This window comes from Euleptes europaea, chromosome 2 (genome assembly GCF_029931775.1).
Source record: "Euleptes europaea isolate rEulEur1 chromosome 2, rEulEur1.hap1, whole genome shotgun sequence".
Lineage (NCBI taxonomy): Eukaryota > Metazoa > Chordata > Lepidosauria > Squamata > Sphaerodactylidae > Euleptes > Euleptes europaea.
In genome coordinates, this window is record NC_079313.1 from 96,839,777 (window position 1) to 96,911,865 (window position 72,089).

The window sequence follows — 72,089 nt, forward strand, 5'->3', positions numbered from 1 at the left end:
GCACTTCTGACTCCCTCATCCCAGGGCAGACACCCACTTTGTCCCACACAGTGTTTCCCTATGGCAGGCTGTAGCAGGAGAGGTAAGGTCAGGAAGGTTCTCCCATGAGTGCTGCTACACTTGTATAACACAAGATCCCAGGCAAAGTGAATAAGGTCATGTTCTCAAAGACAAGTGTCTGCTGTGTTAGTCCCTCCTAAATGTTTACTCCAAACCAACTACTGGGCTTTGCAAATATTTGCATAAGTAGCTGTGACAACATGTACATATTGGATGCCTTTTATTAAACCGGCACATTTACATACCACTTCCTCCAGATACTGTTCAAGGGGATTTCCAGTTTATGTATTTATTGTTGGCAGAGTAATTAACACAGCAAAAGTGCACAATGTGGTTAAAGTGTAGACAAATCTTTGTTCAGGAACTAACATACTTGATAGTGAAGAGGAGAGACAGATATAGTGTCCACACTACATCACTAACGGAGAGAGAGACTAAGGCCTTTTATGCAGGGACGTTTCCTCGTGATCACCCCCGCCGACTGCTTCAGGGCTTCCTTTTGATTGTGCATGCCTTTTCCGTCTGTCAGAAGTTGCCTCGCTCTCCCCGCTCATTTTGCCCGTGTCTTCCAGATGCTGTTTTAGTCAGAATCTGGAAAATGTGGGCAAAACATGTGGGGAGAGCAAGGCGACCTCTGATGGGTGGCTAAGGCATGCATGACGAACCTGTCTGCATTGGGCAGAAACACCACAAGCCCCACCATCACTGTCCATCATCACCCTTCACCATGGAACCTGCTTCTGCCTCCTCCTGTAGTACCCACCAAATTTCCCCTGCCACAACCGCATGAGAGGGGAGTGGTGGCACTGTCAATGGGCAAGATCCCAAGTAAGTGATGGGGGGGGAGAGAGAGAAGGTAATAGGTGTAGGGGAAGGAGAAAGAGAGACTATGACAGTAGGGAGGAAGAAAGAGACAGACAGGTGGGGTGGAAGAGAGGAAGCAAAGGGGAGAATGGGATGGCCACTACCTCAAGTTACTTGTGGATCCTCACTTGTTACTCTATATTTCTGCAAATTTAAAATATGAAATTTCTTCTCCAACAGGTAGGGAAAAAATAAAGCAAACATTGCCTACTACTGAGAGATAATGGGGGGGGGGGCTAAGGCAGATCAGCAAATTTAAGCAATAGAGTGCCCCCACAAGGGTCGCATAGCATAATATTGGATTCATTTTTTTTCCTCTCATGCCCATCCTAATCATGCAAGCGAGCTAACAATTTCACTCTCAGTATTATCGGATTTCTTTATTTGTTCCTCAAATAACATATTCTGGAGTGTATATTGCTTGACCTATATGAAAATAATTAGTTCAAATGGGAAACCCTGATGATCAGATTTGTTTTCTGATAAAACCATAGTGCAAACCTCAGATGTTTCTTTAACATTCAGGTGAACCTTTGGCTAATTCATCATTGCCTGAAATTTTAGGGGTTTGCCATATAGCCTGTTGAATTACATTCTTAAGTCTGTTGTCATAGAGTTTGATTAAAATGCCTCTAGGTCTTTTATCTTTGCCTACATATAATTGTAATCTAAAAGTACTCTAAATTCTTGCTTGTTCTTCCTCCGTATCTAATAATGAACTCATCCATTTCTTCAGGAAGGTTGTTGGCTGTCTTCGGTTCCTTCAGTGACAGATATCAACCTTGTCAATATGCTTTAATGAACTAAAATGCATGTGATAAATTCTGCATTCCTCTTGTAACACAGTGGGCTTAATGAAACTGAACTGCCAGTGTCTGAATACACGAGCCAATTTTTTTGTAGTGAAGTGTGTTCATTTATCCTGTGGAACTCACTGTGGCAAAATATGGTTTTATTTAACAAGATCCATAGAAGGAAAGGACCTTTCTGTGGATGATAATGCTTTCTCAGACTATGTGTGCTTCATAAAGAAGTAAAACAAACATTCAGATGAGAATTACTGTGTAAGGCATTCCCCTTCTTTGAAGAATCAGGTGTGCTACTGAAAGGTGACTCACCACACATTTTACTATTGTTGTAAGGCAAAAATATCATTACCTCTTGACAGGATGACATGAGTAGAGAGAGGGATAACCAGAGGGTATTCTTGTCCACTGTATGGGCTCTTCCTAAATACACTGAAGGTTTCATCTACTCTGATAGTATTTTGTTTGGATATACATGGGGGATCTCAGATGTCAATCTCTCCCTTTTGTTCTGTTTTTTTTTTTTTTTGTCTTCATATTGAATGAAGTCTATATCTAGTCTGAAGAGACCTATGGAATTTTTCATAAAATTCCATTATGGCCTCTTGCCCACTGCCCCCTATGAGAAAATAATGCATAATCCAAAAAGGAAGAAAAATGCATCCCGTTAACTGATTACACTGAGAATGTCTCCAAAGGTTCCTGATGGCTAAGGGCCAAACTACATGTTCAGGTTTTTAAAGAATTATGACTGGCTTCCCTGCAGCCCCACAGCAACTGCAGGGAATTGCTTTTGAGACATAAAGGAGAGCCTGTTTGGGCTTGAACATTGCCATGGGTGGAGGAAGGGCTCCTGCCTTCCCCCCCCAAACCATTTTCCTGTGCTGAAGCAGCACAACAGGGGAGTATTTCTCTGTGCTGCTCCGTGTGCACAGAATACTCCACACGGAGCAGCAAAAATGAAGAAAGAAGAACCTCCCATCATTGTTTCTGCATAGGTTTGCCAACCTCCAGGTACTATAATAACAGAGTTGAAGGAAAATAACAAGCACTGATGGCTACTGGAAACATCAATAAGACTTTTTATAATTCAGTCATAAAAATCAAACCTTATACAGTGAAACAGAAGCAAACAAAGTCCCGTGGTGAAAATAATTTTCGCCAGGTGAGGTCTCCCGGTTGCCAAGTTCCAGGTGAAGGCTGGAGATCCGTTCACTGGGGCGGCACTAGCGGCATGCCAAGCCGCAAATGAAACAGGTACCGCAGGCAAAGGTAGTTGTAGATCGATATTGGCTGTATGTAGCCGAAGAATTTTGAGCCAAAACTTGATTTTAAAGTAAATTGTAACAAAAATTGGGGCTAAATTGCCCTTTACTTTGAGGAGAATTTCCTTAGAATATTTTAAGCCCGAAATAGGATTCCGGTATTTTCCTATTTCGCTGATGCTTTGTCCATCGGGCTTAAGGTGGCTTGAGCTAGTATATTTGACTCTATATAAGAAAAATAATACAAAAATGCGAGACTTGAATATGCTATACAATCTTAAGAATACTAATATTGCTAATATAATTATACAGAGGAGTCTTAACACATACATACCAAATGCCAGTGAATAATATCACATCTGTCATGAGGAAGGCTTGGCATGCCGCTAGTGCCGCCCCAGTGAACGGATCTCCAGCCTTCACCTGGAACTTGGCAACCGGGAGACCTCACCTGGCGAAAATTATTTTCACCACGGGACTTTGTTTGCTTCTGTTTCACTGTATAAGGTTTGATTTTTATGACTGAATTATAAAAAGTCTTATTGATGTTTCCAGTAGCCATCAGTGCTTGTTATTTTCCTTCAACCTCCAGGTACTAGCTGGAGATCTCCTGCTATTACAACAGATTTCCAGCCGACAGAGATCAGTTCACCTGGAGAAAATGACCACTTTGGCAATTGGACTCTATGGTATTGAAGTCCCTCCCCAAACCCCACCCTCCTCAGGCTCCACCCCAAAAACCTCTTACCAGTGGCGAAGAGGGACCTGGAAACCCTATAAATGCAGACACCCCCCTTATGGTGGCATTCTAAACGCTTTTAGACTCCCCTTTATTTTTTAAAAGCCTTCATTCCCACAGCTTCTGTGTGTTCTCTGGACCCAAGTCTTTAAAAACCTGAACATGTAGTTTGGCCCTAAGATACCACCCTTCAGTTATTTTAAAGGGAAGACTACCCAATGAATTAGTAACTTTCTCCTGCCTTGTCTGTAAAGTCAGCTTGGGGTTATCTGTCGTATCTTTTCTCACATCCCTTGGAAATCTGACATGAGAACAAAAATAAGTGGTGTGAGAGAGATTTAAACTATGAAAGCTTTTTTCCTGTGGTATCAACACCTTAAGCCCATGGCTGCCACTGGTCTCTGCTGATAGCTAGTCCACGTGCTGTGTAACCCATGTGCTTCCTTCAAGCACAGTGGGGAAAAATGGCAATAAAATCAATGGAACTGTGGAGGACTGTTTACCTTGTGCATAGGGTCATTCCAGGTCAATGTACAAGCCCCCCAAAGTTGGCCTGGTTTATCTCCTCCCAAGGCATTGAACTTGATATCCTTCAAGAATATTCACTCCTGCTTTCTTCTTCGGGCATCAGCAACAGGGAGAAAAATATTCCTTCTATATTCCTACAGCTCTGTTGCCTGGTGATAATTTATGCATCACATTTTGCTAAATCTATTATACCAAGCAAGTGAATTGCAGATATGAAGCTCATTTCAACTGTGGACGTACTGGTTTTTAACTCATCTTTCAGGCCGGAAAAATCACATTATCTCAATTGGTCACAGACACAGCAGCAAAAGGGAGACGTGTGTGCTCTGGAACTGGAAATATTAGCTGCTTCAGAGAAAGAACCTTGCTTTGCTTATTGCAACTGGCACAATGATGAGACCCATGCCTCATACAGACAGGTAGGCACACTCAAGGATTTGTGGGAGGCATCTGGTTTAATCCTGCCCCACTATTTCCTCTTTCCCATCTCTGGCGGCCCCCATAGCATCTTCTCTTTTCCTGCTTCCTTCTCTCCTTGCCACCCACCAACCAACCTCCCTTTATCTGACTCCCCTCCATCTTCAGCCTTCCCTCTTTCTCTCTTCCTGGCAGAGCCTCCTCTGGAAAATCCTGGTCAAGCTGCATGGTGCCAGCTGATCCAGGCCTAGTTTTGGGGTGGGGGTGGGGACCAGCAATAACTTGCCAGAGGCATGTCACTTCCCCAGTATCCCTTCCCTGCACTATTTCTGCTTTGCCTCTTCTTGGCAACCCTCATATCACTGACTTTCCCTGCTTCCTTCTGTTTTCCCACCTATCCACCAACCCATCTGGTTTTTATCTGTCCCCCCATTGTCAGCAATGGGAGGAACTCAGAGAGCTTCCAGACATTCACCTTTGCAGACAAGCTACAGAGAGCTGCAGTTCTTTTTCTTTCACTCCTTTGTGGGGGAAGTTCCTTTTTGTTCTTTGCTGTGGAAATCGAGACCTGGCTGGGGGGGAAAAGAGCTGGGGACACCTTGTTCAGAGGCTCATGCAATTCATCTCCTCGACCCAATTTGGTTGAAACTTGGAGGTGCTTTGTAGAACAGGCAGCACTCATACTGTCATTGTGGTGTCATTTAGTTGGAAAACAGCCACTCTAGACCTCTTGAAAAAAATCCCCCATAAGTGCAGTTATGATGGCTGGGGGCAACTTGTTTGGGGGCTCGTAGAATACATCCTCTTGGCCAAGTTTGCTTGAAAATTGGCACATGTTTGCAGTACAGGCAGCACTCACTCCAATGCAATTTTGGTGTCAGTTGATTCAAAAACAGCCACTCCAGCGCCCCCCCCCCCAAATTCCCCCACAGGAAATAATGGCAGACTGACAGATGGTGATAAGTAGGGTTGCCAGGTCCTCCCTCTACTCCGGCGGGAGGTTTTCGGGGCAGAGCTGAGGCAGGGATTGTGTGTGTGCGGCTGCGCCAACACGATCACATCACTTCTAGTTTACACCTGGAAGTGCCGCATCACGATGGGCCTTTTTACCACTCAAACTGGGAATTTGAGTGGTAAAAGGTCCATTGCGATGCGGCGCTTCTAGGTGTAAACCAGAAGTGGCATGATTGAGTTGGTGCAGCCGTGCGTACAAGTGATCCCCACTTCCAAGCTGGATAATGGATTGGTGGGCAATTGCCTGGCAACCCTGGTGATAAGAGAGGCTGCAAAGGAAGCCACTTTCACTTAGTGAAAAGAAAGAAAGGGGAGTTCAATTAACTGCTTGTGGACAGGGTTGTTCTGGCCATTAAACAAACTTAAGTGATCACCAAGGGCCCTAGAGTAAGTGCCACTATGAGGAGGGCCAACATTTCCAGCTCCTTCTCCTTCTCTGGTCCAAGTTCCTCAGCTGCCCTCTTGTGCTAAGAGGCCAACATTGCCTGCAGCTGTGTGCCCAATGGGTTTGGCAAAAGCTTGGGAGACAGGGAGAGAAGGAGAGAGGGGGAGCAGCTACCGTGCCTGGCGTCATCCACCCACGAACTGAGACTATGCCTAGGGCTGTCAAAAAAAAAAATTCGGTACAGTTCGGATTCGGCCGAATTTGGCCCTTGTGGGTTCGGTACGTGCTGAAGTCCGAACTCCCCCACTTCGGATCCGTTCAATTCGGCGGGAATTCAAAGTTCGGAAACAAATTCGGCCGAATAAAGCCATTAAAAACACAACCGCGCCTTTCCGCGGCTCTGGGGGGGGGGCATTTTTGGGCTTAGAGGTCCCAAACTTTTGGCAGAGCTTCAAAGGACGTTTATTGAAAGACTCCCCAAGTTTTGTAAAGATTGGGTCGGGGGGCTGAGATATGGGCCCTGAAAGGGGTCCCCCCACCCTTAATGTTGTGCATCTCTCAGCAGAGCTTGCCGCCCACGCACAAAGCTCCCAGCCCCGACAACAGCTGAGACGTTTGCAAAGCAACTGCAAACACAACCTTGTTAAACAACACCTTTGCAACACACAACTGAAACCTCCCCCCTCAAACCAGGGAGCGAGAGACTCGAGGGGGAACACACACCCCAGGCAGAACCGACGAAAGCCCCCTTTGGCTTCCCCCCCACCCACAGAAACTGCTCCCTCCCCACACACACACAGACTCTGCTTTCCCCCACACACACACACATACACAGGAGAAAAATTATAGATTAAAGCCCCCAAAGGGGTCTTACTGTGGCTGTCTTCTGTTCCATCAGGACGGGCTGTAATCCAAGATGATTCCAATTAGGCACGGAACGTTTTGCTCTGGAGAGATGCACACAGGATCGGATCGGCTGCCCCATTCATCCCAATAGGGGAAAGGGGAAAGCCCATATCTTGGGACCCCCTGACCCAATGTTCACAAAACTTGGGGGGTTCCTTAAGAAGCTTAATCTAAAGTTCCAGTGAAAGTTTTGTGTCTGCACCCCCAAAAATGCGCCCCCTGCAGCCATGGAAAGAGAAAAGGGGGGGAGGCGATATTTCTGCCCCCACTGAACCCATCTTTACAAAACTTGGGTAGTATCTTAAGAATAATTCACTGAAGCTATGATAAAAGTTTGGGGGCTATATCCACAAAAAAGCGCCCCCTGCAGCCACATAAATGGAAAAGGGGGGGAGGGAAAAGGGGGAGAGCCCATATCTCGAGACCCCCTGACCCAATGTTTACAAAACTTGGGGGGTATCTTAAGAACACTGGTCTGAAACTCCGCTCAAAGTTTGGGATTTGTACCCCCAAAAATGCGCCCCCTGCAGCCATGGAAAGAAAAAGGGGTAGCCCATATCTCGGGACCCCTGACCCAATGTTTACAAAACTTGGGGGGTACCTTAAGAAGCTTCATCTGAAGTTCCAGTGAAAGTTTTGTGTGTGCACCCCAAAAAATGCACCCCCTGCAGTCACAGAAAGGAGCGAATGTGCACAAGCACCCCACACACACACACGAGGATTTCGCTCTCTCTCTCTCTCTCCCTGGCCGGGCCGCACATCAGCTGATTCCTCCAGTACTCAATCCTGACTGATTGGCCAGAAGAAGACCCAGCTTGCCCACCGATTGGCCGGGGGAGGAGAATGCTGCTTACTGACGGTTATGCTGCTTACTGACGGCCGAATTGGCCGAATTTATTCGCGAACTCCCGAACTCGCTGAATTCGGGGCCCCCGGTTGCCCGCCAGTTTTGAGTTTGGATCCGTCCAAACAGAAAAGCAACGAATCAGGGGAAATTCGGTTGATTTTCAGTTCGGACCGAACCGAATTGACAGCCCTAACTATGCCATGGCAGTGTATGACACACCCCCTTTTATCCTCTTTAGAGCCCACTCTCTCAGCCTGTCTGTGTATGCTGAGGGAAAGCGTTAGCCTGAGTGTATTTGTGAGGAGATTATTTTTCTCCTTCTCCAGTCCCACACCTTGTTTTACCTCAGAGAGAAATTTGACACAAGAGGCTTCTTAACATTAACAAGCAGAACATGGAAGTTTAGTGAACAGTTCACGAGATGGATTTTTGGGGAAAAGGCTGAATTGAAGGGGGAAACTCTAAATCACATATATGTACACAAGATTCCTTCAGAGAGATAGCTTAGTTCAGACATCACTCGAGTTGTCTTTAGCTTAGATGTTTTCACAAGCTACGTTCCTTCAGTTCTTAGTTTTCAAGCTTAGTTCTGTTCCGCAGAACTCTCACAGATTCAGTTCCACAGACTCTGTTCCCAGCCTAGCTAACAGGAATGAAGAGACTTTGAATCTCTTATAGGAGAGATAGGCTTTGCCTCCTATGCAGCATACCACATTGGCAGGGGATCCTGTCTATCTACCACTTTTATTAACCAAGTAGCCCATATGTGTATATACTCTGACTAAAGGGGCATCCCTTTAGAAGCCTATCCACACATGTGCTCGAGGCAAATATTATTGGGACCATCTTGCTTATGTCTACCAGGGTCCAAGATTTGATTCAATGCTCCATAACGTTATGCAGGACACATTGCACCTTTATTTTTCTTATATTTACATTTGACTCAAAGTGATGCATACATTTCATAGGTCTGTACAAGACTTGGAACTGGGAGGAAACTGCCATTTTTTTCTTGACAAAGACGCTGTTGCTATATTTAAGGTCCATTATTTCTCTTCTACTCACACATTACTGCCATTAGTATTATGAGAGGTATATGGAGAAGAGAGGAGAACCCCCAGGGTAGCAATTATTGGAAATGAATTTTGTAATGTAAGTGGCAGCATTGCTCTGGTGTAATCTGATCATAAAATAAATTGCATTGATCATAAACCTGTAAGATGACAGTGTTTTTCTACTGATGGTTTCAAAGCCAAAAATATTATAGCTTTCCAGCTTCACCATTTCCAGCTTTCTGCAATCACTGTAATTTGTAATCCCAGCAGATGGTTATTCCGACGTGGAACAGCTGAATATTCATAACAAGAATCAGTTCATAAGAACATAAGAAAGGCCCTGCTGGATCAGACCAAGGCCCATCAAGTTCAGCAGTCTGCTCACACAGTGGCCAACCAGGTGCCTCTAGGAAGCCACAAACAAGACGACTGCAGCAGCAGCATCCTGCCTGTGCTCCATACAACCTACTATAATAGACATGCTCCTCTGATCCTGGAGAGAATAGGTATGCATCATGAATGGTATCAATTTTGACTAGGAGCCATAAATAGCCCTTTCCTCCATGTACATGTCCATAGGGCTGTCAAAAAAAAATTCGGTACAGTTCGGATTCGGCCGAATTTGACCCTTGTGGGGTCGGTACGGTCCGAAGTCTGAACTCCCCCGCTTCGGATCCCCGGTAATTCGGGGGGATCCGGAGTTCGGGAAAAAATTCGGCCGAAGCGCGCCTTCAGGGATTCCCTGAAGGCGCGCGGGGGCCCTGTAAACTGATCTGAGCCTCCCAGCTGGGAGGCGCAGATCAGTTTAAAGGGCAGCCCGCCCCCCTTCAGCAGGCTCCGCTGGAGAGGCGCGGGCTGTCATTTAAACTCATCTGAGCCTCCCGGGCGGGAGGCTCAGATGACTTTAAATGACAGCCGCGCCTCTCCAGCGGAGCCCGCTGGAGAGGCGCGGCTGCCCTTTAAACTCATCTGCGCCTCCCGGGCGGGAGGCTCAGATGACTTTAAATGACAGCCGCGCCTCTCCAGCGGAGCCCGCTGGAGAGGCGCGGCTGCCCTTTAAACTCATCTGCGCCAGGCTTTCTTTACAACAAGCCACATCAAGCTTAAGGTTTTCCCATCTTGGGATATAAAAGTGTGAGATAAGAGAGGGACAAGCCAGAGACATACTAACCATGCATAAAAGACCTATAAAAGCAAAGAGAAACTAAACGGTCCTGACTAAGGTGATCCCCACACGGGGAGAGGCCTGTGAGGCTTCCCTGTTGCTGGTATGTCTGCTGATAAAGCGCAGCGGCAAGAGGGCCTCTGCATGGCAGGTTTCCCCCAATTTCCTTATGCCAGTTACCCAGCAGTGGCCATATCCTCTCCCTGGTCCAACAGTGCTTTTGCACTTTTTTAAAAAAAAATCAACATTAGAGTATCATTACATCATTATAACATATACCAATTGAGTACCAGGGTCTCTGCATTCTCAGTTTTAATTTTTTTAAAGTAAATCTCTAGCCTCTTCCATTGCAGAGATATGCCTTTCCTCTTATATCTCCATAAGGAATTGGGCTAGATACTTACTTTAAAAGAAGAGTTGGTTTTTATACCCCCATTTTCTCTACCTTTAAGGAGTCTCAAACTGGCTTACAATGGCCTTCCTCTCCTCACAACAGACACCTTGTGAGGTAGGTGGGGCTGAGGCCTGAGGAGAGTTTGGAGATAACTGTGACTAGCCCAAGGTCACCCAGAGCAAGCTTAATGTGTAGAAGTGGGGAAACCAACCCAGTTCACCAGATTAGAGTCTGCCACCCATGTGGAAGAGTGGGGAATCAAACCCAGTTCTCCAGATTAGAGTTCACCACTCTTAACCACTACACCAAGAAAAGAAAGAAAGCTGGGAATTCAGAGAATGTGTTAAACATATTTTATGTTGTTATATTGATATAACAATATTGATCTTAAAATAAATAACCACCTCAGATGTGGTAGGAGGAACTGGCCACTGCAGGGACAGGGTCAGTGAAAATGGCTGCCATGTGGGTGGGAATATCTGATGCTTCCCACCCACACAGCAGCCATCCAAGTTTACTGTGATCCAAAACCTCAGAGTAAAGATGGTCTGAAAAAGACTGGGGGGAAAGCCAGAGAAACCTGGGAGGTGCACAAATACATGACAATGCTGCAGGGAAGCAGGAAAAAAATCACTTCCCGGCAGCATTGAACCCAGGGCAAGTTACCTGTGTGGAAATTACCTAGATGAGCAGTGACTTAGACTTGGTCTTTCCTGACTGACATCTCTTCTCTATGGATTTTCTTCCCTACTGGGTTCATAGTGGGGTTTCCCAGTTAAATTAAAAAACCCCAACATTTTCTGAGCTATTTATCTGTTAATAAGCCTGGGGTGATAGCCCTCGGCAAACAAGGCATCGACTGCAAGGATTTGCGTATTCTGGACTATATGTCCATCATATATCTAATTCTGAACTTGGCCTCAGAATGCAGGTTTTTCAAATCTGCAGGGGGAGCAGGTGCAGAAAGGGGAGATGTTGCAGAAAACCCCCATAACTTAAAAGGGGCATTAAGACTACCTGAAAGGGAGAGAGAGAAGGGAAGGAGAATGTGGCAATTGAAGCATTAGGGAGAGAGAGGCAGAAAGCAGTGGCAGTAGCGGCGGTGAGAGAATCAGAGGAGGAGATTGGGAGGGAGGAGAGAAAGCAGTGACAGGGGACTGGGGAGAAGAAGGAGACAGTGGCAGTGAGGAGGGCTGGGAGGAAGAGAGAGTGGCAGTGGGGAGGGACAAGTGAAAGGGAAAGAGGGGCAAGTGAGGGGACAGTTTTTCCCTTCTACTGTGAGTCCTGGGCAACCCCCCGCCCCTTGTATTATGTTTAAACAAATAGTTTCCCCTTCAGATTAGCATGAGATAAATGAAAATCTGTGACCTCTGTGATTATCAATTGCTGTTTCATTGAGATTTTTCATGCCAGTCCTCCCAAACATTAGCTTACCACAACAGTACATTCTGTCGTGAAGGACTACCCTTTTGTACCATCAGTGCCACAGTATCAGTCGTGCTCCTATTCACTTTGGTGCATTTTCACCTACTATGACAAGGTACTTTACTGTTGAAATTACTGATGTTTGATATGGCTGGCATCAAGTCACCCTTTAAAAAACAATCCAAAAGGGATGTGCCACATTATGTCAAGGAAATGTCATCTCACCAGCTTAACTTATCTCTCCACGCAACACACACACAAACACACACAGAGATCCTTATCTTAGTCTGTTTTATCTATTCTGTCAAAGTGGAAAGGAAATTGAATGTTTCTCTCTCTCTCTCTCTCTCTCTCTCTCTCCCTCTCTCTCTCTCTCTGAGCCACTGCAATACATCATTTGACCTATCTACTTACTTGGGCAAGCAATTAGATCATTGTATTAAACAGTTTTGGGGATCGCTCCAGGTCTTCCAGCCCAAGATACCGTTGTTCCCTCTACTTCCTCTTTTTGACATTCAGTGATCTAGACTAGTTTATTCTTTTCAGTGATCTAGATTAGCTTATTCTTTGTGGGTGGCTGATATTTAGTATGGCTGAGAGCTGGAATAATATAGCTAAGAGTCTGATGTGTTTCTGGTCCCTTTGGTACATCTGCGCCTACTACTATGAAATACTTAACTGCTAAAATTCCTGATGTTTGATATTGTTTGTGTGTTTAAACAAAATCATAAAGGGGATGAGCTCTTGTGATGTGGTGTAGTGGTCAGAGTTCCTGACTTGAATGTGGGAGACGCAGGTTCGCATCCTCATGCTGCCACAGATGCTTGCTAAGTAACCTTGAGCCACTCATATTCTCTCAGCCTAACCTACATCACAGGGTGTTAGTGAGGATAAAGTGGAAAAGAGTGAGGTAAGCCACTTTGGGTCCCCATTAGGGAGAAAGGAGGGGTATCTCTGGTAAATCTCTGTTTCAAATTGCAGCCACAAACTCAGGTAGATAGTCCTAAATAGGCCACTGTTATTTCAGTCCATCTGCTGTATGAGAGTAATAATACTGGACTACCTTATAGAATTGTAATAAAGATTATCGAGATGATGTATGTGAAGCACTTTGGAACCCCTGAAGCGCCTCATGTAAATTATTCTTAGCATTAAAGGGGGTCAGGCCTTATTGGTTCTGAAACCCAGAACCTGGCCAGCAGCAACAGAGCGTTTTTCTGTGTGCCAACAGAACTTCCTGCTTTCAGACTGAGCTGTTGGCCCATTCTTATCTGTCCCATGGCACTCCCCTCTTAAAGCCCTCCAAGCTGGCAGCCATCACCACATCCTGAGGCAGGGAGTTCCACAATTGAACTATGCACTGTGTGAAAAAATACTTCCTTGTATCTGTTTTGAATCTCTCACCCTCCAGCTTTAGCAGATGACCCCATGTTCTAGTATTATGGGAGAGGGAGAAAAACTTCTCCCTGTCCATTCTCTCCAAACCATGCATAATTTTATAGACCTCTATCATGTTTCCCCTTAGCCGCCTTCTTTCCAAGCTGAAAATCCCTAATGTAGTTTGTAGATCAATTGCTAGAATACTTGCAATAAAAAAGAGGTAGTAAACAAATAAGAATTCAATGAATATAAATGGGTTTTTTTAAAACAAAAAAGAACTGCATGGATGAAAAATAAAGATGGATTACATTAATACAAACTAAAGACAATGGGATCATGAACATTAATATTTCTTATCAAGAAGCACAAACGAATCTATAAAGCAGAACAAGGTTGATTTTGAATGCTGAATCCCAGGTCAGCTATGACTCTTATGGCCAGAATAGTTGTTATGCTTGACCTGAAGCTGCCCCCAAAATAGCATCCCCATGATACTTAATTTCTAACATGTATCATATAGGTTCACTTACCTATTGCATTATCTGTCTTGTAATTAGAACCTCCTGGGAGATGCTGTTTTGGTGTTAGCCCCACCTTGAGAACTGTGGATTGGATACAGATTAAACTGGCAATTTCTACCAGTTCCCCCTTCCCACAGCAGGCCCTCTTCATGTAGGGTAGCCAGGTCCTCCCTGGCCAACAACAGGAGCTTTTTGTCACAGTTCTTTCCTCAAACACTTCCTCAGAAGTGCTTGCATCATGTGGGACACTTTAGCAATTTCCTCTTGGAAGATTTAACTAAAAAATCCCTGCCAAAGATGCCTTTGCAATGCTCTGTTGTGATTTTTAGTTGTCCTTTAAACTTCAGTTTTTGACAAAGGGGAATGCAAAATCCAATATCTGGATCATTATGCCACTAAGAAATTCAATTTCCCATTTTATACATTTCACAGTATTGTAAAATGGTAATTTTTTTTTGTTTTATAAAAATAATTGACAGAGACCACAATTTAAAAAACAAGCAGTTTGAAATTACTCATCTTTCTCCAAAGCCTGGAGAAGAGCTCTGGAGAGAGCAGCTTATAAATTGCCCTGATGTACACCCATTATGCCTTATGACAGGGCGGATTGGGAAGCAAAACCAGCTCTGGGAAAACAGCTTCAGAGTGGCCCCTTTACATGCATCTGCTTAAGTTTAAGGGTGGAGGAGAAAGATATCAACGTACTTTCATTTCTGAATTTAGCCCTTGATAGGGTTTCCAGGTCCCTCTTCACCATTGGCGGGAGGCTTTTGGGGTGGAGCCTGAGGAGGAGGGGGTTTGGGGAAGGGAGGGACATCAATGCCATAGAGTCCAATTGCCAAAGCGGCCATTTCCTCCAGGTGAACTGATCTCTATCAGCTGGAGATCAGTTGTAATAGCAGGAAATCTCCAGCTGGTACCTGGAGGTTGACAATCCTAGCCCTAGAACCAGGAATAAAGAACACTCTGTCTTTCCCCCTACCAGAGGCAGTTCTGATGATTTAGGTGCTCTTAGTTCAATGGGAATTTTTTTCCAGGTAAACATGTATCAGGTGCTGGCTGCAATCCTAAGCACTGCACACTCACTTGAGAAACAGCAGTATTGGGATTGCCTTAAGAAAAAAACTGGGCTTGGCTGGCGCTGCCAGAGAAACAGTAGAAGAGTCTGCCAAGGATGGCGGTCCGGGGCAGTCCTTTCCATCCAAGGCAGGGCCATCTCCCCTAGTCCATCACTTTGGCTGGCCTCTGTTTCTCTCTTTGCAGTTTGTTTCTTTGCAGATGCCTCTGTTGGCTGCTGTGACTGGTGGCCCTTTCAGCCTTGCCACCAGCCCTTCAGGGCATAGGCCCATCAGGAATTTTCCTGGTGAGATTAGTAACCAGTCCATCTTTGCTTTATGAGGATGGAAATACATGTACATATCTCCTGAGGACATCTCCTGAGTTCTTTCCTACCCCAGGTTTTAGAAGTCCCAACTGCTATGGGTCCCTAAGGTCTTACTGGATCAGTGCCAAATTAACAGCTGTGTGTGTTAAGTGCCGTCTAGTCACTTCTGACTCACGACGACCCTTTGAATCAATGACCTCCAAAATATCCTATTGTTAACAGCCTTGCTCAGGTCTTGCAAACTGAGGGTCATGGCTTCCTTTATAGAGTCAAGCCATCTCACATTGGGTCTTCCTCTTTTCTTACAACCTTCAACTTTCCCTAGCATTATTGTCTTTTCCAGTGACTCTTGTCTTCTCATAATGTGACCAAAGTACAATAGCCTCAGTTTAGTAATTCTAGCTTATTGGGAGAGTTCAGGCTTGATTTGATCTAGATAAGAGTTACATTAATCTTAATTGTCATTCCACAGCACACTATGGACATTAAAATAAGATGGCTGACATTCTATGGAAGGATGTACAGCTGTATCGATTATTTTCCTGGTCTGCTACTAAGGTTGCAGAATCAATTTAATTCATACAAATCATTGCAACTTCTTAAGAGAAAGGGGCTTGCTTGAGACCATGCCTGAGTTTATGGCTGAGCTTTCTTGACTCTTACAGTGCAAACCTATGAAGAGTGACTCCAGTCTCCAGTCTCAATCCATTGAAATCAATAGGGTTAAACTGGAATTAATTTGCATAGGATAGCATTTCTAGTGTCTTACCCATTACGCTATGCTTTAAAACAGGACAACACGTCATCTGATCATTAGAATACACTATCTTTGTAAATCAGCCAAACTCTTATTTATGTCCACTGGCGATACTTAAGTTTGAGAGCAGCTTTGTGAAGCCCTTTCACACATCTGTGAGTTCCCATCTTTGAAGAGTTGCAGCTGTTAGCACCCACAAGCTGATTTTTTTTCCTGCACTTGTTCATCTAAGAATCAGTCAACAGATCAACACAGAGAGAAAAAATCTAATAATAAAAGTACCGTAGTCATAAGTCACTCTGTGCTCGCCTTTTAAGTTAGAACTGAGATCTGACACTGAAAACACACACAGTGGTGGTAGTGTGTGTACTTGGTTTGTGAGCCTGAAGTTATTCTACTGAGAAGCCATGTTCAGAGCTTTTGTGTGTGTGTGTGTGTGTTATCGCTGTCCTCATTTTCTTATATATATATGTTCGTTATTATGAGACCTTACTGCTAGACTGACAGGTTGGAGAAATGGACACCTCTGTTTAGCTTTTGAGCAGAGATCCAGAGACTTTTAGAACTCTTGACTCAAATAAAACCTTCATCTTGTGTCTTGCTGATGTCATGCCTATGGCACACAATAGTTAGAAATGTTCTCTGACTGCAACCCTTATTTAGATTCTCCTCATTTCTCTTTCTGGTCCTTAGTCAGTTTAAATCATGAATTCTTTTTAAAATGGGCTGAATGACCTTTTGTGAACCTCTGCAAGAATACCCAAGTGTGTCTTTTTTCACTTTCCCTTCATACTTACAATACACACCTACCTTCATGTTCAAGTTAACAGTTTATTGCCTTTCTCATTCAAATGAACCATTGTACCTCTGGTCTGAGCTCTGAGGGGCTCTCATTTTTGACAGCTTAAAGCTGCAGCTCTGACAAGCTTCAGTGAAACCTGGGATGCATCACAAAAAAAGGACAGGACAAGTTGACGGAAAAGTTGCAAGCAGCAGTCTCAGTAAAACTTAGTTTTCCTACAGTTTTTTTCTTTCAGACATACTCTAAAGACTGCTATTTTTTTCCAGAATAGAGGACAGTCATTCATTCTCCCCTTCACAACAGTAATTTACTTTCTGGAGTACAAAGGTCCAGTTTTTCTAATCATCAGTAGGCAAAGTAGATAGCATGAAATCTTTCTAATCCTCCTCCTTCTAATGTAATTGCACTTCTAATCAGTAGGTAATTCTATACCATCTCAAGTATGCACTTTTCTTGCTTTTCATCAACAAGAAAGTCCTTTAAGCATTTAATAACAAGAACCATACAAAAACAAGAAAGAGAGTGAACAATAATTTGCAGGTAGAGGAGGTAGACAAACCGAGTCTTTGCGGGATGTACGATACATGTACCGTTGTCAGTTTCTGGTCAATAATCCATTATTTTTAGTGTCTCCAACTGTTTACTGCTAAGCAACATTCAAAAGACAGGCTCCAATACATCACTAGATGGATTAACTGCCAGACCAGATCTGCGCCTGACACTGCAATCCTGTTTGGTCATGATGCACTGGCTAGAGAACTGTAGGATGCTAATTCCCTTGGGCCAGCAGCTCTCAAAGATATGCCGGGGTTGGGAAGGCAACAATAGCATAAAATTACAGCTTCCCCAGTGTAACAGGAGTGCTACCGCAACAGTGACACTTGTTCATCTCTACCAGCATAGGGGCCATAAATGGGGGGGGCATCAGGTTATATTGGGAGGAAAGAGGAGTTGATTAAGATCCTAAGCAGTCTCAGACCACAACCCCACCTGTGGTGATGGCACACTACTATGGGATCAAAAGAGCAGGAGTAAGTGAAAATACTCCATTGAAAATGAAAAATGTATGATTGCTCCCTGTCTCTTACTCCACGTATATGCCACAACAGAACATAAAGTTCTGACAAACTCTGGGTCCTGAAGTAAGCACTGGTCAATCTCCTTTTGTACCAAGCCATCTTGACTTTTTGCATAAACTGCAAAGTACTTATGGAACATTACTTTTTTTCTTTAAGAGGGCTTCCTTATGAGCTCGCTTACCAGGAAGGAACTCCCACTAAAATCAATGGAACATATTTCTGGGTAGCTAAGTGGCCAAATGTATCTTCCAGTTGTTAGGGAAATGTATTCTGTGAAGTTATTATTTCCAAATTGGTGGCATGCGCATCCCAGATCCGAGTAACTCCTCTTTCTACTTTGATTTTAGTTGATATTGCCTGATGCCAAAATGTGATGGAGCTGTTTTAATCCTGGATTCCTATCTGCTCAAATGTAGGCATGTGATTGCTGAAGAAATGCTTTTGACTTCCTCATTATGCAGATAGGGAATTGAGGAATGTCGGTTTGGAACAACTGCTAAGGTTACCTGAGCTCAGCTTTCCTGTGTGCCGATCAAAGATTGCTTCTATTTTACTTTCCTCCAATGACTGAATAAGACACTTTAGCACAGCTTGAAGAAATGGCACCACCATGGAAGAGAAGGATGGCCAATCGTTTTTCCCATACTTCAGATCACAAGTGATTATTTCTCAGGAGAATCCATGTCTCATTACTATAATGTTTAGCAACAATAGATGCATGAGAATACAAGATCAGGCATTTGAACTTTATTGTCAATCTCCCCCCAGTCCGAAACCTGAAATGGCAGCCTTGGCTTGATGGGTAAGGGTGTACCTTTTTAAAAAGAAATATTTTGTAACTAATGGGTTTAATGCTGCACAGGCTAAATGCCATGAGATTGAAACCTAAGTTTTCATCTTTTGATGTGGCACTTCTATTTGTAAGAGAAGTTCATAATTCCCTCTCCTTCTGCAGACCCATATGCTGTTCAACCAGGGTCCACCAGGAGCTTTATTTCAGATGGCACATCAGGCTTCTGTGATAATAGGGAAGAGGGAAAGTTCTGCTAAGTGAGCATAATTCCATTTGGAGTGTGAAGGATCCAGCCCATATTTATTCTCTTCCATAGAATGATTTTACTAGCCCAAATGGTCCTTGTGTGGAATGGGGTTATCCATATATGTAGGTAAGTCAATGACTGACTACCTGGCTAGGAGTCAGATTAAGCCCAACTAGAGCTATCAGGATAGATGGATAGTAGGACTTGGGAGAATTAAACTTCTAAGTCTCTATTCTGACAGGTTGTAGGTGTGGGGAATAAGGTAGAACATAAAGTGCTATTTGTAGAAGTGAACAACAAAGGATTCTAGCTAAACATTCTGCATGCTGGGACTGGTAAATCTACCAGGGTGAGCAAATGTAAGTTTTTCCTCACTGAGATTTTCCAGATGAGAATGGAGAATGTCCAAAGTTCTGTTTTACAGTGCCATCTTTGGCCATCTTCTGAGCATGGAGCAAGGGTCACTAGGGGTATGGGGGGAGGTAGCTGCAAATTTCTTGCATTGTGCAGTGGTTGGACTAGATGACCCTGGAGGTTCCTTCCATCTCTATGTTTCTGTGATTTCCATGCGATTGCCAACAAAACCCTATATTTGGAAGTGCCCTGGCACAATGAATTTGGAAATGGATTCTGTCTCTAAAGCCTTGGGAGTTGTGATAGACAGCTACATTCCAAGGAGTTGCCCCAGTCATAGAACCCCTTGATTGACAGGGAGTTTGAATAGAATTCTGAGAATGGCAGTTGGAGAGTTCTGACAGTTGAGTGACATTGACTGACAGTTGACTAGGAGAGTTGTTAACAGACAGAGCTTGGAAACAGCTGTGTGAGCTGTAGGCTGTTTGGTGAAAAATTCTCCTCAGAAGTAAAAAGGGACACATTTAGGGTTTTTGGCTCAGGACAGGATCCATAACTAGAGGAAATAGATCTAAGGTTATAGAGTGATTCCTAAGGGTTTAATAGGGAATAGTTCTGTGGAAAGTAGTGATTCCAAGCCAGTTTGGGAGAGAAACTGCGGAAGTGTGTTAATGTTCCTACAACTAAAGAACCACTGTAAAAACGAAAGAAGCTTAAGTTTAAGAAAGTATCAAAGAAGCTTAAGTTTAAGAAACAAACCAGTGCCTGCCAAGAGAAATCACTCGCAGTAGAAAATAAAGGTAAATCACCTTGACACATTTGAAATTACAAAATATCATTTGAACATAACCATCTCAAGTTCCTCAATTCTGTTATTCTGTTGCAAACCACATTCCTGTTATGAAGCTTTGCTAACCTGACTAGTAAATCCCACAAAAAAGACCAATAAAACTATTTTAAAGTTGTATTTCAAATATTTCCAACCACTTCATCAATCAAAATAAGCCCCTTCTCTCATAGAATTGTTTCCCCCTTTTATACCATTGCTTTATTCCTATTGAGGTCTTGAAAGTCTAAATGTTGTGCCTTTCAGCAAAAACTCATCAACAATGATTGCTTTTAATTAAAAATCTCAAGATCAAGTGGCAGCTCTTCAGATTTATTTTGCAGGATTGGGGCTTCATCTGTGCAGAAGCTTTTATGTGATTTTCCAGGAGACATAAGGAACAGTGCTGCCAGGATTACTTGCAGCTTTATTTCCTAATCCAGTGTGTACATTTCTCCTACCATTTTGATTTTTTTACAAAAAAGATACAGCCAATTTAAGATTTCCAACTGAGGTACAATAAATGTTTTTAACACAAATGGATGCCACTCATCTGTGGAGGCAGGCTAATGGTTGCCAACTGCAGGCAAAGCAACTAATGGATGTGAAAAACGAAAAGATGAGAATCATCCAACAACGTGTTCCTGCAAGACCAGTGTTAGTGTTGGTTTCCCCTCAAAGGATTGAGCCAGTTCACTCCTTCTGCCTCCTTTGACATGTGTGTTGTCTTCCATTTCTCTCTTCCTTCTCTGCCAGATAGTCAGAAGGCAGCTACATGCTGCTGGTCACTGTTTGAATACATGTAACTGCCTTAAATGGACTCAGACTATTGGTCTATCAATGTCAGTATTCTCTGACTGGCAGTGGGTGTCAGGCAGAGGTCTTTTCCACATACTATCTGATTATTATTTTTTGAATTTTTTTTTTTTTTGAGATGCTAGGGATTGGAACTGGAACCTTTTGCATACAACACAGATGAACTACTACCTGGACATGCCCCCTCCCACTTACTTTCTGAGCAATCCGTGATGAGTGGTAGGAGCATCTATAGCAGCCATCCAGATGGAAAGGATGGATAAGCAAATAGTGGCTGCTGCAGCTCCTTTACCTGGGCAGATGACCAAGAATCAATGGTGAGCAGATCGGCAGCTGAAATTCATGTGCCTGTCCTCTCTATGTGAAAGGGAAAGTCTTGCTGGATATCATTTTGCGAAGGCTTCCAGAATCTGGAATCAGCCATATTTGCACATATCACTCAACCCACTTTCCAGCCCCTCTGCTATTGTCAAAGTTTACTTATGAAAAAACAGAAAGGCAGCCTCAATTGTGGTTTGTTTGTTTGTTGTTGTTGTTTTGCATTTTTACTGGTTCAGCTTGGACTTGGTTGGTTCTTTTAAGCTGAAGGACAACATTATGAATGCTTAACATGGTCAGTTTTCAGAGGAACTTCAACAGAAAAACAGGGATTGCTTGCTGTTTTCTGCTGGCTGATCATTCCTTTGTTATGTTGATTACTCAATGTCTCATTATTGGTTGCAAATTATGCAATAATTGCCTGTGACAACAGGTAAATGCCAATAGAAAGGGAAATAATTCAATCTTTGGAAATATATGTTTTAAAGAAAACATGTGAGTTTAGGATTTTCTATCTTCTTTTTTTGCTATCTGCAAACTTTGCTATCTAGCTCTTGATTATTTACAAACAACAACAACAACAACAACAAAACAGCTACCAGTGCAAGTAACCAAGATGTCTCCTATTTATTTCCCTCTATGGTAAATAATATCTACTTAGGGTATCATTACACGACCCTCGTGTCTGCCTTATCTTTTGTAACTATGTGACTGTTCCTAGGCCTGGATCTGGCTTCTATTTTTAAAGATAACAACAACAACAACAACAACAACAACATACTTTTATTTGCACCCCACCCTCCCCCAGCCACACATAACCAACCAGCTCCTAACTGAATATTAATTGCAAAGGGGTAGCCATGTCAGTCTGTTATAGCAAAATAAAACAGAAGTCGCGTAGCACTTTAAAGACTACTATTGAAATAAATGTTATATCCTTCTAAGTCCACTGAAGTCAGTGGGTTTAGAAAGGCATAATTCTGCTTAGGATGGCACAGTAACCAACTCATGAGTAACTTTGACTAGTGCTGCAGTTTAGAAAGTTAGATTTATTTTAATTTACCCTATAAAGTATGAGTGAGCCTCAGAGTTTAGAAGATTCTTATTGATTCTACTTTGCAGTATCTCCCCTCCCCCACCTAGTAACAGATACGAAGTGAGCATAAATAGAAGGGAATAACTTTGGTCTTCATTATAGATTGAGCTCATGTGAAATCTCATTGCTACAGATAGAGGTACGGGTGGAACCTTAACCTAGTTTTCTCTTCTTGGAGCCATTGAGGCTTGGACAAAATAACATTGTGAGTCATCAGTGGTTTAAGGTAAGTGACTGCAATTGGTTTAGACAGATATCAGGACAGCAGTTCTTCTCTGAGGTTACAAATGCAGTTTAATCTTTTTCTGAATGCAGCATCTCCAAGGACCAGAATTTCCATTTCAGAGTTACAGCTTTGTGAGCATTTTGTGAGCTTTAAGACACACCACTTAAAGCATCTGTATAGAACAGTAATAGGCTATACAGTCTTCTGTATATTAAATGTGATATTTATTGAACTGCAACCAGCTTAGGATCTGCAATATATATCCTTTATGACTGAAATACTGGTCATACGCAGGGGAAGCTATCACGAGTGATCTTTCAGTCATTTGGGACTGATATTGGGGTCAGTATCATTGTGCATCTGCAGACTCTTGAGTAGGGATAAACAAACAAGCACTGGCTCGATTCATGTTCTGTTCAGCAGTTGTGAATAGGGAACTGGTTTTCTGATGGGCTGCTTGACAGCAGTCCAAGCCTTTTACAGTGCATTCCTGACCTGCGCCGGCGTCCAGGATGAAAGTCCTTCAGGAGGCCAGGAAGGGCCTGCACCGGCATCGGGCAACTTATGCCGGCATTTGTGGCCCCAAAGCCAGTGGGAAGGCCCGGACGGTGGTTGCTGGCTGCCGCAGCACCGCCTGGGATACCAATGGGACATTCCAGCGGCGTTTGATCACCGGCAGAGGCCATGCCGGCGTTACGGGAGGCATTCCCAAGGCGTAACAGCATCCGGGAACGCCCCTTTTTAATTTTTGTAGAGATACGCCACCTTTTAGCAAGGTAAAGGCAAAAAAGTTGGGGACCTGCTGCTATTTCAACTGATCTCCAGCAGATAGAGATCAGTTCACTTGCAGAAATGGCAATGCCATAAAGTCCCTCCCCAAACCCCACCCTCCTCAGGCTCCATCCTAAAAATCTCTAGGTATTTCCCAACCTGGAGCTGGCAACCCTGTGTGTCAGTGCCATCTTCCCTGTGATACAACCATTTACAATACTTGCAGCAGCAGCAGTAACAAGAGTAACACTGGTTGTTTTCCACTACCCTGACCTGATTATCCTTATGTGTTGTAGACATTTATGTGTTGCTGCTCCCACTCGCTTTTCTACATACTATGTGTGGCGTGTGCATGCATACTGGTTTTTTTCAATGGGTGATTGCATAAGGAATGTAAGTATGGTGATATAATAAAGCCTAGGAAGCCCTATGCCTCATGGCAGTGTCTGGCAAAGGTTTGAGAACTTCCAAATATCCTTTCTGAGAAGAGTAGGATGTCAGAATCAAGGCCCAATTTAGGCCTACTTGATTTGTTCCTGAAGCCCAGTCCTTAGAGAGGTGCCTTTATTACTGCTGATGTGTATGTTTTATGAATCATCTTCTGTGTAGTTTTTTTCCTAAACATTTGTTTCATCAGTGAAATATACTCCCCATTAACCTATTATTAGGAACCAGCAGTAAGAGACAAAGATGTATGTCAATAAAATGTTAACAGCAAAAGCAACTCCACAGCTGTATTCCTTGTGGGTTAGACATCACTAATCCATCTCTAATAATGAACTGGTTTTCCAAAGTGCACTCCTGTGTGTTTGGTTTGCAAGTGTAATCATTGGGATTTTTCATGTACTTCCACAAACCACTGGAATGGATAGAGAATGCAGTTAGCCATAAAGCTTTATAAGAGACTCTGTGATGAACTCTTTGTGGAAGATGAACTTGCATCCTCTTGGTTCATTTCTGGCAATAAAACTCCGTAAGAATACTAGCTGTTGTTTTACAGCTTTAGTGTCTATGTATACAATTGTGATGCACAAGTGTGTGCGTATTTACCACACCTAACTATTTTAATAAATTAGATCCCAGGATTGTTATGAATGAGTTGCTTCATCATTTAGAAATGATCTCCCACAAGTTCCCAGTGAACTCAAATATTTATATCTTCTAAAGATATTTACTCTGGTACGAGCTTTTGTGCCTTGAAAAAGTCCCATTTGTACCTGCTGTGATTCTAAATCTGAATTTCCCTTTCTGACTTCACAAATGTATTCATGGACACTATTCATGGATCCCTCTCACTCTATATGAGGGTTTGATAGGGAGATGAAAGATGAAGATATCTGCTGTGATCTCATTTACCAATGGATCTATCTATCCCTTCACAATACATTGATTTGTTGTGTCTTTAAAGCAAACATCTATAATTTTAAAAAAGATACTGCTAAACAAACGAAGCTTCCTTGGCAGACTTCTGAATTGGCTGACTATACACCGTGATGTTTCATTCTTAATGCTCAGTGGAAATCTTTCCAAATCCACAACTACAACTAAGAAATAGTTTGACAAAGATGTATTTTCTAAGTACAATGAATAGGGTTGCCAGGTCCCTCTTCAAAACCGCCGGGAGGTTTTTGGGGCGAAGCCTGAGGAGGGAGGGGTTTGGGGAGGGGATGGACTTCAATGCCATAGAGTCCAATTGCCAAAGCGGCCATTTTCTCCAGGTGAAGTGATCTCTATCGGCTGGAGATCAGTTGTAATAATGGGAGATCTCCAGCTAGTACCTGGTGGTTGGCAACCCTAACAATGAAGCATTAAACACCACTCCATTAACAACCAGTGTTTCCTATTTATTTGACTCATAGAATGCTCAGATGCAAAATGTTACAATGGCTAGCTGGTACAGTATAAAAAAAGAATCACAGAATCCTAAACCAGTAATATCCAAACTGTGTGTTGAAACACATTTCTGAGTGGCACCAAACAAAGCAATTCCAAGCAGGCCTACTCAGAAGTAAGCCTCATGTTATTAAATAGGGCCTACTCCCAGTAAAGTATCCTTAGGATTGCACCTTAATTACTTAAGGTTCTTGTGAGCCTAAGTATCCATCCATAGATAAGACTGCCTGTTACATGAGTCAATGGTCCAGACTTGCCTCCTTTCATATTCAGAAAGCGACTCATACATATTATGGGGGCTCCTTTTAGGGTAGACAATTCTGACTCTTTGTGCTCTAAAAGAAAATGAGTTGGATCCAGGCTAAATATTACATCATCAGAACTTTCCTGCCTTCCCCCACCCACTGCAGCCTTGTGATCTCCATGAAACGCTACTCCTGAAGACTAGGGGACCTTAAAGAACAACATGGTAGTGGTCTGCAACAGGGAGGAAAACTGCTAATTTAATCTGGATCCAACCCATTTTTCTGAATATAAGGGCAAAGTATTCCTGCAGTTCAGAATATGACTTTGTATTCCAGATGTGTGAGAAACACTATAATAGATAAATGTATATAGGAAACTGGAAAGGGCTACGTGGAATACTTAATGCAATGATTGATGTAGGTAAGAACATAAGAAAAGCCATGCTGGATCAGACCAAGGTCCATCAAGTCCAGCAGTCTGTTCACACAGTGGTCAACCAGGTGTCTTTGTCCTCAGGATATCTTTATGCATTGGAATGCTAGATGTTACAAACGCATTGCAGAACATAATGCTATTTTCATTGTTATTCAGTTCCAGTCATTGGTCAGTTTTGGATTTGTGTCTTCAATCCCTTTGATTTATTCCATCAGTCCATGTTATTGTGCCAACAGGTGAATGGATCACAGTTCTTACTAGGGCTGCCAGGTCCCTTAGCTCCACCGGCGGGAGCTTTTTGGGGGTGTGGCTGGGGCGCATGATGCGCACGCATGCATGCCACACCTACAGGTTTACCCAGAAGCTATGCAGATGCTCTAAAAATCTTCGCCTAAACTCTATGGTTTTCATAGAGTTTCGGTGGAGGTTGCTAGAGTGTCCACGTCGCTTCTGAGTAAACCCGGAAGTGACGTGGGCACAGCATGCATTGCCCTCACCTGGTTGGCGGGCAGCCGGGTGGATTGGTGGGATTTTGCCCTCCACCACCTGGCACTTGGCAACCCTAGTTCTTACTAATGTTGTTTTATTTACAAATTGATGAACAGAGCATAATGGAGGGAAAGAGGCAATCCTACAGGGCAGAAAATCTTCTTCCCCACATTATATCCTTGAAAGGAAGGGCCCGGACTCAGTGGTAGAGCATGCAGAGGGTCCTAGGTTCAATCCCCAGCATCTCCAATTAAAAGGATCAGGCCATAGGTGATGTGAAGACCTTAGTCTAAGACCCTGAAAAACTGCTACTAGTCTGAGCAGACAATACTGATCTTGATACATGAAGGGACAGATCTGGCGCATTCACACTGACCTTGATGGGCCCAGTAGTTCGATTCAGTATAAGGTAGCTTCATGTGCATTTGCAGAGAGAGAAGTCCTGCACTTCAAGATGCTTCAACCATATCACAGTTTCTGTGCTTCTCTTTCTCTGCCTGGTCTTAACTCAAATCCATTCATTTGCCCTCGGACCTTGGTCCAGTCCCTAGGCCAAACCATTCTCAGTAATTAAGCGCCAAACCCATAACTGAATTTTAGTGCCACCATTGATTTCTTTTTTTAACTGCTTTGTATTAAGAAATCAATATAGTATTGCAATATAGTAACCTAGTTTGCATAGCAAATGCAGATGTTGTTACAATCCAGACATTTTTTTTCATGGTTAGAAAAGACCATTGCCATAAAATAGGTATCCTGAACCAAATTACAGGGGGTGGGGGGGAGAAAGCTGTCTGAAAACATTTGTGAAAATTACCTATTAGAGAATATTTCCTAGTGATAAATACATGAGGTAGGGTTGCCAGGTCCCTCTTTGCTACCAGTGGGAGGTTTTTTTTTGGGGGGGGGGGCTGAGGGGGGCAGGGTTTGGGGAGAGGAGGGGCTTCAATGCCATAGAGTCCAATTGCCAAAGCGGCCATTTTCTCCAGGTGGGCTGATCTCTATTGGCTGGAGATCAGTTGTAATAGCAGGAAATCTCCAGCTTCTACCTAAAGGTTGGCAACCCAACCCTGACATGAGGGATGCTCAGCAAATGGCCTTCTCCTGGCCCCTCCCCTCTGGGACTCCACCAGGGACTAGTTATCCTGCAGTAGGGAAAGGGGAAAGAGCAATGGTCCCTTTCATTGAGCAGCAACCAAGGCTGTAACTGGGGGAGGGGTGAAAAGGGCCGCCACTGCCCTTGTGGCACGCAGCAAAGTTGGCAGAACATCTTCTCCTACAGGAGGAGCAGACACCTCTGTGCCAGGTAGTTATGCTGCCCTCTTTGCATGCCATGGGGGGGGGGCTTCCCTCCCTGCCCCCCCCCCTAGTTATGGCCCTGGCAGCAACTGGAACAACAGTACTGCTATCTTGTTAGAGCTTAATGGCGGGGTTCTATTGTTTTTATTTCTTTTTTCAAACTGAGAGTGAGATGTAAGCATCTTAAATAATTAACTTTCCTAAAGACTCCAAGGAAGAGTTTGTGAGCTGAAAGTTGCATATCAGCATCCTCTGTAATTTTGGTACAATGTCCCTTGAATAAAGCCAGTAAGCAATTTGGAACAACAGAACTGATTGGTCCCGGGTAATCTAGTCTCACCTCCTATCAGTGCTTTCCCAGCCTGACAAGACTGAATTAAACATCCAAATAAGGAAGAAACAGGGGAAACGATCATTATTTAATGAGCTTGAAGCATTCAACAACTTGCCCAGAAAAGTGCAATACAGGTCATTTTATGCCCTCTTCGCTTTGCATTGTTTTGTGATCAACTTTCTGTTTTTGAGTAAAAAAACATGAGATGCGCCCTTCATCGATAGAAAGGGATGTAATATAGGGAGATCTCGTCCTGCTGCTAGTCCTTTCTAGCTGATTTAGCAGTTTATGAAATCATGTTTTTGTTTAAAGATTCATGTTTCCAAAGGAACAAAGGGTCCCAAGGCAGGGTATTCCATCTGAAATTAGCTGTTCCAATAACAACAAACTGTGACAAGCTACTTGGTCTTTAATTTTTAATCTCTCAGAACCTGAAGATCTGTAGCGATTAGGTTTTTCAATTGTAAAGCTACATTAAACCTTTAATATACAGTCTTCAGCTCCACACAAATCTCCGGGAGAAAAACCAACTGGTTTAGCAAAGGAACCCTCCTGAGAGTTGAATCCCTTTTGAAAAAGAAGTACTATGTGCAATCCTAAATGGGCATAATTGTCTAAACAGAACCCAGGGGAAATGGGATTTTGTTCCTTTCCTTGCCTTGGTTGGTTTCTTCCTCCCAGTCCCTGGAGGGAACAGTATAATTTGCTGGGAGAAACAAAATGGATCACTTCAATAGAAACACAGCTGGCTGAAAATTTTCTGTTGGAAAACGAAGTCCTCCTCCTCTCATTTGTAGAAAAGATATTTATTTGATTCATCTTGGATTCTAATACAATTTTTATCACTAAATGATTGATTATCTATCACTTATAAAAAATAATATGTCACTATATGTCACTTGAGAGCCAGTGTGATGTAGTGGTTAAGGGCGGTGGTTAGGAAGGGTGGACTCTCATCTGGAGAACCAGGTTTGATTCCCCATTCCTTCTCATGAGCAACGGACACTAGTGAACCGGGTTGTTTTTCCCACTCCTACACATGAAGCCAGCTGGGTGACCTTAGGCTAGTCACAGCTCTCTCAGCCCCACCTACCTCACAGGGTATCTGTTGTGGGGAGTGGAAGGGAAGGTGATTGTAAGCCAGTTTGATTCTTCCTTAAGTGGTAGAGAAAGTCAGCATATAAAAACCAACTCTTCTTCTACTACTATTTCCTCAGCTTCCTCAGTTGTTCTAACAGTTTGTGTTTCGCCTTTCAAAGTAAGTTTAAATGGAAATCCCCGTCTTTAATGGTCGTTTCAAAATTCTTCAATTCATTCAGAAAAAGTTGTCTAACATTATCTAGAGAGAGGGTAGGTGGTGCAGGTAATGAGAAACTCATGTCAGGTAATTCATTAAGTTTCTTTGGCATTTTAACACTCTATGAATCTGCTCCTAGAAAGAGGTAAAAAGAGGAAAGAAAAAAAAGAAAAGCTAACGATTATACAACCTAACTATTACAACTATTACAACAGCCTACTAAATCACTACAAAATAATTAAAGAAAGATCTCAGTAAAAGCATCTATGAAATTTATAACAGAATAACTGGCCGAAGCCTGAGGACTGTGACCCAAGGCCACGCCAGAGGGCTTTTGCCCTTGTGATGCCACCTGTGGCATGGCTGCAGGCCATTCACAGAAAGTTGTACCCCAGGAGCCAGAAGCCCATGCCTCTGGCACTTCGAAGCCACATGCGCCTGTGTCCAGGTGGGCTGGGTCACTCCCTAGATTCTGCTTTCACATTGGGTGAAAGAGACATGAACCTGATGCCGCCGGCTCTAGACACAGCTAGACCCACAAATCTGTTCTCCCCACTTCCACCTTCCTCCGACCACTCACAGAAAGTTTTACCCCAGGGTATGGAATCCTGTGCCTTCGAAGCCAGAAGTGTTTGTCTCCAGGCGGGCTAGGCCTCCCCGTAGCTTCCGCTTCCACGTCATGGGAAAGAGACGTCTGTGTGCTGGCAAGGAGGGGAGCCTGATGCCACTGGCTCGAGACACAGCCAAAACAGCTGCCCCAAGTCTGTTCTGCCAATTTACCTTTCATATTCACGTTGGTGCTAAAACAGTGGAGGGCAAGCAGAAGAACCTCTCCATATGTGCATATCTTTGGTCGCCTGACCACTCTTGCTACAAGGTTCCAAGTCTGCTCTCCTACTGGCATTTTCTCTTCCTTTCTCTCTCCTGTCTTGTTTCTCTCTCTCACTCTCTCACTCTCTGTTCCCTGTGCACTTGCCTACTGTTAGTCTTTCTCGCTCTTTCTTCATCCTCCATGCCTACTGGCACTCTTTCTAAGTGCCTCGTTCTTTCTTCCTCTTCTTTCCCCATTACTCTTTCTGTTTCTCTCTGCCCCCACCCCCAACATTTACTTGGGATTCCACCCACAGCGGGGGGAAATATTGGGTACCACGGTGGGTTCAGGTCCTGCAACAGAGGCAGCTCCTCTTCTGGTGGTATGGCAGGTAGTGGTTCCTCCTTACAAACCTGTAATGCCACCACAATGCAACCTGTATTAAGAGTGTAGGTCAAGGGAACAGGTCAAGAGAACTCTACAGCAGCTCTTTATGTCCAAGAATTCATGCTACATAGCAAACAAAATGGTTAGCCTTGCAGGCACCATCAGGTTCACACTGTAAACTAAAAGGATTATATTTCTTGGACATTTTGTATTTTTGTACTTTTGTATTTCATATATAATTGTATTTTGTATACAAGCTTTGTCTTGTTACATGTGTTTGCACCTTGCTGACTCTATTGATATATTTATAACAACACTCACCCTTGCATATTACTTGTTGTTTGGCTACTCTGTTGTTCTTTATCTACAACCTCCAGGTGTTGGCTGGAGATCTTCCACTATTACAACTGATCTCCAGGCGACAGAGATCAGTTCACCTGGAGAAAATGGCCACTTTGGCAATTAGACACTATGGCATTGAAGTCCCTCCCCTCCCAAACCCTGCCCTCCTCAGGCTCCACCCCCAAAAACCTCCTGCCGGTGGCGAAGAGGGACCTGGCAATCCTAGCCATACGAGATTCTCAAACTGCCACTCTAGGCAAAAGTCAGGTCTGGCTCTGTTACCTGTTCTGGCCATGGAAGTATTTGGATAGGTCTTGGACCCCATCGCAGTGGTTCTTCAGAGGCTGAATCCTCTTCTTGATACCTCACAGCTTTAGGCCACTTTGTATCATGTACATGTTCTTTAACTCTGGATTCTTCAGCAATCACAAAATAAGAAGTAAAAAAATATCCCTCAAAGAAAAGTCAAGACCCACTGCCGAAAAGTTGGTGTAGGTCCTCTGAACTGTCCACATATGTTATAGATTTAGATACACCAGTGAATACATTTCATCTTCTGCTGCTGCAGACCCCGGGCAAACTTAGTCCAACTTTTAAACCCAGGCGGAAATGGCTGTTACAGGAAAGCAACAAGGAACAGTTGGGGATTTGGTCTGTAAACCAGAGAAAAGGTAAACATTGTCCCAAGGAGTAATTAGGACTACCCAAAGTGCTATTTTGCTGCTCCACAGGTTCATGGTGAGTTGGTCGAAGTGTTATTACCTCCTGGTTCCTGTATGCCACTTCCCTGATTAATAACATCCCAAACCACTTGATGCCATATTGATTCTATGTTCAATAAAAATGCTGGCTTATGCTGGCTGGGCTGCATTAGTTTTTCTTTTTAAAAATATAATAAAATTAAGCAAAATTGATTTAAAAGTACAGCTGTCCCAAACTCCATTTACAGTATTTGTCTGCCTCTCTTCAGAAATAAGATGGGTGGCTTAAAAGCTATTTTTTCTAGCAATCAATTGGCACAGGCTGAATTAGCAAAAGTAGGGTTGTGTCCAGTTGTGAACTAGGGAATATCTAGGATGAAGGAACTAAGCTGAAGATGATAATGAAGTATTAATACATTTGTATCCCACCCTTACTTCAAGGAACCTAGGGCAGCATAGTGTGTGAACTTCAACAATTATCGTTTTAATGTTGTTTTATAATTTCAGAATGGGCATAGTGGGCAGAATGGAGCGGGTACAGAGGAGAGCGACAAGGATGATCAGGGGCCTGGAGACCAAGCCCTATGAGGAATGATTGAGGGAGTTGGAATGCTTAGTCTGGAGGAGAGGAGGTTGAGGGGGGACATGATCGCTCTCTTTAAATATTTGAAGGGCTGTCACTTAGAGGAGGGCAGGGAGCTGTTCCTGTTGGCAGCAGAGGATAGGACTCACAATAATGGGTTTAAATTGCAGGCGCAGAGGTACCGGCTGGATATTAGGAAAAGGTTTTTTATAGTAAAAGTTATTCGACAGTGGAATTAGCTACCTAGAGAGCTGGTGAGCTCCCCCTCACTGGCAGTCTTTAAGCAGAGGCTGGACAAACAGCTTTAGGCTGATACTGCATTGAGCAGGGGGTTAGACTAGATGGCCTGAATGGACCCTTCCAACTCTATGATTCTATTATTGTTTTCGTGAAATGTTTGGAGTTTTGCTATCTTTTCATACATTTATTTCAGGAAAAGTTTTTGTTTTCAGAAAAATTAGGTATCTGCTCCATTATTTCCTTTGGGAAAAAATCTTAGTTTTCCAGACTGGCTATTTTTAAACCAAATGGCACCAACATTTCAGAGAACCCAGTCCTCCCTCTCTATAAACACCCCCCAAATGAGTTGGACAAAGGGATCCAATTTTAAAACCCCTTGAAAGGGTTCCACAACCAACTTTGTCTCCATTGTTTCCTGTGAGAAAAATACCATGTTTTCTCCAAGTCACCTCAGTTGAATCCTTCTCCCCATTCTTCTAAAAATAGGAAACATAGTCCTTCCCCTCTACTAAAGACTCTCCCCAATTTTTCAAAACTATCAACACTCCAGGTATCCTCAATGGGTTGCCCATGGACAAACACTACTTTGTGTTCTGGCAGAGAGATAACACCTCAAGTTTCCAGAGGTTGCAGGTAGCTATATTGGTCCAAAGAAAAATCCATGAATAAAATTACACTGAAGAGTGTAATAGGGCTGCTTGTTAACTCCCCTAAAAGGGGGAAGGGGCAGGAAAAGATGTTTTTCTAAGCATCTAAGCACAGAGGAAAGGAAGAAGAGAGGGGACAGCAGAGTCATGTTGAACTTCCTTCCCTTATGTCTGAGGCTACATATGCAGTAAGCAATCTTGTAGCCAGGTTGATGTTTCTCCTTAAAATATGAAACTATGCAGCTTTTAATGGCCTAATATACCCAAGAATATAAAGGCAGTAATGCTGAAATATCTTCTTGGTGAGCAATCCTGGTGGTTTCATTGGGACTACTAAGAAGAAAATAGTTTGTGACTTTAAAAGATAATATAACGAGGTTGTAGTATTGGGAGGGGGGAATTCAGCAGACTTTGTAATCAAATACACCCAATGTATTTTCTTCATTATATAGATGAGGCACTGAGGATGAAATAAGACAATTCTCCCAATGGCAGATAGGTAAAGGACTGAACCAAAGTTTCATAAGTTGGTGTTTTAGTAGTGTACTGGACTGTCCCACTGCCCCTGTATGCCTATTTGCTTCCTATTGGGCAAAAGATATTAACACATCCTTGTCTCTATTTTCATTCTCTCAGTTATCACCCCTTTCACTCTGCAGCATATAAATCTTCAGAGGACCCCCCCCATTCTTCCTCTCTCTTTCCCATTTTTCCCCCCTGCACAATCCAGCCAAATCACTGGTGTAAGAAATTGCCTTTTTGTTTTTGCTGATGAGCACAATCTGAAGGATAAGACACAGCCTCCTTAGAGGTAAATTATTTAGTCACAATTAATTTCCCTGAATCGGTGAAACTAATTAACGTATTCTGAATTTCTGTCCTTCCCTGCCCCCCACAATATTTTATTCTTTCAATTTTGCCTAATGACATTCAAAGGAAACATGTAATTCCTTTCAAGAACAGAAAAGGGAAGATCCTTTTGGATAAAACAATAGTTTAAGCCTGAATGAATCTGCCCCAAATGGTCCACTCTTCAGAAGCCTGGCTCTTTGGGGAAGTAAAGCAAACCTTTTCATATTACTGATAGAACAGAGACTGTATTTGGACTTAGAAATATCCCAAACTTAGGCTGGTGGGAGAAACTGCACTTGGCCTATCCCCTTCCTTTATATCCTACACTTAAAAGATCCAGGACCCTCTCAGGGTACAACTCTAGCCATTGTTAATTTCATCAGCCTCCCCAGTTCTCTTGGTTCCAAAACTCCCTTGTCTACCCCCACTCCCTTCCACACAAGGAAAGGGGTCAGTCAGTCAGACCTGTAGCTCTACAACAGTTTCCGGCCAGCCTCACTTTTTTCTTGGCTGGTCCTTCTTTATCTCAGTTTGGTAACATAACTTGCATATCATTTTCTCAGTAATTGATCTGTAGCCCACTTCCTTCTTTGTTCTTCTTTTGTCCATCGTAAATCTCTGTCATGTTCATTTATTGGCCATAGTCCCTTCTGCAAACATCCTGCCAACAAGTCAGTTCCTCTCTGGTTGTAAGCTTTTTCTGAGGCCCCCACTTCATTAGCCCCTCCTTTCCTTTCCTTCTCTAGCTTTATTTTCTTCAGCCCTGTGTCAATTTCCACCCCCTCAAATTCATGTGACACTTCCCACTGTCTACTCTGCTCCTTTCAACTACTTGATGTTTGGGCCCTTTCGTTTCCCTGCTTCCTTGTCCCAATTGTGACTCTGTTTTCCAGCCCTCATATTCTCCCACGTAGAGTCCCCATATCCTAATAAGGTAATGTGGAGTTGTCCAGGGGCACCAACTCTATCATATTCCACAAAATGCTACCATTTTCTGAACCAGGAAACTTGTGTTTTTTGTGTAGAAAGACCGATTTGGCAATGGCTGCTACTGCATTGTATGCTATTATTAGCCCTTCACCTATTCTTTTCAAATTTGCATTGCTGAATGGTGAATAATGTAGCATAATCATTGTAGCATGACATTTGGCATGGCTGTGTCAGCATCTTTCCAGCTTTGTTTCAATCGTTTTGCAGTTTGGGGAATGAATGCTTCACTTCTGTACAGATTGGTGAATGTTCATCTGACTGGAGGAAAGTATGATTAGATTTATAGGAGAGGGAATGGTTCCTTCTCACATACTACTGATAGGGGAGACAGGCAGAAATCAGAATGAAGACATGGTTGCAGATTTTCTCAAAGACTTTTTTCTCCCCCAGCTTTGTCTTCTTTATCAATGTTTCTGTGTCTGGGCTGTATTAATTCAGGCAATGAAACTCTTATAGGGGGATAGTTTCAGGTGGGTAGCCATGTTGGTTTGCAGTAGAAGAGCAAGATTCAAGTCCAGTATCACCTTGAAGGCGAACAAGATTTCCAGGATATACATTTTCATGAGTTAAAGCTCCCTCGTCAGATACTAGATGGATCTGATGAAGGGAACTTTGACTCTCAAAAACCTATACCCTGGGAATCTTTCTGGACTTTAAGGTGCTACTGTACTTCAATCTTGCTCTTCTAGGGGGAGGAGGTATGAATCAGAAAGAGAGCTTGGGGAATCTGATGTTAATTTCATTAAATAGAATTTACATATTTGATTAGAAAACTTACTGTGAGGCCCCTGGAGTTTTGCTGGTTAGTTAATTTTACTTCCAGTTACACTACGTCTGACACCCTTTCCCATGTGCTATCACCTGTGCCAGATTTTAATTCTAGCCACTAGGGTTGCCAGGTCCCTCTTTGCCACTGGTGGGAGGTTTTGAGGGTGGAGCCTGAGGAGGGTGGGGTTTGGGGAGGGGAGGGACTTCATTGCCATGGAGTCCAATTGCCAAAGCGGCCATTTTCTCCAGGTGAAATTATCTCTATCAGCTGGAGATCAGTTGTAATAGCAGGAGATCTCCAGCTAGTACCTGGAGGTTTGGAAATTAGCACGGGTAAAAGGTACACAAAAGCACAGAGCCAAGTTATAGCATACAAGTATATAATACGTGATGAAGCTAAAGGACAAACAATGTGTAACAATTAAACCTAACAGTGTGTGACTAATATATACAATAAAGCACAAGAATCACAGTGTAATTTCATAGGCAAAAATGTCCTCTTCTTAATGTTTTAAGATGATCAGTTCCATAGGATATCCCTCAGGTATAAATCCAAAAGATGGGGGACGGCCGTTTCACCTTGGTTTCTTCAGCCCCATATATATCCTGGCTGAACAAGCTCTTAGCTCACTTGTAAAGGAGGATGGCGAATCTGTGTCATCCACCTTTACAAATCATCCACCTTTACAAGTGAGCTAAGAGCTTGTTCAGCCAGGATATATATGGGGCTGAAGAAACCAAGGTGAAACGGCCGTCCCCCATCTTTTGGATTTATACCTGAGGGATATCCTATGGAACTGATCATCTTAAAACATTAAGAAGAGGACATTTTTGCCTATGAAATTACACTGTGATTCTTGTGCTTTATTGTATATATTAGTCACACACTGTTAGGTTTAATTGTTACACATTGTTTGTCCTTTGGCTTCATCACGTATTATATACTTGTATGCTATAACTTGGCTCTGTGCTTTTGTGTACCTTTTACCCGTGCTAATTTCCAAACCCTGAAGGTATAGGCACGGAGGTGCTTTTGTTTTTGCTTTGCTTAGTACCTGGAGGTTGGCAACCCTACCAGCCACAGTAGCTGGGAGTACAGGTATTTTGCTGGTAACCATTTCATTCCTAAAGAGCTGAAATATTTGTGATCTCCTATGAAATTAGAGCACCTCAGGAAATCATAGCTATAAGTGTTACCACAACAGCCCATTGCTGGGGGGTACTCACCCATACTCCTACCGAACCTGCAAGGCAGAAGAAGAACAAGAAGAGTTGGTTTTTATACCCCCCCTTTTCTCAACTTTTAAGGGGTATCAAAGTGGCCTTCCCTTCCCTTCCCCACAACCAACACCTTGTGAGGTAGGTGGGGCTGAGAGAGCTTTGAGAGAACTGTGACTGGCCCAAGTTCACCCAGCTGGCTTCATGTGGAGGAGCGGTGAATCAAACCTGGTTCTCCAGATTAGACACCACCACTCTTAGCCACACCACACTGGTCATTAATATCCCCCTTTTTCAGATTAGTGAACTGAAGCTGAGGAAGAGTGACTTGTTCATGGACAAACAGGGAGCGAAGCCCAAGCCCGCTCTCCCAAATCTATACATTCACTGGGCAGCACTATGTCTCAATTGCCTTCCCATTAATAAAAGAAAACAAAAAGGTCATGCCAACCATCTGCTTCACTGAGATCTTCCCATTTCATCTTAAGGGCACATGTTGCTTGACAGACACAGCTTCAGTGAGCAAGCAACTCATTGCAAATTCCAAAACTGGCTCTGGGGCTCTCACAAGCCAATGAGCCCATTTTGTTCCTTAGTTTGCTGGCTTAGCAGCTTGCTGCTTGCTGCTACAATTCCGTATTTTGTCAAGGTTTGTTTTCTCAGAACCGGATCCTAATCTTTCACATTATCTTCTGTGAGGTTTCCTCACAGCCAGCCACAAGTTTGGGTTATAAATCAGAAGGAAAGGGAAGCAAGGAAAAATGTGAGCAGCATGAACACAAATATTAACTGCATTGAAAGTCCTGGGGAAAACATACAGGTAGAAATGAAGCACATCAGGTTGGCCCAAAGGAGGCAACATGCCAGACTGGCTATACACAACCCCCTCCCAGAGCCTGGCATTGAGAACAATAATTCTTTGCAGGATCCTGGCCAAAGCACAGTACAGTCACAGGAGCTTAACACCAGCCAGCAGGGCAACTGAGCCTGACTACTTCCCAGACTATTTAGTAGGGCTGCCAACCTCCAGGTATTAGCTGGAGATCTCCTGGTATTACAACTGATCTCCAGCTGATAGAGATCAGTTCACCTGCAGAAAATGGCCGCTTTGGCAATTGAACTCTATGGCATTGAAGTCCCTCCCCTCCCCAAACCCTGCCCTTTTCAGGCTCCACCCCAAAAACCTTCCGCTAGTTGGGAAGAGGAACCTGGCAACCCTACTATTTAGGCTGAAGTTTGGCAAAGTTTCTTTGCTGGATTAAGTGGTCTGCTAGGTGCAAGCCTGTTTTTTCTGTTCTTTCTCTCCTGTTCTAGGTCCTTGCCTCCAGTTCCAGCTCCTGTTGACACTCAAGCCTGAAGGCTCTACTTGGGATATTGTCGAAGGCTTTCACGGTCAGAGTTCATTGGTTCTTGTAGGTTATCCGGGCTGTGTAACCGTGGTCTTGGAATTTTCTTTCCTGACGTTTCGCCAGCAACTGTGGCAGGCATCTTCAGAGTAGTAACACTGAAGGACAGTGTCTCTCAGTGTCAAGGGTGTAGGAAGAGTAATATATAGTCAGAAAGGGGTTGGGTTTGAGCTGAGTATTGTCCTGCAAAAGTATTGTCCTGTAAGTATCAAGATAATGTGCTAATGAGGGTATGGTATGTTAATATGGAACCATTGTATCCTGAAGTGATCTGTTAATGTGTGTAATCCAAAACTAATCTGTATGGCTATTGTTGAATGTTGTCTTTGTCTGGAGGTTTTTCAGGGCAGGAAGCCAAGCCTTATTCATTCTTAAACTCTCCTCTTTTCTGTTAAACTTTAACAGAAAAGAGGAGAGTTTAAGAATGAATAAGGCTTGGCTTCCTGCCCTGAAAAACCTCCAGACAAAGACAACATTCAACAATAGCCATACAGATTAGTTTTGGATTACACACATTAACAGATCACTTCAGGATACAATGGTTCCATATTAACATACCATACCCTCATTAGCACATTATCTTGATACTTACAGGACAATACTTTTGCAGGACAATACTCAGCTCAAACCCAACCCCTTTCTGACTATATATTACTCTTCCTACACCCTTGACACTGAGAGACACTGTCCTTCAGTGTTACTACTCTGAAGATGCCTGCCACAGTTGCTGGCGAAACGTCAGGAAAGAAAATTCCAAGACCACGGTTACACAGCCCGGATAACCTACAAGAACCAATGAGCTCTACTTGGGGTTGCCAACTGCCAGGTGGAGGATGGAGATCTCCCACTTTTACAACTGATCTCCAGACAGCAAAGACCAGTTCTTGTGGTGAAAATGGCTACTTTAGAGGGTGGACTCTATGGCACTGTACCATGTTGAGGTCCCTCTCCTCCCCACACTCTCCCCTCTTCAGGTCCATCCCCCAAATCTCTAGGTATTTCCCATCTCAGAGGTGGCAGTCCTAGCTTACTAGTGGAGGAGACCTGATTGGTCCTGCCTGCAGAATGCAGGGCAAAAAGTGAGATTACAACACAAGATTTCTGGAGCAGAGTTCATTAACAAATTCAAAAATTGGATAACACCCCTAGTCTGAATAAGGACATAGGATTCTTATCCCATTACATATGCTAGTTTTCTGCCCTTGCCACCTCTGTGCATATCTTCCAGCTTGAATCAAGCTTATTACATTTTGCATTGTACCTCTGCATCCTGACTCAATCTAGCCCTTCTTTGTAACACCCCACCTTCGGACCTGGATATAAAGCCTGATGGATCTTCATTCACATTTGTATCTGACAAAATAAACTTTGATTCATAGAAGTTTATACCCTAGAAAAGTTTGTTGGCCTGATACTGGACCTGAATTTTATCCTACCATGACAGACTAACATGGTTGTTTGTGTGTGTTAAGTGTCATCAAGTTGTTTTCCACTTAGGGATGACCGTATAATTTAATGTCCTCCAAAATGTGCCATCATAAACTGCATTCCTTAGGTCTTTGAGGGCTGTGCCTTGCTTTATTCCAGAGTAGTTGGCTCTCCCCATACCATTTCAAAATTCTGATTGGGGGGGTGTTGTTTGTTTTTTCCTGGATTTCTGAAATGTCTTGGGTCCACTATTCCCTATAGGGGGACTTTTTAAGAGGGTTTGAATGGCTGCTTTTTTTAACCAACTGACACAAAAATTGCAGGAAACCTAGTCCTATCTGTCTACAAAAAAACCCCCAAGTTTCAAGTGAATAGGAGCAAAGGATCTACTTCTACAGGCCCCTGAACAAGATGCCCTAGCTATCCTACTTGTCTCCATTGTTTCCTATGTGAGAAAAATCTTTGATTTCTCCAGGGTAAAGAAACAAATAGCTAAAAACACACAAGCAACCACTGGCCAAATGCCTCCAAATGCAATCAGAACCAATAAGTTCAACAAAAACGTCAGACTATGCCAGCCAAGTAATTTGATGGGCAATAGATTGAGGACAGATGAAAGGAAATTCTTCTGCATACAGAGAGTAATTGAACTGTGGGATTCACTGGCAGTGAATGGACATGCTAATATCAAAGAGCATAGATAGCTTTAAAAGGGGATTAGACAGATTAATGGAGAATAGGTACACCAATGCCTTCTAGCCATGGTGACTAAAGGGAACCTCTAGACGCAGAGACAGTAAACCTCCTAATATCAGTGCTGAGAAGCAACATCAAGAGGAGGCGTTGTCCTCTTTGTTGTCCCTCCAGGTTGTGGATGGACACTGTGTGAAATAGGATGCTGGACTAGATGGACCACTAGTCTTATCCAGGAGGGTACTTCTTATGTTCTCTCAGTAAAGAAAAGAAATGGCAGAAAAGACCCAATGCCAAGAATCTGACAGCATACCATCTCTACTAGAATCTACACTAACACTTTGTACAACCAATAATCTACTATGCTGATGATACCCTCATGTCAATCAACCAGTGCAAGTCAGTTCCACCAGACAATAATTTGATCATTTTCCTTCGTATCTTCCCATGTAGCTATCCTGCCATGGCAGTCATTTGCTTTGCTGTTTGGAGGTTTCATTTTCACTAGGCCATTTTGTTTGGTTAACAATCAGGAGAAGTTGAGTTGAAAAACTGTATTGAGGGATTGGGCAGATTATAGAGCTTCCAACAGAGCAATGAATATAGGGATTTCTGTAACAACTATTTTATTCTAGTTGGAAAGTGGAACAAAATCAAGGAATAATGTAATCTCCTTTAGTACTTCTAATGAAATATTTATTTGACTGAACCCTGTTGTATGGAAAATGTAAATATTCGGTTTCCCTATATTGCATTTAAAGCTCTAGTTCTACATTGGTATGATTTACTTTTAATAGAACTGTGGCTTCTTGCCCCACCTAGGGGGAAAACATCTTAAGCATCCATGGAAGAGAAACTGCTGTTCTTGGGGAAGATACACACCAGTCCTTGGGCTAGGTAACTTTACAGAGGAGCAATAAAATTGCAATAATGAGACTCACAATGTAGCAATAAAAGACGTGTGATTCTGTTCTTCCTGCATATAAACTTTTTTTGTGAAAAAGGGCCAAATTTTGCCTTGGAGAAATACATTTGTACCCTAAGTGGAGTGGTATGAATTCTTGCTTTAAAGTTAATCACCATTCCTTACTTCCTTAGCCAAAAAAGCCTTATATCAATGTCCCCAGTAGGTAACAAATGCCATTTTTTAAAAAAAACCAAGCCTTATTATTTTAGAAATCAAAATCAGTTCCATTCATTAACATTCCACATTAAGCTTGCATTTGTAGCCACTGGGGAAATGAATGGGAATATTTTTTTTTTGCTTGCATAATTTGTGAATAGCATAATGTTAGGAAATCTACATTAAAATAGCTTCCAAAATGAAAAATTCGATTAAACACAATAAGTGTTTGCACTTTCTTCATAAATCCATAAAATCTTGTTAGTGGCAGTGTTGCTCATTATTCTGTTGTTAAAGAGCTTCCTGTTACTGTACCAGAAAGTCGCAATGGGTTTTTGAAAGTGCTCAGACAATGCATAACAAAGCTGATTGCTTTTGCATCTAAGTTAATTCCATGGGACTGGATTCACTTCAAATGTATTATTTGTTCTTTCAGTACTCAGTGAACTGACAATGCTGAAGGCTTTTATATTTGATGGACTAGTAGAATCATGCCAAGTCAATTGTATTCCAGAACACTGCTTGAAATGGTGGAGCTGCTAGTCCGAGTCTCAAGACCCCGAGTCTCTCTGATGGTTGCATACAGACCGTTGTTCTGAAATAAACATCTCAGTTCCATCCTCATCTGCAGGTAAAGGGAGTAACAACAGTTGACTCCCACGATTACATGCAGGGTCCAAAATTAGTCAAGGGCTGCCCCCCCCCCAACACACAAAATTCCTTCAAAAACTGCTAAAGTGGCAGAATAGTGAATAGTGAGTAATAAAACACCATATCACAAGGTGAACAGGTGGATTCTTAGATGCTGAATAGGAATTATTTTGAATATCTCCTCCCTTGTATTTTGACCTGAAGAATCCCCATTTTGATTTCAGTTTTCCCTTGTATGAATCAAACTTGTGATTCTTTATTTGCATGCTATTTTGTTTTTGTGCACTGAATTTCTACTAAAATGTGTATGTTTTTCAATGTTATTCTACTTGGTACCTGATATTGACCATAGTGTTTTTATATGGTCAGTTATCACGTAGAGAAATAAAGCAAGGGGGTGCATTACATCTTACTTGGATTTAATTGGTTTCAGCATGGGATTTCCCTTTGTTCATGGAACAGAAGGTTAATTCAAGAAACATATCAGATTGAAGAAGAAGAGAAGAAGAAGAGTTGGTTTTTATATGCCGACTTTAAGGGAGAATCAAACTGGCTTACAATCACCTGCCCTTCCCCTCCCTACAGCATACACCCTGTGAAGTAGGTGGGGCTGAGCGAGCTGTGACTAGCCAAAGGTCACTCAGCTGGCTTCATGTGTAGGAGTGGGGAAATCAACCTGGTTCACCAGATTAGCATCTGCTACTCATGTGGAGTGGGGAATCAAACCTGATTCTCCAGATTAGAGTCCACTACTCCAAACCACCACTCTTAACCACTACACCGCGCTGGCTCTGAGTGACCATATCAATAAGCCCTCTGTAAATTTACTCTATATGTGGACACACACACACAGTAAAGACTATGGAAAATGTAGAAATAGACGAAGTAAGAAAAGGAAGGGCCTCTGACAAACCAGATGATCTCTGCTATTTCCTAATGAAGTAGCAGATTTTTTTAAAAAAAAAGTCTGGTTCTTTATCTGTCTTCTCCATCTAAAAGCAGTAATAAAGAGATTTTGTTTTTTGTTTTTCAGTTCAAAAATTAAACCCTGAAGGTGAAAACATCAAAAAGAGTTGACTCTGGATGGAACAGGAGTTTTGTGTTCATGGAAGGCAGTGAGAAGGGCATGATTTTATAATAGTGTTTCTCTCTACCTTTCTGATCAGATTTCTCCTGCAATTTACCAGCCATGGGACATCTGCTTCTGGCCATTTTCATAAACAGTTCCTGCTGGACTCTCAGCATAAAAAATCACTTTGAAATTCATAATGCCTGAGAAAAGGAAAGAATAATCCCTGTCCTTGGTCTGTGAATGCTCAGAAAGATAGGGCGCTTAAAGTCTCCGAATATAAATGCCTAAAGACTTTCAATAAGTACATATCAGTCACTTTAAGAAAACATGAAATTATGGTTTGACTAAGTGACAAAGTCACATATAAAGCCATCTTTTCCTCTACACAATTTCCTTCAACTGTCCCTGAGATCAAAAGTGTGTGAGGTAATGTAGTATGTGAACCAGACACATACCACCAGCATTTTATGGAGAATGTATTGATGTAATTTATTTATTTACAAAATTTGTATCCCGCCTTTCTGCTCTCACAAGGGCCACCAAGGCACTGTGACCTAACCATTTAAAACACAGATGATAAAATTACCTTTTAAAATAATTAAAATCAACTCTCGCAAAATACACATCAGTGAAACAAATTAAAAACAGAGATAAAATACACAGACAGAAAAACTGCAATGAAGATCATTCTTATGATGGAGGGATCACTGAGGGGATACCAAATGCATTTTTTAAAAGAAGTCTTCACCTGCTGGTTGAAGATGGCAACCGAAAGGGAGCAAACAAATCTTGCTGGGGGAGAGCTCCAGAGCTTTGTTGCCATGACTGAGAAGGCCTTCTCCCAGATTGCCACCTGCCTGAGCTCAGAAGGTGGGGGCACCTGAAGCAGGGTCTCCAAAGATGACTGTAGTAGTTGGGCTGGTTCTTAAGGGAGTAGGCAGTCCTTCAGGTTTGTTGGTCCCAAACTGTATAGGGCTGGGGTGTCAAACTTAGGCTTACCAGGTCTCTTTGCTCCACCAGCGGGAGCTCTTCAGCAGTGCGCAATCTGCGCGACGCACCCACATCATTTTCAGTTTTACCCGAAAGTGACGTGGATGCTCTATCAATCTCTGCCGAAACTCTATGGTTTCCAAAACTCTATGGTTTCCATAGAGTTTCCATAGAGTTTCGGCAGAGGTTGCTAGAGCATCCACGTCACTTTCGAGTAAAACCTAAAGTGTTGTGGGCGCAGCACGTGGGTGTGCACGCATTGCCCGCCGGCCCTCAGGTGGTCAGTGGGCAGCCTGGTGGATTGGCGGGATTTTACCTGCCACCACCGGGCACTTGGCTAACCTAGTCAAACTCAATTGTTAGGAGGGCCGGATATGACATAAATGTCACTTGGTAGGGTGGGCCTGTGCCTTGCCAGCCCAGATTAAGAATGGGTGGGGGCTTGCTCAGCTGGCTCGTGGGCCGGATAAGAGCTCTCAAGGGGCCAGAGCTGGCCCTTGAGCCTTATGTTTAACACCCCTGGTATAGGGCTTTGAAGGTCAAGACAAGCACCTTGAATTGTGCCTAAAAAAAATTGGAAGCCAATGTAGATGGGCCAAGGCTGGAATGATATGGTCCCTACGACCCACTCCAGTCAATATCTGGGCTGCAGCATTCTGCACCAATGGATGTTTCTGCACCACAGTGGACAGATCATTTCTGCCCAAAAAAGGCTGCATCTGGCTAACCAGTCAAAGCTGATAAAAGACACTCCTGGCCACTGCTGCCACCTGCTTAGGTATGCATCCAAGGGTACCCCTAGACTATGGACCTGTCCCTTCAAGAGGAGTGCAACTCCATCCAGAACAGGCAACACCTTACATCCCCAGACCAGACCTTCCACCCACCAGTAGCGGGGGAATGCATTGTCTTGAGCTTCATTATTAATTGTAATTCAGCAGTCTCTCTAATAATGAATCTCAAAACAATGCATTCTCCTGGATTGAATGGAGACCTAGGATTCCTGTCTCATTTCCAATTCCAAACTCTACTATTAGGGTTTCCAGGTCCCGCTTCACCTCTGGCGGGAGGTTTTTTGGGCAGAGCCTGAGGAGGGCGGGGTTTGGCAAGGGGACAGATTTCAATGCCATAGAGTCCAATTGCCCATCAGTTCTACAGATGAACTGATCTCTATTGGCTGGAGATCAGTTGTGATAGCAGGAGATCTCCAGATAGTACCTGGAGGTTGGCAACCCTACCTACTACCACTCTGCGTATCACAATCCAATCACGCCTGCTATTGTCATTTACCTGCTATTGACATTTACATACTATTGCCATTGGGTGTCTTAATTCACTCTTCTCTACTTAAGGACAGATGAACTCACATTCTAACTGTAGCTGATGAAGTGAGCTGTGGCTCATGAAAGCTCATACCCTGCCAGAAATTTTGTTAGTCTTAGAGGTGCTACTAGACTCTTGCTCTTTTCTACTGCTACATACAGACTAACACAGCTACCCATCGTGATCTATCTCAGGTGTGTAAGTCAGCCTCTTCTGTTCTCTCCCCCTGCTGATGGTTGAATAAGCAACTGTTTCTCTGCTGACTGATGGGTGGGGTTTTTGGGACTGCTTTTGAAGTCTATGTTTTTAATTGCTCGTTTTGTCTAGTTTCCTGCTGTCAACCCATTTTCGCTTATCATTTCATGGAAACTGTTGTTTTCATTGTGTAGGTTGGGTTGAGGGCTCTGAGACAAATAGCAGGGTATACATTTGCAAATGAACAAAATTAATAAGTAAAGGATCATAGACCATACTCCACATACAATTATTTCCTCCACATTCGTCTGGCAGAGAAAACGAAGGAGAATATGCCCAACATCCTCCTTTCGATACAAAACGCATTTGTGTTGAGAACGTTGGTACAACAGCTGTGCCATCAATACACAAAAGATAAGCTCATTGTGACCCTGTAGACATTTGCTTAGGCTGCCGTAGCCAAACACCAGCTCTGTCTATAAATATTTAAAAGAGAAAGTTTACCATTCTAAACTAAAGCTAGAGGTGATAATTTTTGTGATTTGCAAACATCTGTTTTATTTAAGAGCATTAAATATTCATTGAGCTTGTCTCTGAGAGAAATGGAGTGAATTTTTACATATTAGCCTTGCCAAATATATGACAGTTGAAAAGCACTTGCTTTATCACTGCCATTGTACTTTAAAAACTTTCCCAGCAATGTTTTTAGTGGGCTACATAAAACAATGTCACACCTTTGGAGCCACATCATACAGGCACACAAAGTATGATCAGTACAATATTCTTAAGCTTCCTAGGGTATTGAATCACCCTGAACCATAAACCCAACACCACATCGTAACTGTAAGTATTTTAAATACAGAAATGAATCAACATTATTAAATAGCATATAATTTATGTACTATGGAACCTTGTGCAGTTCTCTTCCTTTCAGCAGGACTTGCACAGGGTAATTTTCTGGAGGCCTGGGGCCTATCAGGAACAATTAGCAGGATGCCTTTCCTCAGAGGGCAGGCAGTGGCCCTTCCCTGTCCTCATCTCCCTGTCACACCTGTCGGCCCCAATGGCCTTGGAAGCGAGAGGGGAGGGTTGCTGGACAGCACATTTTCTCTCCTCCTCTCTATCTAGGATCACCAGCTCTGGGTTGGGAAATACCTGGAGATTTTGGGGGTGGCACCTGAGGAGGGAAGGGTTTGGGGAGGGAAGGGACTTCAATGATGGATAATGTCATGGAGTCCATCTTCCAAGGCAGCCATTTTCTTCAGGTGAACTGACCTCTGTCGCCTGGACATCAGAAGATCTCCAGCTACCACCTGGAAGTTGGCAAGCCCATTTCTCTCTAGTTCTTCTCCTTATTGGGTTCAGGAGTAAGTATTTGGCATGTCTTCATCAGGCAGGTTCACCTTTTTCAAAGGCAGGCTGCACTGGCCCCTGCTAGCCCTAGTCATTCGCATTGAGAACTCTTCCCACAGGAGAGCAGGGTTGGTTTTCCATTTACCCATGACAGGGTACTCCCTCCCAGTACCTTCTCTTTCCCATGCTAACTGTGTTAATCCTGCTCCAGGCTGTCCTGCCCAAGGCCATCACATTGCCAAGAACTGTTTTCCCACAGATCTCTGTCTCCAAGCCACAAATCTCTTGGGTGTTGAGTTGGCATTTGAAGGGATGGATCCCTGAGGCACCCAGCAATCTCACCCGCAATCTGCAGTCAGTCAGCTGGCCTCATGTTGCCAGTCAGCTGGGCAGTTAAAGGACTGCACCTCCTCAAAGCTCACCAGCCCCATCCTTGTCTCACTACTGATGAGATGGCCAACAAATGGGTGAATAAAGGACCACACTTGTATGGCATTCACTAGCCCTTTGTGTAGATATATGATACAGTACTGGGCAAGCACTTATAGAGCCAGCCTCCCTTGATGGCTGGCTGGGATGGGGAAGGCTAACCCATTAGCAGAACAAAATAATAGGATCTAAACCACTGACTTGTATTGGACTGTTTTAAAAAGCCCCTCCTCCAAAAAAGGTTGAGGGGAAAAGGGAATGTTAATATATTCTTTAAAAGTAATGATACACAAACTTTGTATCAAATAGCAATCTCATAAAGTTAAAAAAATACTTTTGGAAATTTAATTATGTTAGAATAAAACAAAGGCCCAAATGAGAGAGAGAGAGAGAGAGAGAGAGAGAGAGAGAGAGAGAGAGAGAGAGAGAGAGAGAGTTAAAAACAATACCCACAAAATAAAATTTCAAAACAGCTGGCAATTTATAGCTGTCCCATTAAACCAAGAGAATCCAGTGTTCCTTTTACAGATCAATTTTCAATAACCATAGCACAGTTAAGAAATTCCCTCTGTTTTCTAATGAAGGCACTCAATGAGTTACCATTAAAAAAACATAAAGGAGTAAAAAATATATCTTGGTAACATTGATTTGCCATCACCTGGTTACAACAACACATTTCCAAAAAATACCAAGCAATCAAAAAGTCATTTTCTCGTGTCTAGATAAAGCTATCTGAAAGCTTGTTAAAAATATGTGTTTTGGATTGTGTGTGTGTGTAAAGTGCCGTCAAGTCGCAGCCGACTTATGGCGACCCCTTTTGGGGTTTTCATGGCAAGAGACTAACAGAGGTAGTTTGCGATTAGTTCAAACAGAACAACATCCTCATGCGCATTTTGCCTGACTTGTATTGGTCTCATTCTAACAGTAATTAAAAAAAACAAAAAACAGTGTTGACAACATGTACATTATCTTCCCTATAATTTGGATGAACAACAATACGTTAGGGGAAAAAATCTACCAAGTGTTTTGTATGCCCCTTTTTCTTATTGTTCACCACCATGCTTTCTATAAGAAAGATGAGAAAGCAGACTATACAGCTGCATCCAGCACTAAACTAAGGCTATGCCAGAGATATACTGCTACAGAAGTCCCCAATCTTTTTGATCTGTGGGTACCTCTGGAATTCTGAAACAGGATGGTGGGTGGAACCACTAAATGCCACAGGAGGTGGAGTCAACCACAAAATGTCAGGGAGTGAGGTTACGCATAACTGTAACAGTCTCTTCAGCCCTTCAGGCTGAAGATCTATTTAACAGGAAGCCTTTTTAAATTAACACATCAGTTAAAAATATTTTCTTGCTGACACACAGCTTATCTTTAGTCATGAAGTGAAGATTCTTGTGCTGTGGTGGCAGCTGCTGACAAAGCAGATCTCCAATAGCCAATCAGAAGTTCTGCTGGGCAATAGCCCACCTGGTCCTCTCACTTTCTGAAAATACTTCGCAAGCACCAGGAAAGGTATTGGGGGATGCCAGGACACCAACAGGCACCATGTTGGAGACCACTGCACTATTCTATGCCCTCCTAGCAGCAATGCAGCAAATGAAATAGTATCAGGAGAAACACAAGAAGACCAAATGAGTGACATTAAGAGTATCTCCCAAAGCATACCTGCCCTGATCTGGATGGCCCAGGCAAGCCTGATCTTGTCAGAACTTGGAAGCTAAACAGGGTCGGCCCTGGTTAGAACATGCCTGGGAGACCACCAAGGAAGTCCAGACCACCAAGGAACACAGAGGCAGGCAACAGCAAACATCCTCTGAACATTTCTTGCCTTGAAAATCTGACAGGTTCACCATAAGTCACCTGTGACTTGATGGTACTTTCCAGCACCAAAAGAGGGGGGGGGGAACCAAATGGAACTCAACCAGAGTACTGATTCCAGATCGAACAGGTTGAGCTGAAAAATGCTAAAATTACAAATATATACATTTTAATAAGGTGCACATTCAAGTTAAAAACATAGGCCTCTAGCATAGGCAAAACTTTCACATTCAATGTATACAAACATGAACACCTGCGATGTACAATCTTATATTGACCAAAGTAGGATCCAAAAAAGGACCAGCTGCATTTCGGCCTGAGAAGGCCTTCCTCAGTGGTCAGTAATATAGTTATAGTTTATAGGATTGCCAGGTCCTACCTCTCCTCCGGCAGGAGTCTTTTAAGGCACATCTCAGGATCGAGCGGCAACGCGTGGACGCGCTGACACCCATGCTCGTCACTTCCTGTTTACAACCAGAAGTCCTGCCTCGCGAGAGGCCTTATTCCACGCAAACTCTTAGTTTGAGTGGCATAAGGCCCCTTGCGAGGCGGAACTTCCGGTTGTAAACCGGAAGTGACCTGCAGCGGCGTGTACGCACATGCACATTTGCCCACCATCTGTCAGCTGGTCGACGGGCAAAGGGGCAAATTGCCGGGGGGTTGCCCGCCACCACCGGGCACCTGACAACACTAATAGTTTAGCACACATCCTGATAATATAATTATATCATAAAGAACAGTAAAAAATGTATAAAAGCCCTTCTAGTATAGTGAAGCTCCCTGTATATTTATTTATTTCTTATATACTAGAACGTGACTTCCATGTCTCACCTTCTGTTGCATGTCAGGCTCTTAAGGTTGTGTATACATCAAGCAGCGTAATAGGTCAATAATTTCACCCAGCCCAATGCATGTCCACTCACACACATACAAAATGTACAACCAGGTAGCTAGAAGGAGCTGGCAGCACCTTCTCCAATAGAGAACTCCAAGGCAGTTTGGATAGACAGGAAGTAAATGATGTCTGTAACCCCAACCAATCCCAGCCCATGGAGAGCAGCAGTTTTTCTTTATTTGCACAAGGTCCCATGCTCTGGCCCTGGCATTTCAACATAAAAGGAGAACGTTAGAAAGAGGGGCTGTGGCTCATCAGAAGAGCATGAAGAAACTGAATGGGACCTTTGATGCTTCCCAGTAGCCCAACCTTGCCATGCCCATTCATGACCCATGCACAGCACCAAGACAGCCGGGCCATTTCTTCCAGAACAGTTGTTGGCCTTCATGTGGAGTTGCAGCGCAGTGAAACAGCACAGGTGTAGTGTACAAGGGTTCCAGGCTCAACGCCTGACTGAACAAAGTCATGTATATACCTCAGGCAGTGTTTATGATGTAACCTGTTAAAGAGAGTAGTGCAAGCCAACATGTTCAGGTAAGTGACTCACTGCCTGGCTTACTGTGGCAGCACTTGGGAGCTCCTCCATGTCATGTTCCCAACTGCTTTTGAAAGTGCCCTCAGTTTCAAAAGCAATACCTCATGCCATGGGCGGTGATGGTGGGGTGCTGTTTGGGGGGGAAAACAAATCCTTGCATCTGCCGGTGAAAAACTGGATTCTGTTCTACCGATGCCTTGTGTATTCAATATTCTTGGGCTGGAGCCCACCATTTCATTCTGCCAGCATTAGGATTGCCAGCTCCAGGTTGGGAATTCCTGGAGATTTTGGGGGTGGAGACTGAGGAGGGCGGGGTTTGGAGAGGGGAAGAACTTCAATGCCATAGAGTCCAATTGCCAAAGCGGCCATTTTTCCAGGTGAACTGATCTCTATCGGCTGGAGATCAGTTGTAATAGCAGGAGGTTGGCATCCCTAGCCAGCATCCATGCATTTGCCTGGTGCAAGCCACCTTCAGCTGACACAAGCTGGTGTTTCAGTTGATGCAAGAGGATCTTGCATCGATGGAAGGCACCTTGCTGCAGGAGGAACAGGCAGATACCAAATGAACACAGAGCTGGATTCCAACCCATTGCACAGTACCTTGTTATCCCCCACTGCCAAACACTGGGGTATGTGCTGGCTCAGCCAGATCAGCCTCCCAAGAGTCTAACTTTCACTGGTTTTCTCAGAGTTCTAAATTTTACTTTCCTTTCCTCATTGTTAAGTATACAATACCACAGTCTGCAACGTTAAATAAAAAATTGCCAAGTCTTACCAACCAAATTGGAAATGGGGGGATTGCAATACAATAATGAATGATCACTTGTGTGGTCAACTGATAAGCGGTTCTTCTTTCTTTATTCTTTTGTCATCCTCCTTGCTTACATCTTTTCTTGGAGAATTCAAGTTATTGTATTGTAGAAACTTGAAAGCAGCACAAGTTTTCTTGCTGCAAGCGATGGCGAGCAGGCTTCACTCAGCTGCTGAATAATTCAGCATACAAGCCTTTGATTAATTTCATGTGGAAAAGGAAACAAAGTTTGCGGTAACTATAGGCCATTGCAAAGTATGGATTGCCGGCAAAAATGTGCAAAGCGCTGTCGTGAGAGGATTAATTACTTAGATTAAATATTTTATAAGTTAAATAATGTGTGTTTTCTGAGACAAAATGGAATGTCATTTTTTTCTCATGTGCGCTCTCTCTCTCTCTCCTGCCCAGGCCCCAAGATAAAGGAAAGGAGCTGTATTCACTTCCTATAAAGCAAGGCAAATCCTTCCAAGAGGCAAGGATGGATCAGGGTTGTAATTTCCATCTGGCACTCAAATATATCTCCAGAGCAGCATTTCATCTTCTCCCTGTAAGTATTGCTCCAAGCTTTTAAAGTCTCCGTATCAGTTGTATGGCTCTTTGGAGAGCAAAAAAGTAATGGGCCCAGACAATTATTATGCAGTCTTTTGCTCTGTGGTAAAACTGAGAACAGAGGGGGGGCAAACTTTGGGGACTATGCACTTTCTTGAAAATCATCTCATTTAACTCCAGACGACGTGTAAGTCCTTTTTCAGATGATATAGTCATTCGACCCTAGAAACTACATGTAGATCCTCCTGTATGTTCAGTTTCCATGTTGTGTGAATTGGGGCAACACACATATTTACCAAGCGTGCACAGCTGTGTACACATGAAATGACCAGTGGGTTTTTCAGTTTTCATTCATGCGTATTGTGGCTATATGCACATGCTAAATACACCTATTGCCCCTGTTCGTACACCACAGCAACCACAGGAAGATTGCAGTTTACACATGTTAACACACAGCTGCTCTGAGCCTGACTTTGGCTGAGAAAGGCTGAGGTAAAAAAAAAATTTTTTTTTAAAGTTTTTGATATGTGCAGTGGGTAGGGCTCCCAGTATATGACTGTAACGTATGAAAAGGGCTCTTAATTCAGCCTTAACTATACCCCAACTATCCCCACCTTATTTTTTCCCTGATTGCTGCCGCCTTATCTTCTTCCTCTTCCTCTCCCTGTCTTTCCTTCTAGGAACAGTTAAGTAATGTACACCATGTATGCAAGCCAAAGGCACAAAACCCTTTCATAGAATCATAGAGTTGGAAGGGACCACCAAGGTCACCTAGTCCAACCTCCTGCAGGAAACTCACAACTACCTCCCCCCCACACACCTCCAGTGACCCCCTACTCCATGCCCAGAAGATGGCCAAGGTGCCCTCCCTCCCATGAACTTTGCTTAAACTGAGTGTCTTCCATTGATGATTTTGTTATTTTGAGGTCTACAAAGAGACAGCAGCAAGTACACTGGGTTTGAGCAATTTTATTATTAAACATGTGTACCTCTCTATATATATTTGTATCCAAGTCTCAGTCCCACTCCCTCTACTACTCTTTACCCAAGCCAGTGTTGAGCTACTTTCTTTTTCTCAATGCGATTATCAGCTAGCATGTACACAGGGCATGGATATGAGTGCCTCTGTATTCATTTTTTTTTACGCAACTGTATGCATGACTAGGGTTGCCAGGTCCCTCTTCGCCACCGGCGGGAGGCTTTTGTGGTTTGGGGAGGGGAGGGACTTCGATGCCGTAGAGTTCAATTGCCAAAGCAGCCATTTTCTCCAGGTGAACTGATCTCTATCGGCTGGAGATCAGTTGTAATAGCAGATCTCCAGCTAGTACCTAGAGGTTGGCCACCCTATGAATGATGTACGTGAGAAGCTGTTAAGGTTGCCAACCTCCCAGTGGCATCTGTAGATCTTCCGCTGTTACAGTTGATCTCCAGACAACCAAGTCAGTTCCCCTGGAGAACATGGCTGCTTTAGAGGGTAGACTCCATGGCATTTTACTCTGCCCAGGTCCCTCCCCTCCCCAACCCCCAAAATCTCCAGGTATTTTCCAACTAGGGTTGCCAACCTCCAGGTAGTAGTAGATCTCCTGCTATTTCAACTGATCTCCAGCCGACAGAGATCAGTTCACCTGGAGAAAATGGCCGCTTTGGCAATTGGACTCTATGGCAGTGAAGTCCTTCCCCTCCCCAAACCACACCCTCCTCAGGCTCCACCCCAAAACCTCCCACTGGTGGCAAAGAGGGACCTGGCAACCCTATTTCCAACCCAGAGCTGGCAACCCTAGAACCTGTGGACCTTCTGATTTGTCTGCCTTTTCCTTCTTGTCCTCTGACTTCTTGCTCTTTCACAGTGGTAACCGGTTGCTGTGCAGCCTGCTCCATCTCCTTCAATGTCATTGGCTGTTCTGCTCTGATATCACAATGCCATTGCTGTGACTGGAGCAATGCATAATTACAACTTTTATGGCTTTAATGGGCCTAGCTTTTGTGAAGTCAGAGCTTTGGGCTGAGCAGCTGAATGATCAGAATAGCTTTGTAGACCTCCGAATCTGACTTCCTTGATTTATGAATGACCTCTGTTAAATTAAACGACATAAGTAATTGCCTGTGCACCATGGCTTTTCTATGATGCCTTGTTGGTGCAGGTTGGTTGAGCAGTTTTAGAGCCTCTTAATGGAAAAGAGATATACCCAATTGCTGTTTATGGCTTTTTAGTGCTCAAAATATTTTACAGTCTTTATCTCATCCATCCTATGAGGTAATACCCATTTTATAGAAGGACTATATTTGCATACTGCAGGTCCATGGCACCTCCTGTTAAAAAGGGATTTTAGGTACCAGGGCAGGGAATGTTTTTGGTCTGAAGCTGTGAAGAGTCAGAAGACACAATACTGAGCAGGACTGACCAATGGTGACTCAGTATATAACAGTTCATCAGTTCATAAATGACAATGAGAAAGCAGTTTAACAAAGGGCAAATTGTAAACTCATGGCTGAGCAAATATTTGAACCCAAAGGGCTGCTTGTTCACACATGAACAGCCAGAGAGGAATTTGCCAGAGATTTCTGCTCTTCAGCCCTAAAAGGACTCTGTGGTCACAATAATTTACACATAGCTCTGTAATTGGGGTCGCCAACCTCCAGGGGGTATCTGGAGATCTCCTGGGATAACAACTGATCTCCAGGTGATAGAGATCAGTTCACCTGGAGAAAATGGTTGCTTTGGAAGGTGGACTCTATGGCATTATACCCCATTGAAGTCCCTCCCCTCCCAAACCTTGCCCTTCTCAGGCTCCACCCCAAAAATCTCCAGGTATTTTCCCAGATAGAGCTGGCAACCCTATCTGTAACGGCTTGCAAAGCTGTTCTTAGATTCTCAGCACATTTATGACAGCTTAACATACAAGCAGTAATTTAACCCCCTCTCTTCTGAGTACCTAGAATGGTACTCCTTCCTTCATTGCTTGGTACTGGCTATGGCAAATAGGGCTGTTTTTCCTGGTGGCTGCATTTGGCTTACCAAGGTATCAAGCCCTCCTCTGAATTGAATTCCACAACTTGGTTAAAAAAATGTTTATGTGTTTTTAATCTGACTATTGTTCACTGCCTGGGGGCCCTACGTTGGGTAGAAAGGCAGCTTTGCAATCTTTTCAATAATAAATAAGTCCTGCCCTGAGGATAAAATCCCAGATTTTTGATGTCTTTCCCAGATTCTTAAAAAAGTGGCATACCTATAAATATCCCTGATATAAGTTGCTACCTTGCATGGAGTGTTTTTATGTCCTAATATTTTCCCCCTTGTGGCTTGGGGGGTATTTGGTGTTGTATAATTGGTGGGTGGTAGTGAATGAAAGGCTGAGAACTAGTCTAGTAAATTGACCTGGCAAGAAGCCTTGAATTGAGTCTTGCGCGCCAGTTAAAGTAGAAGAGGCAACTGTGAAGATGGAACATGTGTACAAGACCTGGATGTATTTTGGCTTTTTCTCTGTGGCTGGGCCTTGCTTAGGGTTGCCAGCTCCAGATTGGGAAATACCAGGAGATTTTGGGGGCGGAGCCTGAGTAGGGTGGGGTTTGGAGAGGTGAGGGACTTCAATGCCATAGAGTCCAATTGCCAAAGTGGCCATTTTTCTCCAGGTGAAATGATCTCTATTGGCTGGAGATCAATTGTAATAGAAGGAGATCTCCAGCCACCTCCTGGAGGTTGGCAACCCTAGTCTTGCCACTGAAACTAAGCTGAAATTTCTTCATACTTTTTAGCATAGGATTAGTATGCTAAAAATAACATGTGAAGCCGACCTAGAGTTTTGCTGGACGTGGGGCAGCATGGCAGGATTCGTTCTGGGTGATTTCTCTCTTTCGCCTCAACTTCTGCTGCAACACTTTCACTCTGCTTTCCTAAACACCATTTCCTCTTACATGAGTAATTGATTTGTTTAAACGAGCCATTATTTTATTAAACTCAGAGCACGAGATGCATGCGTTTTGTTCTTTACAAGAATCTTATTACACGCTTGGAGCCCACCCACGTTTGGTTCTGCTTTTATACTTTGCCGGCAATCTTTCATGGCCGTTGACTTTTCATCTCCAAATCCCTTTTCGCATTAAACACCGACCCACACATGCACTGTCCTATTTTTCTTTTCTATAAATTATAAATAAGTTCAGGTCAGAAATGACTTGAGGTGCTCTTCAGCATTTGTAAACAGCATTAAAGTCTTTTGGGAGATGTCTCAGAGCGGGACTGAATTTATTAAGTAGTTCCTCGGTTTATATATATATATCCCAGTGCACATTTTTAACAACATTTTTCTCTCTAAAGGATTGCCCTTGATCGCTTTGAACAGTGTGCAGGCTGAGTGCATAGATTTTGCTATCCTCGTGAATAGCTTTGTAAATCAACAAGTGAGACGCATTTATGTATCGATACGGCTTCCAGGTCCCTCTTTGCCACCGGCTGGAGGTTTTTGGAGGCAGAGACTGAGGAGGGTAGGATTTGGGGAGGGGAGGAACTTCAATGCCATGGAGTCCAATTGCCAAAGTAGCCATTTTCTCCAGGTGAACTGATTTCTATCAACTGGAGATCAGTTGTAATGGCAGATCTCAAGCTAGTACCTGGAGGGTCTGAACTGAGATAATCAACAGCACGGGGCTCAGAATAACTATGAGGGGTAGAGCTGAATCAACATTAAGCATGTAGCAGTTTATTGTACAATAACATTCATTAATTTTATGAAAGCATTATCTACCCAGTTCAATTTCAAAAACAAACCAAAGAGTCTATGTTATAATGTCTCTATTAAGTTCTCCGTAATTAACAAAAATATATGACAAGCCAGTCAAAGTGCACAATAATGGCACATATACAGCACACATACAGCATGAAGTGCAAACCTGTTCACAATTTTACAGGAATAAGCAACAAAATTTTGTGAATGAATAACTGTTAATTCCACAGTCTTTTACCTGGAGGGTGGCAACCCTATGTATTGATTTCAATATTGGCTTTGCTTTATCCCACAGATTTAGAGCAGGTAAAGCGCCTTCAAACAAATGGGAGGGGGAGAGAGATATGAAAAACAACTGCTAAATTAGAATTGTTTTTAAAAGCCTATCTCAAAAATGGTTAACACTGAGAAGAGCACACGAAAAATCACTCCCAATGTAAGTCCTACAATGCTTCCCAAATTTACCAGTGCTTTGATGAGTCTCTGAGGGAACAGAACCCACATCTGAGGCAACTATTATCTCTTTATGGTCCTCTTGCATTATAAACTTGAAAAATAGCATGCATATTCAAGAAGACAGCAGTTCTACTAGGGTTTCCTCACAATTTATGACTGTATAGTCACTGGCGTAACATAAGGAAGGGCTACCAAAATGCCTCAGAAAGGAGATGGTTAACTTCTAGCACCTATTGTGCTGCCGGTGAAAGAATAAAACGTCAGCCTAATGAAAACTAACGCAGATATATGAATAATCAGCTTTTCCTCCTTTAATTTCCTGCACACTTCCAGATTCTACAGTGCACAATTCTGTTAGGCTAGGGGAATTTATTTGCAATAAGCTACATAAAAATTTTTTCCTGAATTTGAAAGAGATATCCTAGATGACACAGTTATCATTTCAAACAGCAACTCAATAGGGTTATATCAGGTTTTATTAAATTATAAAAACTTTCTCGATAGTCTATAAAACCAAGAAAAAGAAACTGGAAATCTGAACCTTTATAATCCAGTGACAAATTATGTTTAAGTGTTAACACACACACAACACACACACACACCCTTTACTTTTCCTCTTAAAATCCCAGTTTATAATACTTTTCAATTTATTTTTACTTGCTTTTCATAAGAAATAGTACAAAAAGAAAGAAGAGAATCTTTCTGTGGCCTCTATATACAGTAACAGCTGCATGTGCAGGCAGTAGGGTTGCCAGGTCCTTCACCACTGGCGGGATGTTTTTGGGGCGGAGCCTTAGGAGGGCGTGGTTTGGGGAGGGGAGAGACTTCAATGCCATAGAGTCCAATTGCCAAAGCGGCCATTTTCTCCAGGTGAACTGATCTGTATCGGCTGGAGATCAACTGTAATAGCTGAAGATCTCCAGCTAGTACCTGGAGGTTGGCAACCCTAGCAAGCAGGTTATCTAGCTCCATGAAGATGTCCTCCTGTCCTCCCTCCTCCATTGCTGGCCATCATTGTAGCCATCATTCACAATGGAAGGCTCACGAACACTTAAAGCAATCCACCTGCCCATCCCCACCTATTCCCACCCTAGAGTTCCAGCAAGCTACTTCTGCTCTAGGAATGCTCTGGCAAGGAGATGGATCATGGCCTTTCCTCTTGTTCTTGATCTTGTTTCTAGATCTCAAAACTGTGCTCATAAATGTTTCTTTTTTTTATCTAGCCACTTTGGTCTCTCTGAGGATTAGGGTTGCCAGGTCCCTCTTCGCCACTGGTGGGAGGTTTTGGCAGGAGCCTGAGGAAGGCGGGGTTTAGGGAAGGGAGGGACTTCACTGCCATAGAGACTAATTGCCATATTAGCAATTTTCTCCAGGTGAGCTGATTTCTATCAGCTGGCGATCAGTTGTAATAGCAGGAGATCTCCAGCTAGTACCTGGAGGTTGGCGACCCTACTGAGGATGTATTATTTGGACCTGACAAATGTGTCTTAACTTTTTGGTACAGTGGAGAATTATGATCACTTCCATGTATGTATAATGCAGTAGAAATGCCTGAACTTTCCAGGAAGTTTTTTTCCCTAGCTGTTGCTGTTGCTTTCAAAATGCTGTTAGCAACCCCGAGCCTTAGAGATAAGGTTGGTTTGCTATAATCCCCATCTATTCCAGCAGATGTGTTCTTCATGGCCACTGTGGTGATTCTGGCATGGCTTCTGCTGCAACTGCCCACCCAGTTTTCTCTCTCTCCAGACTTTCATTCTCCCTTCAAGGACTGCCCATTCAACATGCTTTTTACTTCTTCAAAGCAGCAGATTCTTTACATTTTTAATTTTCCATCAGGAAGGTCAGAAATCCTGTAATTAAAATGAAGCAGGGGGGGGTGGGAATCAAGCATACATAGATAGAAGATTACTGCTCTTTATACCGAAACAGCAGCTGTTGGCAGTCTGCAAGGCATGGGGGAGGGAGCCCATTGAGGATATCACATTTCAGCTTGGAATGGATAAGCTAAAGGTTCTGGGGAAGTTTTACTGAGCATCTTGGTTGAGCTGTTAATTAAAAGTTCCCATAAGATAACAATTGTGCAATCTTGTTAAAAGTCTTCCTACAGCAGGGAAGGAGGACAAGGACAGAAAACGGTTAACAGCTTAGTTCTCATTTCATTTCTATTCATTGCAGATCAGCGCAGATACTGAAATAGATAGCTCCCTGTTCCAACTAAAGTTTTACTTTTCTCCCCCCCCCCCAAGCTTCTTAGCCGCAACTGGAAAAGAGAGACAATGCTGGAAAAGCAGACCTCAGCCATCAAATCTTACCTGTAAGTCAGTGACATCTCTCTGGCTCTACATGCGTGTCAACTAAGGCTTTGTGAGTCACAGAGAGGTCTCTAACAATGCAGCCTGTGGCTTTTGTTCTGAATAAGTTTGCATAAAAGAAAAGCCAATGTGGAAATAGGAAGCTTCGGTAAGTGGCTGTCTCCTTGGTTACTTCTCAGCACCTATTCCTTGTAAGACTGTATTTGTAATGTTTGATTTGGGAACAGCTCCTTTGCCTCTTTCCCCATTATTTCATTTGGATTGGCCATTTTCGGCCTTATCCCCATTCTCTATGAAGTGTGTCTGTAACTATTAAAATCAGCAGCCACTGAACAAAAATGAATCTGAATAAATAGAAGGCCCTTGCTTAGGGGATAGTAAATGGAAGGGAAACATCCAGCTTAGCCACCATTTTGTTCTCTTCATAAACTTGCTGGCAAAAGGTGGCTGATTTCCTCTGTGTCATTGTTTTAAAAGTTATTTAATTCATTTATATTCTGCCTTTCTCCCCAATGGGGACCCAAAGCGGCTTACATCATTCTCCTCTCCTCCATGTTACCCTCACAACAACCCTAGCAAGGTTACCTAGCAAGCTTCCATGGCATGGGTGGGGATTTGAACCTTGGATCTTCAAGTTTCTAGTCCAACACTCTTAACCAGTATACCACACTTGTATTGCACATGCACAGTATGGATACCATCAGAAAAACAAAACGCTGGCCATCCTAGCCTTTTCTCCATTAAATATTGTTCTGGGTTTATTTCAAGATACCTGAAAACACTTGATACTTGATAAGTGGAGGCCTGATAAAAATTGTAATCTTTAAAGTGCTATGTGACTTTCTACAGTTTTTGCTCAGCTGACCTTTTTTCACTTTACTCTTTCAGAGGGCTGCTTCTTCAGAGTGATTTTATACTGATAGTCAGGCACACACACACACACACACACACACACACCCTACATATCATATTGCTTTCCCTTTAAAATTGCATGAACAGTGGCAGGAAAAAGGTTGGACCCCAGCTAGCATTTTGTTTCCAAAAAAAAAAAAAAAAAATCTGTGATTTATGCATGCAAGTACTTTTTGGAAGTGACAAGTTTACATTTCCAGTTCAGGACTGGAGTCTGAATACAAAAATATTTCATAAAATATAGTTCTGAGTTCCAGACATATACACTGATCACTCAAGAGGCATCCTTTCTGCAACCCATCTGTTCAACTGATCCTTAGCCAACTGCTTTTCTTTCTGAGAAGCAGGAAAACAGAGAATTGGTAGAGGAAACTCAGCCTAAGGAAAGCCAGTGCACTCTGGGGAGGACCCAAAAATCCAAACAAAAAGAACATAAGAACACAGAGTTGTCTCTGAGTGGAAAAGTTCGCATTAAATCCCAATGACTGCATATTAGCAAGTAAAACAGAATTACAAAATGAAACAACCACTCTGACGAATTGTAGAATGACTCAGGGACATATCTAAAATTATTTGATTTTCAAAGACAGGATGACTCCAGGAGGATCAGTTACCAGGCAGCATTAGATACTAGTAAAGCAATCGTATGCAGAGTAACTTGCTTCTAAGCCCATTGACTTCAGTAGAATGCCACGATGATATCACTCATCTTGTTCCATACCTTTTCCCATGAGCAAAGCACAAGCATGCTGTCCAGAAGATCCCATAACATCACCTGCAGCACAATTAAACTTTGGCCCAGTGGTTAGGAGGGTGCAGCACCCGATGCTTGCAGCTAAGAGCATAAAGTGTGTGTTGTTGTTTTTCAAACAAGCACTTAAAATAATACTGTGGAGGGACAGACAGCATCAGCCTGCAGACATTCATCTTTATTTCAAGACCACCGAGAGAAGCAAGGACTACCTGTCTTCATCAGTTAGCAAGCATGTTCCATAACCAGTGACGGGTAAGAAGTTTACATATAAGTGATAGGTGTAATGGGAAAAGGGTTTATGACTGGCTACAGGACAATGGGGACATCATGCCTCTATGAGGGGAAGAAGCTTTTTGCAAGGGAGAAGGAATGGAACAACTTGAACAAGGAGAATGGAAGATGGAAAGAAAAATCAAAGGAAACAGGGCTGTAATCTACCTGCTAATTTAGTCGGAAGAAGCCCTGCAATGGAAAACAGGAGAGGATGGTCCAATCCCTTGTGTACTGACTTAAGTACAATGACAAGAGAAATCCATTATAGGGGCATTTGGGTGTTTGAATATTCTGCATGCCCAATCTTTTTTCTTGGAAGAATGGAAAGAAGACAGGCAAGGGTCCTTCTTTTCTTGTGAGCTCCTCCTGCCTGGAATGCCTTGCTGCAGTAAAGTTAAGATTTATAACAGAGGTTCCTTTCATGGAGGCAATAGTGTAAACATACTGTGCACGCTACTATGGAAATTGTCTATAGGAGGATGATTTTCCCACTGCAGAAACTGAACCTTTGTCCTGAAAAACCTATATATACTCCATACAATTCTTCTACAGGCAGAGCCATGGTGTACATGTAGAGGCCCTGTTAGTCTCTTCTGGATTCCTTATTGTGCAATTGAATGGCAGTAGGCTGGGTTACACCAGGGGCTACTTAGCCATTTCCATGTATTTTTGGTTGCTATTTAAAGCAGGAGTAACATGGGGACTTTATCAGTATATGATATCCTTCATAACTAGTGACTAGCAGCTGACTTTCCAGGGATGCTGTGAGAATGTCTGTCCATGGTGTTATACTAGCTTTTGGTTCTGTAGCCATTGTGCTGTTGACCCTACCACTTGGTTAGCATGGGATTCTGACTAGCAGTTTTTGGAATAGCAGGATCATAGGATTGGGTAGGGTTGGCAACCTCCAGGTACTCATTGGAGACCTTCTGCTATTACAACTGATCTCCAGCCGATAGAGATCAGCTCACCTGGAGAAAATGGCCACTTTGGCAATTGGATTCTATGGCATTGAAGTCCCTCTCCTCCTCGAACCCTGCCCTCTTCAGGCTACCCAAAAAAAAACTCCTGCCGGTGGCAAAGAGGGACCTGCCAACACTAAAACTGGGCTTCTCAATTCATACTTTTTTTCTATATGAGGTATCAGAGAACAATACCCTAAAACACTGGGTGGGGGGAGGTGCCATAGGTATAAGATGGTGTATTTTTTGTCTTTCCCATGAGTCCTTCTGAGTCATCCCCTTTACCATGACCAATCTTTCTTTCCACTAACTACAGCGCTAAGTTTAATTAGGGACTCATTTTTAGAAAATGCTTCCTTTTTTGCATGCGTGTCTACATCTCCATTCGGATATTAGTCCCTGAAGTCCCAGAACAGAGCCTGAAATATCACCAGCTGTGGTGGGATTTTGCGATCTTGTTTTCCATATGGCTTTGCTTGGAAACTGAGTGCCAAAGAACAGTGCTTTTGTGTTACATTTTGACAAAACAAGGGTCTTTAATTGGTCCCCCTTGAACATTGTACAGCACAACCTGTGCACTTGGCAGCCGTAATGGAGACTTACCCACCACGAGGGTCAAACAGGTGTTACCAAGTAGCAAGGAAGAACACTATATGACTGTGCCACGGGGCTTGGCCAACAGTAAGCTTTCTGCAAACTCTTGGTAAGCTGTATCTGGACTCTCTGTTTGACTGGCATTTGGCTTTGGAAGAACAGTCAAAATTATTCTTAGAGGATAAGAGTGGGGGAAACGGAGCAGGCCAAAGAACAGATGGCAGCCCGTGGACCATGCACTGAGCCTTGACTATCTCCAGTGAAGCCAAGAGAATGCCAGTCTTCTTGAGGACACAAACTGAGAGGAAGAAGTGCTGGCATTCTGTGTGCACTTGGCCTGCTGAGCCGCTGCAAGATCTGGTGAGTCAGTGGAATAATTGAATCAAGTTCTGATCAGTCTTCTCCATGCAAGTAGGCATCTTTCTCTTCTCTGCCCATTCACTTCTGCTCCAGTTCTAAGGCATGCTTGCCTAGGGTTGCCAACCTCCAGGTAGTAGCTGGAGATCTCCTGCTATTACAACTGATCTCCAGCCAGTAGAGATCAGTTCACCTGGAGAAAATGGCCGCTTTGGCAATTGGACTCTATGGCATTGAAGTCCCTCCCCTCCCTCAAACCCACCCTCCTCAGGCTCTGCCCCAAAAACCTCCTGATGGTGGCGAAGAGGGACCTGGCAGTGGCAACCCTATGCTTACCTCACTGCTTAACGCCTATATTTTTGTCTTTCTCTTCCCAATGTGTGGTAAATGGCACCTTATCTCTTCTTTTTTTCCAGTGGCTGGCCCATGGTGGCTTCTTTTACAGAAAGTCAGATACTGGCTGGTTTTCATGAGGACTCTTTAATGCCATTATTTCCCAAAACAGGATTTTTAAAAATCACATTTCTTCATCTGAAAAATGTCAGCCAATCAAAGTGAATGACCAAAAAATATGTTGCTTTGAAAATGATAGAAATCCTGGTGAAATCCTCCTTCTAAACCTGGTCCTGGTATAAAGAAGGAAAGGAATCCTATATGTTTCCCCAGTGGGGCAAAGAGCAGCTCCATTGAGCCATTTGTTGGTTGCGAAAACTGGACAACAGGAAGAATTAGTGTTAAAAGGGATAGTGTTAAAAAGGGTGTTCCATTCTTATATAAGGTAAGGTAAAGGTCCCCTGTGCAAGCACTGGGTCATTCCTGACCCATGGGGTGACGTCACATCCCGACGTTTCCAAGGCAGACTTTGTTTGCAGGGTGGTTTGCCAGTGCCTTCCCCAGTCATCTTCCCTTTACCCCCAGCAAGCTGAGTACTCATTTCACCAACCTCGGAAGGATGGAAGGCTGAGACAGCCTTGAGCCAGCTACCTGAAACTGACTTCCGTCGGGATTGAACTCAGGTCATGAGCAGAGCTTTTCATTGCAGTACTGCAGCTTAACACTCTGCGCCAAGGGGCTCCTCCATTCTTACCGTATATACCCGTGTATAAGCCGACCCGCGTATAAGCCGAGGTGCCTAATTTCTCCCCAAAAATGGGGAAAAATTAGGCACCCGCGTATAAGCCGAGGGTCGGCTTATAACCCCTCCCCCCCAAGACTTACCTTCTGGGCTCCTGGCGGCGGGAAGCAGTGGATCCGGCGGGGGCGGCGGAGCGCCCTCCCCGCGGCCGCAGCAGGCCTCTGAAGGCCGCTCCCGGCCGGGAGAAGGCGGCGGGGGGGCGGAGCGCCCTCCCCGCGGCCGCAGAGGGCCTCTAGAGGCCTCTCCTGGCCGGGAGAAGGCGGCGGGGGCGGCGGAGCGCCCTCCCTGCGGCCACAGGGGGGCTCTGGAGGCCGCTCCCGGCCTGGAAAAGATGGCGGTGGTAAGTTCCCCCCTCCCTCCTCCCTCCTCCTTCCCCCCTCTACCATATTGACCCGCGTATAAGCCGAGGCCGGCTTTTTCAGCCCTTTTTTTGGGCTGAAAAACTCGGCTTATACGCGAGTATATACGGTATATGCATGATCCTGACGCGGAAGCCAAGCGGATTAGCAGTCTTGTCCAGGATACCCATCAGAAAGTCCACGGCCACATAGAAAAAGTGTAGTTTATTTGTACAGTGCAGAAATATATACAGATACTCCTTTCACACTCTCCGCTCATAACATCCCGCATAGAACTGCGATTTCACTTCAATATATACACCTGGTGGTTGCAGCCACCAATCACAGTAGATACTCAATTATCCTGGCATTGCTACTGCATTGCATCAGCCACCTGGCTATAGCTGGATCAGGCCAGCTTTCTCTAGCTCCCCAGGTACTTTCCAGGCTGATTACATCATCCTTAGATCACACTGATCTATCCTGCACCTGTCAAACTAACTGACAGACTTGCAATCTTGACAGATCCTAAATCTAAGGATGTATTCAAACCTTTTGGTTGTACAGTGTCTAAAAGGAAAATGAATTTAGCTTCTTGTCTTAATAAAAGGCGTTCCTTTGGAGAAAATGGCCATTTTTGCAATTAGACTCTATGGCATTGAAGTCCCTCCCCTCCCCAATCTCCATCCTCCTCAGACTCCATCCCCAAAATATCCAGGTATTTCCCAACCCAGAGCTGGCAACCATTTTCATTGAACAGTCAGTGTCACGTCTGGTTTGACCTTCATCTTGGGTGCCTTGATGCTTCAAGAGGCTTTGAGAAATAGGAATTACCATGCTGGATCAGATCAGGGTTTACCAAGTCCAGAATTTTGTTCCGAAACAGTAGGAAGGCCACACACAAAGGAATCTCCTATTGCATGCAAAGGAATCTCCTGGTGCTTGGAACCTAGGAGGTCAAAATTGGGGCCAGGTACCAGGCTTCATCAGAAACTGGCCTGCTCCTAGTGAATTTCACTTGTTTCACACTCTGGGCCAAATAGCTGGCAGGGACACAGTTGGCATGCATTGCTGACTATCAGGACTGATGATTGTCAGGTGAAGTGTTTTCATTTAGTAATGTCATAAAGCACAGGGCAAGTCAAAGTGGAACTGCCAGAATATTCAGCAATGCATAAATCACAGCACACTGGCTTCCTAGCTTCATTTCCAATACATTACAGCAGTAAATATCCCATCTGGGAATAACTTGGTTTCTTGTCTTCATATTAATGCATAAAGCATATTACAAAGGACTTTTTGAGAGTAGATACAGTTCCCATTTATACTATACTGAAGGGAAATAAAACTATATTTATCAATCATGTTATTCCTACAATGTACCAGTACAGTGAGCAACTGTTCTTGGTTATGTGCAGACGTTTTACTGACACCTCTGGCTTTACATAAATGTGATGGATGATTAAGCAAATTTTAATGGATATTTATTTCTCTTCATTCATAATAATCCTGGCAAGCCCACCTGTGACAAAACAGGAGACAGTAGATTTGATTTGTAGAAGAAGATGCCAAGGGTTGATATACAAGGTTCTGCAATTAAAGGAGACAGGAGAAGCAATGACTCCTGTATAATGGTGAGAGTGTAAACTTTCCCCCTTTTCACTTCTAAGATTGATGCAGGGACTCTCTTCCAAGAATGATTTAAGGCAAATTTTACTTTTAACAGAACTATTGATATAACTTCAAAAATATGTTTATGTATATTTATATCAACTCAATAATTTGTTGAACACTTTCTAGTATTTTTTTTAGAAATGGTTCTTAAAGAAAAGACTCTTTCCTTTGAACCTTGGGTCCCTCCCAACAGTGGAAAGGCTACTGGTTATTGGTAGGACAGTGTTCTGGATGTGGATGCCCTCCGCCTGAGGGATCAGGTCTTGGGAGTACTGCTGGACCCAGGCCTATTTCTGGATAAGCAGGTGGTAGCTGTGACCAGGAGTGCCTTTTATCAGCTGTGACTGTTAGCCATCTGCAGCCTTTCCTGAGCAGAAAAGATCTGGCCAGGGTGGTCCATGCCTGGTAACATCCAGATTAGATTACTATAATATGCTCTACATGGGCTGCCCTTGAAAAATGTTCAGAAAGTTCAATTGGTACAGAATGCTGACTGGTGTGGGCTGTAGGAACCATGTCACTCATGTTTGAGTCCATCTACACTGGTGCCCTTTTTTTCCAGGCCCAATTCAAGGTGTTGGTATTGACCTTTACAGTGCTATATGTTTTGGAACCAGCATATCTTAAGAACCCTATCACAGAGGTGGCTATGCAAGTGCATTACAAATAACATCATAGGAACTGTCTTCATAGGGATATGGTTCCAATAATAGGAACCTTTCTCCTTGGAAGCCAATGCATTCCATATCCAATGGCAACTTATCCTAGGATGCCCACCTTTTCCATAGTATTTTTTCACACAACACATAGTTAAATTGTGGAACTCCCTGCCCCAGGATGTGGTGATGGCTGCCAACTTGGAAGGCTTTAAGAGGGGAGTGGACATGTTCATGGAGGAGAGGGGTGTTCATGGCTATTAGTTAAGGTGGATACTGGTCATGCTGCATACCTATTCTCTCTAGTATCGAAGGAGCATGCCTATTATATTGGGTGCTGTGGAACACAGGCAGGATAATGCTGCTGCAGTCATCTTGTTTGTGGGCTTCCTAGAGGCACCTAGTTTGCCACAGTGTGAACAGGCTGCTGGACTTGACGGGCCTTGGTCTGATCCAGTAGGGCCTTTCTTATGTTCTTACTTCACGGAAACTCAGGCGACAGGAGACACAGTGGTTTCAATCTGGATTCCTGGCTGTGAGCTGTATGTAGAGAAGGAGCATATGTGTTGGGCTGGTTGATATCATTGGGTCATTATGCCAGAATCTTTTGAGCATAGCTTTTTGAGGGGTGTCAGAGTTTGCTGGAATATCATGGCAGTGTGTGTTGCTCGTGCAGCTACTTTGGCATTTGTTTGCATATCTGTCACAGTGCGATTGATTCTGCTACTGTGAGTGCATAATATTTAATTGTACCTACTTTATGTTAGCATTAGCTGCCTAATGTAGCATCACCAGGGAACTGCCCTGCTGGTCCATCACCAGGGAACTGTCCTGCTGCCCTGCTGGTCCAACAAAGACATACTGTTGTGCTAGCAAAACCAAAACAAAACTTGGTTTACTGAGGAATTTATCTAGAGTGATGGTGAATGAAAATGGGATGTGACTCAGTAAAGGTGAATACAGTTAGTTCGTAAGCTCTTCTACAATTGCAAAGGAATTCTAACAACCATGTGCTATGACTGGCATTCGTCTGCCATTGCCTGTGCTTGAAGTTAATGAGTGAGACATGCCTCCAAATACCTATAGAGAAAACTGAGTTTGACTTTCTGGATTTCTTTGACCTTATTTCCCAGTGCCATCACACCCACCAATAGGCTGACCACTGATTTCTTCCCAGCACTCAAAAAAATTACCTAGACATCTTGTAATATTTGCCCTTGCCCCGGTCCAAGGTAGTCAATTAGTGCCACTGCAAATGTTGTGGTAGGCACATTTGGCAGAGAAGCATGCCATGCTTGACTGACATAGTTATTTCTTTTATTTGTGTGTTTATTTATAAGACTTATATCCCATTCTCTATCCCAGCCAAGGCTGGGCTCAGAGCAGCTAACATCTCTTAAAACATCATACAATAGTCAATACAATGCAAAAATAAATTAAAATTTTAAACAATCATGTCTCAGCATTAAAACCTAATTAAAAACCCAATTGGCACACATCCATCAGTGCACAGGTCTGTAGACAGCAGTTAGGGCCCCACCAAATCACCCAGAAGAAGTGAGGGGAAGGAAAGAGGCAGGGAGGCCGGCTATGATAGAAAGCCATTGCTACCCTCAACTGTGGGCCTAGAGGAACATCTTGGCCTGCTGAACTGCACTGAGGCAGGGTCCTGGTCTCACTAGACAGAGAGGTCTACCAGGCTGGGGCCAGGGCCAAAACGACCCAAGCCCTGGTTGAGGACAGGAACACATTTTTTGGGCCAGGGACTACCAGCAGGTTGTTATTTGCTGAGCTTAACACTCTTTGGGGGACATACTGGGAGAAATGGTCCCATATATATGATGGTCACAGATTGTTCAGGGCTTTAAAGGCTAATACTAGCACCTTGAACCTGATCCAGTACTCTACCTGGAGCCAGTGCAGTTGCTGGGGCACAGGCTGGATATGTGCTCTTAGTGGGGTCCCGGTAAGGACCCTCACTGCTGCATTTTGGACCAGCGGGAGTTTCCAGAGCAGTCTCAAGGGCAGCCCCACGTAGAGTGAGTTACAGTAATCTAGCCTGGAGGTGACTGTCACACTGATCACCATGGCTAGGCCAGAGCAGGAGAGGTAGGGCACCAGGTGCCTAGCCTGGAGGAGATGGTAACAGGCCACCTGGGCTATGGCTGTGACCTGTGCATCCATAAACAAGGAAGTTGCATTGAGGGAGAGACAAAGGAGGACAGGTGGTCCAGATAAGATAGGGTTGCCAGGTCCCTCTTCACCACCGGTGGAAGGTTTTGGGGGTGGAGCCTGAGGAGGCAGAGTTTGGGGAGGGGAGGGGCTTCAATGCCATAGAGTCCAATTGCCAAAGCAGCCATTTTCTCTAGGTGAACTGAATATCGGCTGGAGATCAGTTGTAATAGCAGGAGATCTCCAGCTATTACCTGGAGGTTAGCAACCCTAGGGTGGGGTCAAACATGGGCAGCCAAACTGCTTGTTGAGGGGTTGACCCCAGGCTTGCAGTTGGTGGGCAGAGAATGAGCTTAGCCAGCAGATGTTCAACAACCCAGCGTGGTGTAGTACTTAGTGTGTCAGACTACTATACTCAAATTTTGTTCTTCCTGTATCCTTTGACCCTCATTCATGTGCGACCAAAATTCAGGCTACCAATAAGCCCCCCCCCCCAAAAAAGGAGCAGAAAATACCACAACTTATTTGATAGACTCTCAGAGGAAAAATTACTGCTATAGATGTATTTTGTGACTATTTTCCTGGCTGTTGAAAATTGTTATTACTGAAGCCATTTGAAAGGCAAAAAAGGCCTTTGGGATATGTTATGCCCTGAAATGAATTAGTAATTGTTGTGTGACTGGATGTACAGAGGGTCAAACAGCGTGAAGATTCAGAAAGCACAGCAAAATAAGTAGGGGCTCACCCTCTAGGCATTTATCTTAGAGCACCAGAAATGAACATGACTTGCTATTAAATTCAGACCATCTCAACCATGGAGGGTATGTCTCAGGAATACATTGTACTGCTATACCCTAAGAATTCAGATGTTTAAAAATAAAAAGACGGGATACCCACATCACTTTAATCTTTGGCTTTCTGTGTGCATATTTATATTGACTGATTTTTAATTATGTTACAAAGATGTAGTTGTTGAGCTTATTAGCCCACCCTCATGCCTTATATTCCTCCAGGCTCTGGGAGCATTATTTGACTCGGGAGTGCGGTTGCATGAATCAGTTTTATCCTTTCAACGTGAAGTAGAACTTACCTGGAAAACCCAGGTTCAAATCCCCACTCGCACCACGGAGGCTTGCTGGGTGACCTTGAGCCAGTCACACACTCTCAGCCCTGACCCTGGCTAGTGTTTGGATGGGAAACCTCCAAGGAATACCAGGGTCGTGACAAAGAGGCAGGCAATGACAAACCATTTCCAAAAGTCTCTTGCCTTGAAAATCCTACGGGGTCACCATAAATCAGCTGTGAAAGAAAAGCAGAAGAAAAGCTGGTGGGTGGGAAGAAAAGAAGGAGGTGGGAAAAGGGGAGAGGCTATGGGGGTTTACAGGAAGGGAAAGAGGAAATAGTGAAGGAGGGGGAAATGAGATATTCCTCTCAAGTCTTTGTGGGGGCCCTGCTTGTGGTCTGTGTGGGTTTGTGTGTATAAATGGGCCCTTCTTTCCGAAATGGCCCCATTGTATGGGCCTTCCTTTCTGAAATGGAAACCAGTTTTAAAGATATGGGCTTCCTTGTTTTTAAAATTGGATTTGGTTCCCATGACATCAGCCTCTGACAAGGCGTTATATAACACCAAAGGAGCAAGATGTCAGGACTATAATGGCAAGCCATCAAAAAGGTAAACAAAAGTTGTCTAGGGAAACATAGGAACACATAAAGACCTATAATTCTAATCCCATGGCTAGACAGAAGGTTGCTTAAATTGAATTTATGGTAAATATAGTCCCACAGTTGTCAGTCAGAATGTTTTTGCATGCCCTCCATTCTGCTGGGTCAAAGTGACCTAGGCTGTAAAATAACACACAAAATGAAGGAGGGTTTTTCACTGACAGAACTCATAGTTTGTCAGCAGACTCATCTTTGTGTCAAAGGTTCAAATGTCTCTTTTAAAAGACTTCCTGCTCTCCAAAAATCCAGTTATCAACTTTATTACTCTAAGGCTTTATCAAGGTGGCTGTTTCCCTCATGGCTGATAATGCTGAACTATGAGTAAATATGTGTGTGTGTGTGTGTGTGTAAAGTGCCGTCAAGTCGCAGCCGACTTATGGCGACCCCTTTTGGGGTTTTCATGGCAAGAGACTAACAGGTGGTTTGCCAGTGCCTTCCTCTGCACAGCAACCCTGGACTTCCTTGGTGGTCTCCCATCCAAATACTAACCAGGGCTGACCCTGCTTAGCTCCTGAGATCTGACGAGATCAGGCTAGCCTGGGCCATCCAGGTCAGGGCTAAATGAGTAAATATACAGACATCTTATGTAAGAGAAACTAACTAGTGCTACTGAACTGACCTTGTTTTCTCCCCAGAAATTGGGGGTTGAGGTATTGGATTTCATAGGTCCTCCCCAGGATAATTTTAGGACCGGTTCATACCTCTCTAGAGGTATGGGCTCTGGGTTCTTGCTGCTGCTAAGTGGAGTAGCAGCAGCAAAATGAGGGGGAGATGCAATGCCACATAACAAGGGTTGCCAACCTCCAGGTACTAACTGGAGATGTCCTGCTATTACTTCAGTTCCATTGAGTCCAATTGCCAATGTGGCCATTTTCTCCAGGTGAACTGGTCTCTATTGGCTGGAGATCAGTTGTAATAGCAGGAGATCTGCAACCTGGAGGTTGGCAACCCTACCCCGGGGGAGATCACTTACCGAGACCCTGAAGGGCTGACTGAACGGAC